Source organism: Xiphias gladius, chromosome 12 (genome assembly GCF_016859285.1).
Source record: "Xiphias gladius isolate SHS-SW01 ecotype Sanya breed wild chromosome 12, ASM1685928v1, whole genome shotgun sequence".
Lineage (NCBI taxonomy): Eukaryota > Metazoa > Chordata > Actinopteri > Istiophoriformes > Xiphiidae > Xiphias > Xiphias gladius.
In genome coordinates, this window is record NC_053411.1 from 2441793 (window position 1) to 2513881 (window position 72089).

General features: G+C 40.2%; 3 protein-coding genes and 1 long non-coding RNA gene across 5 annotated transcripts in view; 3 read left to right on the top strand and 1 right to left on the bottom strand.

Annotated features, from left to right (window-relative positions):
• The window catches only part of LOC120797679 (leucine-rich repeat-containing protein 72), a gene marked incomplete at its 3' end in the record, with an annotated part of 3468 nt that extends 3159 nt beyond the window's left edge, over positions 1 to 309 (top strand). Inside the window, exon 4 of the mRNA XM_040141532.1 lies at positions 183 to 309. Coding sequence (XP_039997466.1) covers positions 183 to 309 — 127 coding nt within the window. The remainder of the gene's footprint in view (positions 1 to 182) is intronic.
• Positions 310 to 17121: 16812 nt separating this feature from the next.
• On the top strand, positions 17122 to 17970 carry LOC120797666. Its single transcript, XR_005708562.1, has 3 exons — positions 17122 to 17306; positions 17493 to 17551; positions 17861 to 17970. It is a non-coding gene; the product is annotated as an uncharacterized LOC120797666 (long non-coding RNA).
• Positions 17971 to 22660: 4690 nt separating this feature from the next.
• Positions 22661 to 28519, top strand: paqr9 (progestin and adipoQ receptor family member 9). Its single transcript, XM_040140319.1, has one exon. The coding sequence runs from the start codon at positions 23670 to 23672 to the stop codon at positions 24828 to 24830; it is 1161 nt and encodes a 386-aa protein (XP_039996253.1). The 5' UTR covers positions 22661 to 23669; the 3' UTR covers positions 24831 to 28519.
• Positions 28520 to 30026: 1507 nt separating this feature from the next.
• On the bottom strand, positions 30027 to 53896 carry aco1 (aconitase 1, soluble). 2 transcript variants are annotated; one of them, XM_040141026.1, is made up of 22 exons: positions 53805 to 53896; positions 51052 to 51184; positions 50776 to 50944; positions 49037 to 49174; positions 48801 to 48870; positions 48508 to 48691; positions 45392 to 45531; positions 45117 to 45288; positions 44608 to 44708; positions 44103 to 44219; positions 43098 to 43257; positions 42881 to 43016; positions 42103 to 42187; positions 41649 to 41805; positions 38626 to 38750; positions 38420 to 38524; positions 37257 to 37399; positions 36586 to 36733; positions 34683 to 34805; positions 32968 to 33153; positions 32752 to 32876; positions 30027 to 31583 (listed from the first exon to the last, which is right to left on the bottom strand). In XM_040141026.1, exons 2-21 carry the CDS (start codon positions 51158 to 51160, stop codon positions 32760 to 32762), a joined length of 2685 nt encoding a protein of 894 aa, XP_039996960.1. In that variant the 5' UTR covers positions 51161 to 51184; positions 53805 to 53896; the 3' UTR covers positions 30027 to 31583; positions 32752 to 32759. The 2 variants fall into 2 exon arrangements, with proteins under 2 accessions (XP_039996960.1, XP_039996958.1); XM_040141024.1 differs by having other exon boundaries at positions 30027 to 32876.
• Between the last annotated feature and the right edge of the window lie 18193 nt (positions 53897 to 72089).

Sequence of the window (72089 nt, forward strand, 5' to 3'; positions counted from 1 at the left end):
ACACTCTGCAGCCCTGACGAAAGTGAGCCGTGGTCAATATGCCAAATTCAAATGAAAAAAAAAGGGCAATACAGACTGTATACCCCTCATTCTGCTGTATATACAGTATCTATATGCAGTATGAGGGGTCAATCTGTACGCTACGCTTCTTGCCAATAATGTTTTTCTTTTCGCCTTCTTAGACAGTACGTCATCAGTCAGATCCCAGGTCTGGAGATACTGGATGACACAGAGGTCCCAGAGAAAGAGAGAGCCCAGGCTAGAAAAACCTACAAGCTGCAGCAGAGCAGTCACAGCAGCAGAAAGAGGAAGGAGAACTCATCCAGGAAACACACACACATTAAGAAAAAGTCCAATTCTGTCATAAGACAGTAGGATAGACTAGTTTTTTGATCCCCTCCCTTAAAATCAACAGTAGCACTGTAGCTGCCTCTTCCAGCGTGTATTTGATGTTTACACTTCAATTCAAATCCAGACATATTTTATGCAGCCGCACTATTAAATTAAGAATGGAAATATTCTACATGTGACGTGCATTATTTTCTACACCTTTTACCATAATTCAGCCTGACATATTTGACAGATATGGAAATTGATTAACATAAAATTCTCTTAGGTTGAACAGTGCTTGGTCATCAAAGGTAAAGCTGGACCAGGCAAGATTTGATGTGTCTTTCGAACTATTCTGATGGCACAGAGTTTCTGTTTGTTGACTAATCGGAAAATCCCTCTGAAAAATGCAGGAGACTGTGCGTAGTTTCCAGTGTTTCTGGGTCGGGCCCATAGGGGCATACGGGGCTGTAGCTGTATGCATTGCAGGTGTCGTCTTTGCTGCTACCACTAGGGGAGAGCAAAGTTAAACAGAGAGCTGCAGGGGGCCCTGGCCATTCCCAGTGCAAGTTGGACTCAAAAAATGACAGCCTCCTCACCATTTGTCTGACAGTGCACAGACCTTACTGATGTCAATTCTGGCTGATGTATGGGCTCATATTAGGGTCTATAAGATTATGAGCTTGTGAGATGTTCAGAATCCCTTTAAAAGCCTGTGGCCGTATCTAACCCTTTGCAAACCTGTGAAAAAACTCCGGATGAGATTTGTAGTTGTCGAAAAAATATGAGAGAATGAGTACAGCTGTTGTTTAACCTCTATTTCTATGTGTTTGCTCTCAAACTAAATTGCTCATGCTAGGTTTTTCACAGTTTAACAAAGGTTGGCAGATCAAACAAACAAAGGCACTGACATTATTTCTGAACAGCTCGAAATCTTTTTAAACCTTATTTAGCCCATACTAACAAAGTTCTCAAAGTTTTTAGGAAAAAGATATGCATTTTTATGGTTTTTTAAATAATAGTGTCCTTATTGTATATTACTTCTGATGTTTGCCAAGTGTATCGACCTGATACCCCCTTTTCATTATATACAGTACACAACAAAACTGAGTACACCCCTGTGCATTATCACTGAAATGTTAAATGATTCAAAACTGTCTCATCTTGACGCTACACAAAATTCACTGTTTATGCAACCTTGCACTGAAAGACAGACGGGTAAGTGCTGCTGATTTGGCTGTGGAAAGATTATCTGTAGAAAATGGTGCGAAGGACGATGCATGAAGTCAAACTCTGTCGACAGATTAAACTTGGACAAAGAAAATGAAATGAAGCCTGATGAATGTTGGCAGCACATTCTTTGGTCAGATGAAACCAAAATAGATTGGCTTGGATCAGATGGGGTCCAGCATGTTTGGCGTGGACCTGGCCAAGACTACCACAGTGATTTCACAGTGCCAACCCTCAAGCATGGAGGTGGGAGTGTGCTGATATGGGGCTGCATGAGTGCAAAAGCTGTGGAGGAGTTGACATTTATAGATGGTACTATGAATGCAAGTTTTTATACCCAAATACTGAATGAAAAGATGACTTTCAGTCTCAAGAAGCTTGGCAGGAGAGGAGTTTTCCAACATGAAAATGATGCCAAACACTGCAAAAATCACACAACAGTTTTTAAAGAATAAAAAGTGATCTGGTCAAGTGTGTCCCCTGAATCCAATAGATCACCTTTGGAGTATTTTAAAGCAGAAGGTAGAAATACAAAACCCCTCCAGAAAAGGGCAGCTGAAAAGAATCATCTGTGAAGAAGCAGAAAGGACTGTCCAGGAGGATTAAATCTGACATCAGAAATAAGGCGGACAAACAAAAAATTAAAAAAATACAAGAATGGACTCTCACTAAGGAAGGGTGAACTGACTTTTGTTGCAGTTGGTTCTTTAATATGGACCTTTCATTATAGTTTAATTAGTCAAACATTTCTGTTCTTCAAATGAATTGGCTTCATTCTTCTTGGACTTTGGCTAAAACAGAAATGATATTCAATGGACAAGATTTCTGGTTAACATTTAGTAATACTGACCAGTGATGTACTCAGTTTTGTTTTATACTGTATTTCAGTCTGATTCCTATCATCATATTACCTGCTGTTAACTTCTATTACCTCCACTATCTGAAAATAGTATTTTATCATCAAATAACATCAAAAGTATTTTCAGTCGTTTTCAATGATTTTCGAGACAGCTGTTTCCTAAACATGTCCGATTAAACTTGTCTCATTTGAATCAGGTACAGCTTCTCTTACACGTGCCTGTGAATGTAAAATAAAAAAGCAACTGAAAATCTGAAAATAATGTCAGAAATGAAGTGTTAAAAACAAAGATGTACCAAGACAAGATGGCAAAAATTGTTGCTAAAGAATGACAAGGAACATGGTGTGAACATGAAGGTAGCATGAAAAAGGATTCACCCAAAATCTGGATGTGAAAATGGATGAGCAGCAGAATGCTAGGTACTAGAGGAAAAAAAAAAAAATCTTAACTCACGGTCCACTGACTACATTTTCTGGGGGGCTTTCAAACACATCTGGACAAGATTAACAGTCTTCCTTAGCAGATGGAGTTTGGTGCTTTACTTTGGTCACGTGGTAACAGATCAAAGATGTATACTTACATCACATTACAAAAACTGAGCCATCTCCATGACAACTGAACTAACTCCATTTACCGAAGAAGACTGTGAGAAGCAGTTGAATGATCAATAAAAAGCTGGTAAGTAGACCTTGAGTTGAGAATTTTTTAATCAAACTACTATTTCAAAGGTCAGATTAAACTTAAGAATGAATGCTAGACCTAATCAAACTATATTTAAAATTACTATTACAGATACACACAAAACAACTGTGGAACATTTTGATTCTATGATCAAGAATAAATTCTCTCCTCTTTTCAATTGAGTGCTCCTGGAACTTCACTCCATTGAAATAACTAAAGAGGTTGGATTAGTTGTCACTAATTTTCTGTCGATTTTTCTATTTAAGAAAATTCACTTCCCTGTATATAGAATGTTCCACTGTAATAGAACTGTTGTCGAGGACATTTTGTAAAATAACAAATTTCTATTCATATTTGCATCCCAAAACAAGAAACAGTGCCATCCCTACTGCTCAACATAAAAATTGATCACATCAGGTAAACCATGAGCTAATAGCTGTAAAACAGTGAAAGGGAGCAACAGGGGAAGCATTTTAAAACAACTGAGAGTCAACTGTGGTGTAAATTTTGATACCTATTTATTTTAAATCACTCTTTTATTATAGCTAACTAGTTAACAGGCATGGATCAGAAGGAACTGGTGTCCGGTAACCCGGACCCAATGCTGGAGTTTTCAGACACCATGGCTCAGTGGTACCGCTGCTTCAAGACTGCCAGGACAGAGCAGAGAGATGAGATGAGAGGGCCCCGCAGTAAATACCCTGCAGACAGGTCCCCCTACTGGATCATACATGTAATAGACTGCTTCAACTCTCTGCCAGAGGCGGGAGGGCTGAAGAGGGCAGGGATAACCCTGTCTGAACTGATATAAATATAGATTCCTTTATTCTTTTCTTCATAAATTTGTAATTTGAATGTTAAAAACAACAAATAAAGCTAATGGTTACACATATGGCTATGTTTAGCTACTTTAAAGCTATATACACTATAAAATAATATAATTGAAAGCTAACTGAGCTAGGAATAATTAGTTTATTTTTTGTTGAGTACATACAGTATGTTGAAGGAAGATTTAAACATTACAGGCAAATGTACGTATTAGCTTCTCTTTGAGGGCGTGAGGATAAGATTGATACAGTATCAACCTCAGGCCTGTGTGTTAGCTAAGTATGAGTCAGGAAATTGTTAGCCTAGCTTAGCTTATAAGCTAGAAGCAGGGGGAAACAAATTACGTTTTTTATGAACAGATGTGCACTCATTAAGTCATGTTCTCAAATAAGATGCTTCTGCTTTCTGTTATCTCTCTTCAGGAAAATATGATGGAAAAAGTATCCTGATGGTTACGGATGCATCGGGGCTCCCCCTTGGTTTTGACATCCTGGACCAAGGTTGGTCCACCTGCCTGTATTTTAAAGACCTCGCTGAGGGGGAGTGCTCCGGAACCATGGGGACTTTGTACAGGGTAGTTAGGCTGCTGCAAAGGTGCATGGACGCCCCAATGGGTGGTGGGGAGCCACGCCAACCCCGCAGACTCAGGATCAATGGCAAGATCCTGCACAGGTTAGACAGAAACATTAGCAGTACACTCACATAAGAGGGGCAGATAGTTTGACTAGCAGCCAATGGCAATTTATGAGGCAGTTTCATTTGATTATAGGTCCTGATAATGCTCCAAATTTCCTCCCAGCTTATGTTTTAAAGCTCAGATTTGACTGTGTTGTGTTGCAAGGCATCAAGAGTGAAGAAAAAGGAAATTGGGGATTTGTGTGTGAGATGGGGTGCTGTGACAAAATCAGTGAATGCAGCTGTAAGTTGGTTTTTCCTGTTTGTGTCACAGTGGTACTGTGTTTTCTCTGTTTGCCTCTCTTTCTGTTTGGCATTCTTTGACCTTCTTATGTCTCAAACTTTGAGGCTTTGTTAGTGCTGTGCTGAACTGGGATGAAGGAGAACAAAATGTTTCCCTGGACAACCCCCTTACCCCAACCCTCTTAGGAACCAAAAAGAAAGTCTGTAAGACTGCTTAACTACACTAGCCTGTTAACTGTTTGGTTGCATTTTCTGTAAGTTTTATTTCCCATCAAGGTTTAAATGCAGTTTCAAATGATTTCTTTCTCTGTATTTACTCATTTTTGTCGGCTTAAAAGTAGTCAGTTTGAAATATTTCAATCTAAAAAATCCACCCATAAAATACTCAACATGAGTATGTTTTTAATTGTAAAAGGTTAATTACCTCTAAGTAACCAAAAAATTTAAATTCCCTGAGAAAATACAGGGGACATGACCTCCTCAGTTGTAAGGAAAATTCTAACCTAAGAAGAATTGAACATAGTGCAGTGAAATATCATTTCAAAATGTGCTAAGAGTTACTAAAATCACACGGTATTAAAGGATGCAGTACATGAGGATCAGAGAACACAGTTTGAAGCTGGTTTATCTAATGAATAAAATAAAGTAAATTATGCAAAGTATCTGAAATAATACCAACATACCACTTCAGACTGACTTTTTTGTGTATTTGCAGCCTGCTGCACCAGCAGATGCTCAAACCAGGAAATAAAAACCTGGATGTAGCGTTGTGGACCCCGGTCCTCGGAGGCCGGAAGATCCTGGCGCAAGAAAGGACTCTACCCTTCAGCCTGCGCTGGCCTCCAATATACTACTGTAACTTCTGTAAGAGACGCTCCTTCCCCACTCAGCTTCAGGAATGGTAAGACAGTGAAAGTCTTACTGTGCTAGATGTAGAATGTGCATTTAGAAAGAGAGTACTTTCATAAAGCGATGAGGAAGAAGTATCTCACATATCTAAAGTACCAGTCTATATCTACTGTACCACCAATACTCCCAAAAACAGTAGAAAGTTGTGCTGCTGATACACTATATATTCTAACAAGATTTTATGTGTCATTTCTAATCAATACAACTATTGCAGGGGTACTCCAGCAATTTAACATTACACTTCCGTAAAGTTGGGGGACTTGTGTGAGAGGGATTTAAAAAATAATGGTCAAAATCAAAGCAGCAAGGGTCTAGATATCCTGACTCATAGTCCTGACTCCCTAGTATTAGTCAAACTCCAACATCTCTGGATCCTACACTTCTCCTAAATGCCACTCAGTGTTGTCGTTCATGGTGAACTGAAGTCAAACCAAATCCAGAATCTGTATTGTATTGTGGGAGGGTTGGCAGAAGCAGTGTACATGCCATTGACAGTGCTGAGTTTGTTACATTGTGGGAACTTTTGAGGGCACTATACATTGGATCAATTTTTACACTCTAAATTTAGACACTCAAATAAAGTGGCGGACAGTAAATATAAGGCACTATATAGTAAATAGGGAGTGTTTTCAGACATAGCCCAGAACTTCTGGATTATGTGCCAGAAATAGGAGAACGATATTTAGAATTATACTGACATTTGTAATAAAACAAAGGACTAAAAATCAACAACCATCTCAACAGTATATCAGATAGTTCACTCAATTTTTCTTGACAAGGATGGAAAAAATTTTGAAAAACAATGTTATATTATTATTTATTTAATATATTTCGGTTTTTAGCAGCCTTTATTGAACACCGTTTTCTTTCCTCTTTTATTGTTAAAAACATCAACATCAAAATTTCAAGTAGTCCTGTCAGATGCTCCAAATAATGCTTTACATGTCTTTTGTGTACCTGCAAAATGCATGTATGAATGTATTCTGTACATGTGATGTGCAGTATTTTTGACATCCGGCTCATTTTATCTGCCATTTCATTACAAAATAAAATTTCGTGGAAGTAGAGTATTTTTATTTTTGTTGTGAGAGGCACACTAGTGAAAGTTGAAGTAGCAGAGGCCAATATATGACTTTCAGTGCCTAGAGTCCTACATTTCCCAAAATGGAACCTCAAAGCATTTTTCATCAGACCTGATGAACACCATCGTCTTTTAAACTCCACACCCCAAGTCTGTAATGCAGGTTTAAGATTATTAATTTGCAGTTTCCAAACTAAAGCCAGGATAACCCTGGTGACATCATCAGGGTCATTTTCTCAGACTTTAGAAAGCTCCTCACAACCACATTGTACAACTGTTTTCACAGGCTGTGTACAACTTCCTGTGATGGGTAAACTGGGTAAACCAACCCTAACCTGTCATGTGTAAAAGGGGTGGAGTGCCCCTCTAAAATCTCAAATTTAGTTGAAATATATAGAATTGTACATCTTGGCATATGTTTTGGATAATGTTAAGTATGTTTTTTTTAAATACGTCTGTTGTGCACAAATGAAGATCAGCACTTTCGGTTCTTTCAGCCACTTTCATATCATCAGCATTTTGGTCAGAGTTTGCCACATGCTATGGTTTCAATCATTTCAGAGGCTGTAGATCATGTGAATAGATGGCTGAGGTGTTCCCCACTAACAGGGACTGCAGGTCAAGTGTATTAACTTCATTGTCCCCTGCAGAAACAAGTTATGGATCTACTCTAATGTGGCTGCGTTGCTGCATGTGCAAACACTGTCAGCACTGTCTAACACTGGTATGTACTGTGGTAAACCTCTTACAGGTCGATCCAAACTGTTGTCAGCTGTCACTACAGCTCAACTGGTTACTCTGCTGTGGAGTAGCCAAATGGTTTTCATGTGTCACTTGGCAACCTGGCACTTCAGCGGGCCCAATGAAAAGAGCAAGTTAACTGGCTGAATTTCTGAAAAATGAAGGGACTTCATTACCCACAAATCCTGTATGTTAAAGTCAGCAAAAACATGTCTTGTTGGTTTGGATAGAAATGGAGAAAAATCCCGCAGAAGCTTACTTATTGGAGTTTAACAGAAAGTTTTACATTTGAATCCGTAGTTTGGATTTCTCACTTCCTGTGTTAAGTTAACTTCATATTCAAATAGTTGACGTGATGCTAAATATAAGCCTTTGCTTTGTAGAGAAGTGGTTCTAGAAGGTAGGGTTCTTCGGTTTTACTTAACAGATGCATGTGGGAGACGACTGATTTACATTATCAGTAGTTTCAGGGACTTAAGATTTGGAAACTGTCTGACTTTGGGGAACTGCGTGTACTGCATTGGTTAGGTAAAACAGGCCAAGTGAGGGACAGAAGGTCTATCGTTCTTGTGAAATGTTAGCTATTTCCACACATTGTTTCCTTCCTGTTGACACATGCCGGCTTCTTATCACGTGTTTTGTTCTTTTAGTAAATCCTTCTCTTCTCTCCGTGCTTCATAAAGCCACAGTGTTTTCATATCAGTTCTCCTTTCACCACTATTTGTCTTATCTCAATTCCTTCCTCTGCTTGTGCTTGATTTCCTGCTTTGGTACTGGCTGTTCACTCTGTGCCCCCCTATCTCCATCTGTAAATGCCTGTCTCTGTGTCTCTCCACAGCTCCCAGTGCAAGGCAGTTTTTTACTGTGAAAACAAGTGTTCCCTAACAGATTCTGAGCATGAGAACTGGTGTACCAAACTGGCCAGTTACATGGACCACGAGGCCCAGCTGGCAGACCTGCCGTTCAGCTATGCAGCAGGTAGAGGCATATACCAGTACAGAGACATCTTATCTCTATCTGTGGCTTTTAAATCTAAAATCTAGAAAATACTGTCATCTACATTATTATAAGTAACATTTAGTCCATTACATGTATTAGAAATTATTACATGTTAGAAATGAGTAATTGTTAGAGAATTCATTTCTCTATTCATGCAGTGGATTCCATATGGCAGGTAAAAAAAAACTGTGGAGTAAACGGTCACATTTCTTACAGTCCATAAGACAAGGCATAAGTCTGCATGTAGCAGAGGAAAAAGAAAAAAAGAAAAAAAGTTTCAACTATAAATTCTTTACAAATGTTCTCAAAAGTAGGAAGAAATCATTTCCAACATTTAGCATATAGTCTATGTACAGATTTTGTCCCCACAATAACGTCACAACTGTGCAAGATAGAGTCATGAAACCTTACAGGTGTGTAGAGGTGATCAAAATGAAGGCCTACTTCGAAGATGGGTGTGATCCAAGCAAGGTAGTCACAAGTAGGGGGGTTGGAAGTAGGGAAGGCGCCATTAACACCCCCACTTTCTGCCTCTGGCCCACATTTGTTTTAAGTTATGGATCACCGTATCCCAGTTTCAATCATTCCCGTCCTCTCTAAGACATTAGGTAAAACTACAGACCATCTTGCGATGGGATCACACAGTTAGGCATATTGAATAAATGTATCACAGTTCACCTGTTTCGCCAAACTCACTTCTCTTATGTTGTGTGTTTGATTGCAGCATATACACCGCTTTGCTGTCATGTCTGGTGTGATCCCAGTGCAAGAAATAGAATAACAACAGCTAGTTTTAAATTATACTGAAACAAACATGATTATTTTAATTGTTTTATTTTTTTCTTGTAATTATTTTTTTAATCTTTTTTTTTCATAACCAGAATCAGAAGCAATTTTCCACTCTTTCTTTACCTCTGTCTCTCATTTCTCTACTACCTTCTTTGTAGAAGTCACATCAGAGAACTTTAGTTTGGAAAACTTCCTGATCAAAAACAAACTGGTTAGCAGCTACTGGGTGCGCTGGAGCCTACTGTTGCGCTCTAACCAGCCTCAGATCACCCCAAGGGATGCCTACTGCAGCTGGCTCCAAGGTTGGTACAGGGCGATTCTGTAAGTGAAAAAGGGCATATTCTTACCTTCATTATTTAATCCTAACCTTAGTTGGCTCAACACATATTTGCATCTAAACCAATATAAAATCCCTGGGGTATTCCCACTGTGAATAGGATGCAGCAAAGGAAATTTGCTGCATCCTATCCTAAAAATGAAACAAATACAAAATTTATAAAAAGAGATTTATATAAACAATGTGTGTCTCCAGATCACAGCAATGCCTATGAGCCTCTGAAACAGGAAGCAGAGTTATTGATGTTTGGTCCAGACCCGCAAAACCTTCTCTGCCTGAAGAAACCACTCGGTATGTACAGTGCATGTAAACTGAATATCAGAATGACATGCATTTTATGTCAAGAGTTGATCTCTATCTAATGACAGTATTTGGACTCCAATGAATTGTTGTGTTACTGTACTGATGAATTTCTATTTCTGACGTTTATGCTAATATCTTGCCCTCAGTGTCATGGCATCAGTACTATGAATGGAGAGGTCTCAGTCTGTCCTCAGTAGTGGCTTCTCTACTCAGTTCTGCTCTCTCCATCTACTACATTATCACTTCACTGGTCCCAAAGCATTGTAAGTGTTTTTTCTCTTGTTGTTTTTTTGGCATGTAAGGGTTTAATGTCTCAACAAGGATAGAAAGGAAACTCCAGCTGGGTTTAAGGTTAAAATTTGATTTAAAGCTGCACTTATCTATTTTTTTACATTAACAATGGATCCGATGGTTTGTTTCAATCTCAGTGCTCTCCTTAGCCACATTTCCAGCAGCAGCAGACAGCTTCCTCTTTTAGGTTAGGTTTGCATAAGGAGTAAAACAATAATCAGTAACATAATAAACACAGTTTCTATCACCATATTGAGTGCTTCTTATCTGCTGTTTCAAGCACCTTTACTAATTATTATCTTTTTAGATGCTAGTGAGTCATATAGTGTTCACTAACGGGCAACCAATCAGTAATGAGTAACCTAACAACAGAATCTGCAGTAGTGGTTTCCCATGAGCAGTTAAATGTATCTCATGATCATCTACGAAAAACAGTTAGGTCCATAAGTATTTGGACAGTGACACAATTTTCGTAATTTTGCCTCTGTACACCACCACAATGGATTTGAAACGAAGCCATCAAGATGTGAATGAAGTGTAGACTTTCAGCTTTACAATAAGGGGTTTAACAAAAATATTACATTATCTATTCAAGAATTACAGCCTTTTTTATACATAGTCCATCATTTTCAGAGGCTCAAAAGTAATTGGACAGTTGAATGACGGTCAGTTTCATGGCCAGGTGTGTCCTGTTCTCTCTTTATTTGTTGACAAATTAAGCAGATAAAAGGTGTGGAGTTGATTCCAAGTGTTGAATTTGCATTTGGTAGCTGTTTATTGGTACATTCGATATGCGGTCCAAACAAAAAAAAAAGCTATCAGACAGATGGCAGAACTGTAGGAGTGGCCAAATCAACAATTTGGTACATTCTTAAAAAGAAAAAAGGAGCCTACCAACACCAAAAGGCCTGGAAGACAACAGAAAACAGCTAAAGTGGATAATCCCCAAATTCTATCCTTGGTGAAGAAAAACTCCTTCACAACATCTAGCCAGGTCAAGAACACTCTCGAGGAGGTAGGCATATCATTGTCAGGGTCTATAATCAAGACACACCTTCATGAATGTAAATACAGAGGGTTTACCACAAGATGCAAACCACTGGTAACACTAAAGAACAGAAAGGCCAGAGTAGACTTTGCCAGAAAACATCTAAAAAAGCCTGTCCAGTTGTGGAACAAGATTCTTTGGACAGATGAAACCAAGATGAACTTGTACCAGAATGATCGGAAGAGAAGAGTATCGAGAAGGAAAGAAACGGCTCATGATCCAAAGCCACCACATCATCTGTCAAACATGGTGGAGGCAGTGTTATGGCATGGGCATGTATGGCTGCCAATGGAACTTGGTCAGTGGTGTTTATTGATGATGTGATTGCTAATAGAAGTAGCAGGATGATTTCTGAAGTGTGCAGGTCTATACTGTATGCTCAGATTCAGCCAAATGCTGCAAAACTGATCAAAGTATCTGCATCAAAGTACAGATGGATAATGACCCAAAACATACTGCGAAAGCAACACAAGAGCTTTTCTAGGCAGGAAATGGAATATTCTTCAATGGCCAAGTCCGTCACCTGACCTCAACCCTACTTAGCATGTTCTTAACTTACTTAAGACAAAACTGAGGGCTGTAGTAAATGGCTGCAGTAAAGGCCTGCCAAAGCATCTCAAGGGAGGACACTCAGCATCTGGTGATGTCCATGGGTTCCAGACTTCAGGGAGTCACTGACTGCAAAGGATTTTCATCCAAGTATTAAAAATAATCCTTATATTTATGATTATGTTGGTTTGTCCAACTACTTCTGAGCCTCTGAAAATGATGGACTATGTATAAAAATGGCTGTAATTCCTAAACGGTATAATGTGATATTTTTGTCAAAACCCCTTGAATTAGAGCTGAAATTCGACACGTCAATCACATCTTGATGGCCTCGTTTCAAATCCATTGTGGTGGTGTACAGAGCAAAATTAATGAAAATTGTGTCACTGTCCAAATACTTATGGACCTAACTGTTTTTCGTAGATGATCATGAGAAACATTTAACTGCTCTTGGGAAAACCGCTACTGCAGATTGACTGAAAATGAAAATGATGTTGGTGGGAAAGATAGGTCACTCACTACTGATTGGTTATGACAAAACAAAACAAAATAATCTCAGCATGTTACCAAGCTAACCTTTATGTAATGCTAACTGGTTCGCATGTTAATATGTTAACTTAAGCATGTCTCAAATTTCGATACATTATGGTCTAAATCAGACTATGAATGTTTATAAATGATGGCAGGTTTCTTTATTCCTGCTAATATGTATGGTATATATGTGTATACAAGGGTTTGTGTGTGTTTCCCTTTTTCAGTTCCAGAGCTGCACATCCTGAAGAAACAGTTGCTGAGGATTCACATTCTTGAGTCCTATAGGGAGTTCCACACTCTGTTGACCTTCTGGGTGAGACAGCTGTAGGGTGCTTCCCATCTTGCTAACGTGGGTCCTCATTGCCCTCTCTCACGTCTCTTCCTTGCATCTTAACTTCTCCCAGCAGGGATGTTAGAGAGAGATGTGGGGATAAAGTAACTGTATTCACCAAACGGGACATCCTTGCTCTCTCCAGCGTCATTTTGAGGAGACGGAAACTACTCATGATAAAAGCATCTCAGCTGTCAAACAGCAACAGTTAAAAAGAAAAAAAGACCTGGCATCTAATGATTGCTTCATTTGATTATAGATAAATTGCAGCGTCAGGGCATAACAGTAGGTTGCTCAACTAAAACAAACAAATTGAAAATGAAAATATGTTAATGGGTTTATATTTATAACTTAAAAATCAGAGCAGAGACGATATCAGCTAAATGTTCTGGCCTGAATAAAATCTAAAGTCTAATTACCTTGTGAAAGACCACAGGTACAGCAGGTCTTTTCTAGTGAAAACTTTCCCAATAGGATAATCCTGTGGAGATATGTTTCCTTGTCGCCTCCAAGATGCAATTAAGGGATTGGAACATCCTCAATTACTGTCGACCTCAATCAATTTGTGGGTCACAGGCCAGGGGAATAGGGAAGAATGAAGGCAGAATTAGCAGAATGCAAAGCACCCATACTGTTTTGTTATATTGTTGAAAATAAGGTTGAGAGTCTATGAGTGACTGCTAGATTGTCTTAGCGCTGTCAAAACTGGCCAAAAATGACGGTGATAGTTTGAACTATTTTTGCACATTATGTCCATAAGAGTGCAAACCAATAAAACAGGAGACAGAACTACTTGGATGCATATTTTCGAGATGTGCCCTCAGGTTGCCAGTGCTGGAACTGTAGCTTACATAGCCTGCATACAACTTTATCTCGTCTACCGACCGAAATCCGAAGTGTTTCCAAACAGGGCTGCTTAGATTGCTCTGAGTACAGATCGCTCTCTCTGCGGCTCTCTCTGGGTTGTGAACTCTCTGCCTTCATTACCACACGGTTGCTCTTGAATTATTCACTCGTTTCAGTTTGAACTACATTTCATTTTCAGTCAGTGAAAGTGATTTTGTGTGACTCCTCTCCACCATGCCACGCTTTCAGTGCTGTGGCCCAGGCCCGCGAGAGGACTCGCAAGGCAGACAGCCGCGGTAGTGCTGCCTTTTTTTCACAGTCGAATGCTAATTTTCACGATCGAATGTGTTTGTTTGGTTTTTTTTCACACATCAATTATATAATCGAATTTAGAATGTTCATTGACAGCCCATGTTTGTCTGCATGTTGCCTGCTCTTTAGTTTGTTCGATGTTGATTGAATGTTGGGAAATGTACCCCAAGATACCACCTGTTTCTTCAGCTCCATTTGCAAATGAAATGGCCAATGGCCAGAATGCAGAGCAAACTGATTTGTAAGGAACTGCTAAAGTAGCCATTTAGGACATTATAACAGTGTGCGTATCATCAGCTTTCCCACCCTTCTGTCCTCTGCTCGTGGTATTTGCAGGGGCTACAAAAAACTCTGCATCCTGTTTAAGTAACCTTCAGTCTGAGCCTCTTGTCTGTCTTTTCCAATAGGAACTATCGGTGCTACTTCCTCATGTGACCTTTGAACTGGTGTTAATCTGTTGACATCTTCCCTCTTGGTGTGACAAAGGGCAGTTCCTCATACAGAAAATTGTGGGTATTTTGCACTAGAAGATAGGAATAATAAGTTTCAGTGACCAAGAAGAACAAATATATATGATTTACACACTATGGATATACAGTACTTACATATAATTACTTGTATTGTGAGTTCTTGCTATTTACTGATACAATAACAGTGGCGCCATTGTACAAAGATTAAGTTAAGTGGCCCAAATCAAATTTTTGCTTAGGGCTATGGAAGTTCAGGGCATCCCTGAGAGGAAGGTCTTAATTCACTTGACTTTAATTTACTTTCCCTTACTTTACTGTACACATTTACACAATAGTACACATTTATTACACACTGCCCCATACTGATACATTGTTACATGTCCTCCCAGCTCAATGTTGCTTTGAAAGACAACTGTGAACTTTGCAAACTGAGGAAGTTTGCAGATTTTATTGAATTTATTGGTGTTGTGAAAAAAAAATCACGAAGTTTATCTTTAAAATATTTAGTCTATTGATTCTTTCGGAAAAAGAAAACTGCCCTCTTTTAAGTATCACTCCTGAAATGGGACTTTTTACAATGTAATAGATAAAGGTTTAATAGCCCCCCATGAGGGTTAACAGTAATTATGGCATATACAAAAGTTTTGGACACCCTGTTACTTCAGTACCTAGTAACCCCCTATTTGGCAGATATCACAGCTTGCAATTGCTTTTTGTAGCAGCGAAGAGTCTATGGTGTCTTACACACACAGCATGATTAGGATCCCATAGATTTTCAATGATGTTGATGTCAGGGGATTGTGCAGGCTGTTCCAAAAGCCTCACACGAGCCCAAAGCAGAATATTTCCACCTTTGGTGATTGTGGCCAAGGAGCTCAGTTTTAACTTCTTCTTTCAACAGCACTTGTTTCCAAAACAACTCTGACAATCCAGATGTTTCTTTCCAGACTTCAGACATTGATTTTTGTGATAAGGTTGCCTTCCGATGAATCTTCCATGCAGTACCTGTTTGTGCATCAATGCTGCACAGTGGATCGGTGCACCACCTCTCCTGTGTCAGTTACGCCTTCCTGCAGCTCCTCTTCACTCATATGGGGGTTTTGCTTTGCCTTTCTGCTCAGCAGACGTACAGTTTTATCTGAAGGTTTGCTTGGTCTTCCAGAACTTGTTCCCCTTAACTGCCATTTGTTAATGACAATTTGGACATTTCAAGCTGGAAGAATTTTGATATCTTTGTATTGCATCTCCTGATTTGTAGCATCAGTTAGCATCATTTTCCGATCCTTAGTCAGTTGCTTAGAGGATTCCATGGTTGACGAGTGTTACCACAAGGTTTAAAGAGTCAGAGAATTGATCATCAGCTGATAAATCCTAATGATAACTGACCTGCTTTAAACGACCTAATGAGTCAATTAAGGCCTCAAAAGTAGTAGTAGGGGGTCCAAACTTTTGCACGTGCCACAATTACAGTTTTTTTTATGTTTTATGTTCATGAAATAAAAAGTAACAGTGCATTAACATTTGAACAAAATCTAATTTTTCATGTCTGCAGGGTTTGTACACTTCAAAAATGAAGTGAAACACCAATTTCCACAGATAATCATGGGGCCAAGTCAGAAGCCCTTACTCGTCTGTTTTTCAGTGCAAGGTAGCATAAATAGCAAGTTGTGCATGTCATCATTTTTCAAGGACGGCCACTGCCCATTCTGTAATTGGTAGTAAGGCTCTTCCTATACCTCCTAACCACTGTGGCTGTGTTGCAGCTTATGTTCAGTAGCCTACTGATGCTCTGTTACCCTCTCCCAGCTTTATGAAGTCTCACATTCTGGTTTCTTACTTGTTCAGGCAGTTCCTTTCTATGTGGAGCCATGTTCACAGGTTCTTTTATAACCTTGGCTATACACTGTGCTGTGTTAACTGGAAATCACAGGTGTAATCACTTTTGTTGCATTGAGGTTGCACTTTGGGGCCTATATTTTCACTGTGGTCTATGTACCCTGTTTTTTTTAAATTATATATAAGATCAAATACCCTACACTTCAACAGAAAAATCACACAATTATTGCAAGATGATACAATTTTGAATCATTTAACATTTTAGTGATATTGCACAGGGGTGTACTCAGTTTTGTTGTATACGGTATGTATTTTTAATTAGTTGCTTAAAAAGGTTGCATTCAGGTAGCTGTATCAAGTTACATTGACATGTTCATAACAATGTCACTACTATACATACTATAAGGGTGAGAATTCAGTAATCCCTTGCTGAGCCTAAAAAAATGGTAACTGCAGATGCAGCATTCCTGCAGCTGATGGCCACAGGTATAACTGAAAAAGACGTATTAAAAACTTGGTTAAAAAAATGCAAATTTCGAATAGGAAATGTAAAAAAAAAAATCCACTTTTACTCCCACAGACAACAGGTGTAGTACTAGTCAATTCAACAAAAGAAATGTCATCATTCAGACTGTACAATATCTATTCTACTGGAGCAGACTATGTGTTAGCATATCATCTAGTCATGTTAGCGGTCATCTAGTCACAAGGGCACGGATATAGTCCAAAAATGGGCGACACACATGTCTATACTAAACTGGATGGCTGAATTGTCGGGCTAATCACACATTTTTTCATGCAATTTTAAAATGAACGCAGAATGTGCAGATGCCATAGGTATATGGCAATATTTACATCACATGGACCCTTGTGGTCACGTGGATGCAGGAATTTTAAAGTACCTTAAGACAACCTGTGGTTTCCAGTAAACTAACCAGACTCTTCTCTGTCAGGATGGCTGCGTGACCATCACTGACTCCAGCCTGACGCCACATCAGAAAGCTGACAAGAGGAGCATCACAGTCAGAGTTTACCGCAGCACCTACCACACTCTGCAGGAGCCTGAGCCTGACCTGGTCATCGGTGAGTCTCAGCTTTATGTTAGATGTTTGTTTTGTATTTGTGAATTTGTGTCTGTGTGTGCGTGTGAAGAGTATTGTGTGCTGTTGAAGGGTGGGAAGGAAGCCAGAGTTTCCCTTCCTTCAACGGACAGCCTTTGTCTCTGAGCTGGTGTTTTATGATCCCCACTGAGTGTGTGTTCATTCACAGGTTTCAAGCCTTCTTTCCTGCGTAATGACTCTTGGTTCAGCACTCTTCCCAAACTCCAGGTAATAAATACAAGAAAAACACACACACACCCACACACACCCACACACACTTGCGCTTCTATCTTGGTGAGGACACTCATTGACATAATGCATTCCCCAGCCCCCAACCCTAACCTAAACCTAATTCTAACCTGAACCCTAAAACCAAGCCTGTACCCTCAAACAGCCCTTTGAAGTTGGGAAGACCGACCAAAATGTCCTCACTAATTTAGAAAGATAACTAACCTCTTGACCAGAATTATGGACATGACCAGAACATAGATTGTTCTAACTGTGGCGTGGCTTTCTCCTCCTCTGTGTCCATGGCAGTCTCTGCGGGTTCCAGCCTTCTTCTGCCAGATCAGTGAGCTGAGATGTGAGAGCAGTGAGGGAGTGATGAACAAGGCCACAGGGGGCACTGTCTCCCCACCAACGATCAACCCCTTCCGCTGCCCGCTGCGCATCAACGGAGGAGACAACAGGCTGCCACGGTGAGGATGTTTAAATACTATTTTGATATCACTTTTAGTGTCTAGTAAATATACAGAGTACAGGACACCATTGTTACAAAATGTGTGTGATTCTTTCCTCACAGTATTACAGTTAGGGTTAGCTTCCACTTCCACTGGTTAAAGTGAAAAAATCACCAGCAGCAAATTCAATCAGTTGTAGACAGTTACTGTAAATTCTTTAATGGCTAAAATGACTCTGGGCCATTGTCTGGTTAATGTGCTCTTTATTGGCTGGTGTCTGTTCTCAGACAAAGAAAGATTGGGAGAGAAAAGAAAACATCTTTCACTCACCGTGTGTGTGCTTCTATAGCTCCACCAGACCGTCAGAGTGCCAACTCTTCTATAGAGAAATGATCCAGGTGATCCCTTCGCATCAGTTTCAGGATCAATGTCCAGGTTGAACTTCCATGCAGAGCAAATCAATATTTTAAACTGTCAACTTAAGAGTTCTGCGTTGGGACCTACGGTGTTTGGAGCGAGTAGCTCGTGAGAAAAATGGTTTAAAGTTACACAGCTGATTCTTCGGTTTGTCAGATACATGTTTAGTCATCCTTTCATATCTTGTTCTGTTCTTGTTCTTGGTTGTAACTGCGGGTTTTGAACATGAACACTGTTTCTGCCTTCTCAGCTAATTCAACCTGCTTACAGATCTTTGATATTTACTTAAATATTAATTTAATAATTAAATTATAATTAGGCAAAAACTCTTTGAGAAGAAGGGTTGCATCAGCTGCAGTTTCTACTAATATTCTACTAATATTTTTTTACTTGAAACTTTATGGCAAGAGGCACTACTTTAGTGTCCATCTTTCAGTCCACTGACCGGGAGGATTCACGTGTTCAAAAAAAAAAATGCGGACACATCTCATCAGTGAGAGTCAGTGTGGACTGACAAAAAAAAAAAAAAGATTATCAGATGCAGACAAGTGACAGATGTCAAAAAGCTTCAGAAACATGCTTCAGAAATTGTGGTTTGTTCTGCGGTTGGTACCTATAAAAGCAGAATGTCACGCAGCTTCTGGTTTAGTTTATCCACATCTTTATTATTCCAATTCAGGCACTGGTGCGAGGAAATGTGTGTGCAGATTTGTACTATTTGTTCAGTGATCAAAAGTTGAATCTAAATAGACAAAAGATGTTGGACTGCAGCACTGGAGAACTGTCTATCATCACATAAACTCAACCACTCCTAAGCTGGGAAATCCCCTGTTAACCTGGGCATGTTCTGACTGTGCTGCACTTATTAGTCCACCATTGCTCTCAGTTATGAAACATTTTGACTGAGCTCTATTTGACATCCTTGACCTGTTCTCTGTTACATTTGAATCATTTAATTATTTGCTGTCTTTCTTTCTCCACCAATGCCTTCCAGTTATTCCAATGGCTTCATCTTCCACCTCATGTACAAGCCTTTAGCAGCCGTTCAGCACCCGCAACCTGCCATTAATGCCAGTGTCCGGTCTGATCAAACAGGATCTCCCCTAGAGTCACCGCACCTGACTCTCAGGGAGAGGAAGGCAGCTGCCCAGTGCCGCCGTCACAAACAGGCAAAACTGGAGAGAAAGAAAATGTTCTACTGTCATTAAAGGAAAAAGTGAGAGGAAGAGGTTCACTCTTTTTATTGCTGGAGGATTTTCTCCTCCGCAAAACATGACCAGTCAAGTGACTGACTTGCTGCATATTTGTTGGGGCTGTGACAAGTCTTTGTGCTATTTACACAAGAAGCTGCTGCACCTCAAAGAAAGAGCTTTTCATAATCATGCGAGTAGCTCAAAGTGCTGAAGACAGAACCAGCTCTGAAAAGAGTACAAAACCACCAGGGGGTCTTAACAGGGACCCAGTAATGCTCAAAGAGGCTCCTAGAGAGACTTTCATGGTTCCTGGAGAGAATATCATGAGACCTTGAGTGAACTACAGTGTTACTGAGGGTGTTTTAGGAAGTCATTAGCAAATTAAAAAGATCCTAACAGGGTTCTACAGACTGTAAAGTTTCAGTTCAACTGTGTGATCTGCAAAATGTAAGTCTTTCTCTCGGTATGTAATGTAAATCTACCCATTTATATCCATTATGTCATAATAACTAGCTATCGGCTCCACATCCACGAAATCATTATTGTCTGTCAATCACTAATGAAAAGGGCATGTGGTAGCTCCCTCCCAGTCTACTTTGTACTGAAGTGTGGCCTGCCTCTTATTCCTCAGGGGGACTTGGAATATGGCCATTCCACCACCCAGACCCCCACCTCCTCCACCCCATCCTGCCAAAATTGCTGGTTCAAAGACTTCCTGACATCTGACCACAGCGGTCAGGGCTGGAGGGTGAATGGAAAGATGGATGGGCAGGGTTTCTTGCCCTCGGGCTTGGTTGACTGATATACAGGACATGATAGGGAAAGCAACTTTGCTTCCTCAGTACGTAATGCCGCGAAATTCAGCCACCCTGAGCCTTCATAAGAAGTCATCTTGAGTACCACTTTCTGACTTTAATACAGTACGTTTATGTTGGCAGCACTTTTAGGTTCGTGGTCAAAATCAGCCCACGTAGGCTGTCTGTGTGGGAACTGGATTCATGAGAAATCTGTATAAATTACCAATAAAATGGCAAACTCCTTACAGTAGCTAGGTTGCTAGATCGACAGGCGGATGGAATTACAATAAATTAAAAATTCTGAATAGAAACTGAACTAAACTAGTTCTATACTCTAATCTGTATTGCACACACACCGTACAATGATAGTGCCTCATAATACATATAGATGTGTGTTAAATTCAGCTACAGCATATTATACTACAGGCAACATAGCAACACGGATAACTACCGAGATATAGGACTTTGTGTAATACTGTAAATGAAAACTCCCGTAGTAACAAGTTGGCACTCATTGCTGTAGCATTATGGGAACTGTCTGTCTTTCCAATAAAGAAAGCAGGAGAGGGTAAGGCACTTTGTAAGAGACTGAGAGATTCAAAGGCACAGAGGGGAGGGGGGGCACACACAGTGCAGCTCTAACAGGATTACTCAACAGGGACAGTCTGTGCATTTAAAGCAGATAACGGGGAAACCGTTGGCACGGCTCGGCTCGGTCTTTCTGTGGCCGTTCTACAGTTCTCCTCCGTTCTGGTTGTGTCTGTCTCCCGCCTGCCAAGGACAACGCGCAAAAAACACAGAGTGGTAAAAGCTTTGAATGACTTCGGGGCTCCGTTGAGCTGCCTCAAGGTGCGAAGTGAGTCAGGAGGAGACCGGAAACCCAGGGAAATTGCCTTCAAAATAAAACGGGTTTTCTTTTCTTTTTTTCATAATTCAAAATTTCTTTATAACCACAGTACTGCCAAAGCGTTATCACAGTGTAATTGTATTAATTCTGTATGCAAGAAAAAAAGACGAATGCTTGGACAATGCTACACTGTACTGCTACTACACTATGTACAGTACGATGCAGCATGCAAATATGAAAGTATACTACCATGAAAGAAAAATAATCATTAAAGACAAGAATATATCTGTTAAGATGAGATGTAACTGTAATTATGACAACCATAGAAAGAAGAGTTCAAATAAAAATCAAAAAGATGAGGCAGATTTGAAGAATCTAAGGACAATTTCACAGCCGTTCTGCTGGCTTTCTCTTATATGGTGATGTCGTTTTTTTCCTGTGTAAAAAATGAAAGTTGTATCGGTGTGAGAGTATGTCCAAATCTTTGTGATACATTATTTCCATCACTCACAGAAAAAATGTTTTTGCCTTATTATTCAGAATACAAATTCAGTCCAATCAGGGAAGAGCTCAACTTTAAACATTTATGTTGTCCTAGCATTAGCCACTAGCTGCCTACTTTGTCACTCAAGCTGACTATTTTGCAGATCACATGTATTTACAACAAGACTTGGGTTTCTCAACCTGTCCTGGCCCATCACCCCATTAATATGTCACAAAATGGCCTCTCACTTTACTAATTACAAATTACCAGTCGGATTTGATTGCGCTAATAACACAGACGTTATTAACACAAGATGATTTGTGGTGTATTACCAAGTTATTAGACAAGCGGATATTAGAAATCTCTCTACAACTGTCTGCATGAGTGATGTCAGGTGGGGTGCCAAAAGCGATGCTGAAACACTGAATGGGCCCATGTTTTCCCCAGACCAAAACTGGAGCTGTGCCCCTTCCAAGTCCGAGTCCGCTGTTTTAGGTCTGTTTGATCTTCTTGCAGTGGTACGGGCTCTCACCATTAGCTTTATTCCTAAACTCGTCTTTCCATGTCCTATCTTGTCAGGCATATTTTTATTCTTGATTTCTTAATATTTGTTTGGGACAGTTGATTTTCCTCTTTAGTTTGGTGTCGGTTATAGTCTACAATACATAGTAATTAAAGCATCTTTTTTTTTTCTTACATTCCGAGTCATTATATTTACATTGGTGCCTATTCAGCTTTGACAATATTGTGCTGTGTTGGTCATGCCAATAAAGCAGATCTCATGTCTATGTAGTTCTCCTGGGACCTCTAAAAAGTGTTACGTCACAACCTCTGGGTTTTATTCTGAAACTCAAAGCCGGAACCCCGCTATTATCGCGCGTGGAACTTGACGCTGGTACCTGTCAAACAGTCTCCCGTCCCCCAGACTGTTTCACTGAAATGCCGGCTGGCTTCAGGCTCTCAGGGCTCATCAGTCACGCAGCGTGCTGGCTTTCGCTGGCGAAATATATGCTGAAATCCCCGGGTTACATAATACCGTTTTATAGACCTGACCTTTCGTCAAGGGACTGAACGCCGGCTCACACAACGTTTTTCTCGTCAATCCCGGGGGATTTTATTCTTCTCTGCATCGCCCTGCATTGCAACGGAATGGGAGCAATGGATGAATTTAAAGTGGGACGTGGATACAGGTTGAAGGACCGGGGACAACAGGAGGAACAGAAGCCTGCAGTAGCCTGATATAGCGCTCATGGCCAGCATGACCTACATACCACAGAGCTTAAAGGACACATCTCCAGGACATCTCTGCTGTATGGATCCATTAGACAGTAACTGACGTGCTGTTCAACCTTGTAACACAGTAATAAGTGACCTTCGTTTTTATTTCCTGCAGCAGGACTATGCATGACACGTGAATGTGTATACGACTGAACAAAGACAATCATCCATGCAGACCATGTCCTATGCAAAATAAGGGAGCAAGACCAAGAGCATGATAAGAGTTACGTGCTGGATGTTTTGCTGATCTTCTGTAAAGCTCTGGGGTCAAAGAGGAAATCAGAAGGAAAGTTAATCAAGCAAGTGGCCTGAGGCTTCTGGATACTACACTCTCCCTGCCATTCTCTCCCAGGAAACTGCTAGAATATAGACCGGCTCTGTTCTTTAGATTAGCCTACAGCGAACGAGACTGGCAGTGGAGCCAAGATCAAAGGTCCAAAGAAGAGCAGGGTTGAAAGGTCCTTTTGGGCTAGAACAGCCTGCAAATGCCTTATCAACTCATGAGCAACAGATTGTAAGGCCGTGGTCGCTAATAATGCTGTGATCAGCAATAAAGTCAACAGCCAAGTAATAAAACCAGAATAACTTTGCTGGAAAAGTCAGATCCTAATAGATTTTTGTGGCTGTCAGCAACTTAAACTGTTGCAATCATGCTTCTGAACTGTGGTCAGCCATTACCTCTTCTGAGGCATACAGATGTGCCACCTCGGGTCATAGAAAACTTTATCCTGACTGGCTACCGCTTCCCAAACTACAGCCTGAGGGATTGCTTACTTTCAGCATTCAGGCCTACCAATGAAACAGGCAACTTCTGGACGCACTTCCTCCCAGTTTTCATTTTTTTATACCATTTTGTGGAGGTGTTTGGTTGGGAGGGTGCACCACATGGTGATGCCCCGTTCTTCTATCCATTGTGGAACTACTTTATTGGTGTGTTCTGTCTGCTAATGGCTAGCAGCATGGCCCACCTGCTCAATTCGATGTCTCTGGTTGTAAGAGAAGTCTGCTTCTTCGTGGATTACGGCACTATTAGTTCCTACACTGTTGGCTCATCATTGGCATACTACTACTACATCCACCCTCGGGCAGGGATAGTGGAGACAGGAGGCCATAATGGCTCCCATATGGACTTGAAACATGAACCACCAGGGACTTCAACATCATCCTATGCAATCCCAGAGTTCAGTGTATTCTTTGAGACCTTCTACATCCCGTGCGCATGTGTTGTAGCAATCATTTGTGTCTTATCTTGCTGCAATACTCGCCAGAGGTGGAGGCAGCATCGATACGTCATCCGGACCCTTGTTTTCCTCCTCCCATTCCTCATCTCTTCCACACCGGTCTTCTATCGCCTCCTCACCAGATCGCCTTATTCCACCAACTCCTCCTCCTTTGTTGCTTCCGGTTCCATGCCCAATTTCTTCTATCGCCACTGCCTCTGGCTGCTGGTATCAGCCGTCTTCAACATCAGCAAGTTCCCAGAGCGGCTGGCCCCAGGTCGCTTTGACATCTGGGGGCACAGCCACCAGTGGTTCCACTGCTGCACGTTTTTGTCCATCCTCGATGAACTTCACATGATCAAAGCTGAGGTGAGGGCCATCCTGCTCAGCCCGACTCTGCTGCTGCCCCCTGCCACCCTCTCCCGCCTACCTGGACCCACCATAGCCTCCACCTATGGGGTGATGCTCCTCCTCCAGACCACCATCATCTCCATCATCGTGTGGTTCTCCTGGTGTGCCAACTGCATCTATGGACCTCAGAGAGACCAGCTAGCAAAGGAACACCTCAAGAAACCACTGAAATGTCACTGATCACACAGACATCTTTCTCAATCATGTCGAGGCGAAGGGAGATTTGCACATGCGTACAGAGCCATGCCACAAAGAGAAGCACACAAGTAAAACAATATTTCCCAGGCGATTTCAAGTCCCTCATATGTTCCAAACCCTTTTGGGAGCATTTTTCAAGCTTTTACAAGGGGACATTGGAGACAAGGGGAGATGAAAGGATTATATTCTGAGCTCACCACAGGGTGGCTGTCTGCTTGAGTGGATACTGAAAGACCTTGCCAGCTCTTTCCCCCGAGCTGTTCCAGCCTGTTCCAAGAGGATGTCAACAGCAGTGGGGATATTAACTACCTCTAGGGGCTGCAAACTTGAGGACAGAGGAAAGGTGGCTGTACCCAGGAGAACACATGTTCCGTATAGCATTTTGGTAATGTGGCTACAAGTCAGCGTGACCATTTACAGAAGATGTCGATGAGTTTTTTGATGTCCCTCTTTCCTCTGACCTTAAACGGTATCTTTGGAAAACTCTCCACTATGGCTTCAGTTGAGCCCATTGTTTCACTCTGAATTAATCCTTTTGTCTGACCTTTGTTAACCATACCTTCCTCTAACGTACACAAACACCCATGCAGTCTCATTTCCTCTCCCTTTCCAAGTGACCCTTGCAGCAGGAAGTGCAGTGGCCTTGCTGACGCAACAGAAATAGCTGAGAGCTCATATCAGTCTTACATTAAAGCACTTTTAAGGGGCCGGTCGAATTTGCCCTCTCATTAAGAAGCCATACTCACTTTCTAACCTTAAGGGACACATAACATTTCTTAAGCAAATAACGATGTCCTGATGACATGTTCTGTTGGAATACTTGAGTTATTTCTATGTGAAATGGATTCATGGTGCAGTCAATACATCTGCTGTTTGTATGGTTTTTTACTACACTCATGACAAGTTCCCCATACATCATGTTCACATTTCTTAAAGTACTCTACTACAGATTAACCGTGAGACAAATCTGTTGTTTTCTAATCAGTATGAATAGCACATAAGATTTTTCTGGAGCACAAGGAAGTGGTACTCACTCTGTAGAGGCGTACCTCTGTGCTGATGGATCATGTTAGTAAAATCTATCATTCCAAAAAAAAACAACAAAACTGGGCAGCAGTTCCCATTAGAAGGCCTGCATTGTGAACATAGGTGAAATTAGGACGGTGTCCACAAAGACTTTTCATGTCATCTGATGTACAGCAACTTCTCCGAGCAAAAGCCATACATTAGAAAAAAGACAGCTGAAATAATGGCAATATTTTAGTAATACTATGTTATCAGGAATGTCCTGGATAGTTTTGCACTTGACAGATAGATCAGCTTAATAACTCACCTAGCAGTTTGTACCTTTCTTGTATCATTACATTTCGAATCAAAGAGCTAACCATCAGTTTTTCTGAAAGGTATATACCAGTCAATCTTTGAAAACCTCAAATGCTCATTTAACAACACTTGCTGCTGTTCTGAGGGTATTTTCATAAGCCTCAGAAGTCCCCCCAACCAAAAAAAGATGGTCTTTTTAATCTTATAAGCAAATGATAAAAAATACAATCTTTTTATATTCTGGGGGCTCCGTATTCTAACCAACCACCTGGAAAAAGACCTATTTTGTTGGCAGCATCATAAAAAAGACTTCAAACCTGTTTCCTAAAATGCATCATTCCTAATCCAAACAAAGATAATAGCACAAAATGTCCTTGGTAAATTTGAACAAAGTAAACCAAAAGTAAAAAGTGTTTTATTAGTTTTATTTGTCTAAATCAGCGTTATGTTTTATTACGTTATATCTCTATACAAAAATATGTGTTTTTTTGTGTTTTACGAAACAAGCAAAGATATATCATTCTCAGCTAGCTGGATACGAAACAGAGACAAAATTTGGGAAACGGGTCAAAAATATTGTTTATTGTGCAGTGGATTGAATACTTTTTCAGGGGCTTCAGTGGTATTTATTGTTTCAGAAGAACGGATGCTTTGGGCTGTGACTCAAATACAATGGTAATACATGAGAGGCACAAACTGGAGCTATAGTTCATCATGTAAACCTTACCAGAGAAGCTACCATCTATTTACTCAACTTTTAACAGCATGAAGAAAGGTTAGCCTTATTGCCGGCAATTATTTCTGTACTGTAGGATCGTATCCTGCCTGCACCCCCCCCCTTGTTGAAATACCTGTGTAGACATCTGTTTTTCTCTCCTTCTTGTTTGTTTCAAGAATTCTGCTGCCTGACCTAAACTCTGCAGGCCCCATTTCATTTCGTAAACCTTTGGACTTGGGCCAGGTTCGGCTTTGGTTGCCATAAATGTTATTTATCAAAAAGTTCTCTTTTATTCTCTCGGATTGTGCCAATTATCTGAGTCCATGCTTGTCGTGTGTTTCAAGTAGATATGCAATGTCCAGAACGAAGGGGGAAAGAGAGGAGGTGTAGCGAATGTGTCACATTAGCCTGGTAAGCTAACGGTCAGTAACATCCCAACCAAAAAGAAAACTGGGATATTGTCACACTCATACTTATGTGAATGACGGGCATTATGCGGTCCACAGCACAGTTGTGCTGGCTGCCAGATTTTGGCATTTTCACTTCTGCTTTGTCACATTTAGCTGCAGGTCCAATTCTGTTCAGTAAAGTCAGCGTTTTTCTGTCCTCAACAAAGAGTCAATGAGGTGGGACCAACTGTGAACAGGACCCTGCCTGCCGAAGTGTCCATGAACAAGACATTTAGTGCTGCTGTGTTCCCGAGCCTGATGAGGGAACAGGAAACAGGATTTCAGTCGAGCATTTTTAAAAGTAATGCCTTTGTTCTGAGTTCATGTGTACACTGGAAATGGCCCATGACTGTCAGGGTCTCAGATGAAGATTAATTAGGAGAATGTGTGTTTTCTTTTGTGTCATGTCCTTGGTGATTTTGTCGTCAAGCAGTCTTTCTCAGAGGGAGCTGCATTTTGAATGTAAGCTCTTCCTCGTACGTCACATTTACATGTTGATAACTTTGTCGGCGTCTAATTTCAGAAGATGTTATGATTACCACTGTGTTACTTCCTCTCATAGCTGCGCATTTACTTGTGTTTCGTTGCGTTCACTTGCACATGAGAAAATTATTGGAGAAGGAAGCGGAGTTGTTTATTATGTACGACAGTGGAATGAGTACATAAGGACCATATTGAGTGGTTGTTGTAATCATGCTGTTATGGTGCACTTTAAAGCTTCTTTAATATCCTCACAATGTTCCTCTAAGGGTCAACCCTGCAGTACTGTATTATTTCAGCACATTTCAGGTTTAGGCAGTGCTTTCTAATGAATAGTCAGAGATTCATCAGATAACGATGCGTCCAGTGTGAAAGCGATGTTTCTACCTCAATACAGCCTTTGTGTCACTCTGTCACTGAGAAGAACCATCGTTGAAACAGATTTCGTCCGCTCGCCCTCTCTAGACTGTGGCTGCCAGACTTGACAGACTTACAGACTATCTTACCTAGTGAAGTACTCAGGGGTGACTGAAGAACGACATTAATACATTATTTACACATGCACTTAAATGATGAATTACTAGAGGTGGAGGTTAATTATAGTACTGTCTGTTAATGCTGAAAAAGTGAAAACCCTCCTCCATTATGTCAATGGATGTATCGAATAGCACTAACAATATGGATGATTTGAGTTTTATTGAATAAATTATGCAGAGAACTGTTATCATTGTGGCTCTTTATTAATTGTACTGTGTAAAGGTTTATTATGGGTTGGGTTTTGTCAAGATGTGGCTTTATATTTAGTTTTAATTAGTCCAAATTTGATTTTGTTGTCTTTTTTTATCCATAGCAATGTTTGTTCCTGTATTTGGTCGACGACTGGATTGCCATTCAATTTGCTAGTCGTTTAAGATCCCTAGAGCACAAAACCTGATGATTTTAATCAGATCTTTAATGATTTCCACTCGCCCAAGAAGTCCCACTTAAACTTTTGACTGAGATTCGTGTTAGCCTCACCTGTACATTGGGAGCAATGCCAACATAATGCTAAACAACAGCTTCATACAACAACATGCTAAATATGGAGCCTCAAAGTGGCCAATATTGAATAAGTAAATCACTAAACAAATAATAATATGAATAATTGTGTAAAATACATTAATGAACCAACAAATTGTGAACTAATTTAACATGCTACTAAAACTCAGCTTAATATGAAATTTTATGCTAAAATTTAGCTATGAACTTGCTATGTAATGATAACAACCTAACATTCTCTGACAGTTTAAACCTAATACGCTACAAATCAGTATATGGACATGCAAACTATGATTGTCTAATGTTAGTATGCTAACGAAAAATTAATAAACTGGAATGTTAACACACTAATGTCAGGATTGTAACGTGCTATGTCACATACTAAGTGTCAGCATAACTCCCAATTAGCAGTTATGTTAACCTTCTTAGCCATTTTGAAAATACACTCATCAAGTTTTGTTTTCTAGTGTGTGATGAGCAGCACCTTGCAGAGCTGCTAGCAGGGCTGTAGACGTTTACACTTCCCGGGTTAAGTGAAACGAGGTCATTGGTTTTCAGAGGTTTGAATAATTCAAATGTTTTCAAATGAGTTTCAGCCAAAAGGCTGATCTGCGAATCCAGCGCTCCCCCAGCTTTTCGTGCATATGTACAGTATCTCTGTGTGAGTATGTGCACATGCTGTAGGTGTCCCGGACCTTGGCCGGCTCATGCATGTGTGCAACACGTGCACCTGGCTTTTTATGTCAAACTCTACTCCTCCCCCACACCAGCTTTTTCCATCCCTCTGTCTCTTTTTACTCTGGCGTCCTGAGTCACAAACAAAGGTTGGTGAAACATGAACTACACAGAGAAGATCCTCCTCAACCAGAGTTACTGCTAAACCAATGGAGTCTCACTAGACCAGTCATTTCATTATTATTAATAATAATATCAATAATAATACCTCTGGTCAAGTTTAGTCTTTTCCTATTACAGTTCTAAGACAAACCAGTGGTTGGAAATATGTTCACCTAGCTACTACCATGGATTTTTGGAGTTACAGATTTAAAAATAAGAATTACATTTAAGTAATAAGAGGTAACAAGTATTATTATAGACACGATACATCAACATTGTTTCCATTTGATGAAAAAAAGAGAGGACACAGGCTTTGTCTTAGGTTCTTTCTGTAATTTTAACAACATGGTGACATTTGCATTTTAAAAAAACATGGTATTTCATAGCTGATTACACCCAGTATATATAAATGGGGCTATATATGTGAATTCCCCATCAGAATTGTATTTGTGGCAGTGTGGAGGAACCGCATTAAAGGAGTGATCCACAGATTTAGTGTTGCATTTCTGTAACACTCACGATGGATGGTTTTAAAATACGAGCAAAATTGATGCAGCAGAAGCAGGGATATTGCCTTTTTGACTCCACACCTTCTTTCTTGTTAAAACCTGTTGCCTACATTACTCATAATGCAACTCGAGTTGAATTTAAATATTTGCTCTCTATAACAACTCACAGGGAAATTTGAGGGGAAATCCAGGATTCCAGGGTTCTTCCAGTTTCTGAGTTGTAACTGCACAATAAAGAATGTATGACTTTACCCCCGCTGGTACTACAAGCCGTAGATGTGAAATCTGATATACAACAATGGCGGTCACATTGTCAGCATTTCAGGACACATTTCCCATCACTGTATGTACCACCTCATGAATCCTGCTCCCAGCGCCCTCTAGTGCCCCCTCTACTCATGATAGGAGAGTACACCAGAGACAACTCAGCCAGCCACGAAGCTTTCACGTACCCCACTCCTTTCACGTTTTCGAAAAATAGCACAGTAAATGGTGAGTGGCTTCAAAACTCACTTTCTTCTCAAAACGTGTTGTCAGTTTATCTGACAGGAATCCAGGAACAGTGAGAGCAGTGTACCATCGGCTGGCAGACTATTTATGGAGTTAAAGGGCTTTTAGGGACTGCTTAGAGGCTCGTATTCTCCAGTGTAGTAGAAAAAAAAGAAAGAAAAGCATTCCAGTAAAGCCTCGTAATTGTGTTAGTGTTTGAAGTTTAGGGGCCAAGGGACTGCTGATGAAAATGAGCTTCAAGCTGACTGGTAAAATACACAGTTCGGCTGTTCCCTTCTACAAATAAATAAAATGAAAACAGATAGAATACAATTCAATAATGCTGAGGTAAATGAATGACAGGAAAAAGCAAAAAAAATAAAATCATATTTTATTCTATTTTTCAGTATCTTCCGACTTAATGCTTTCAGATTGTAAAGAACATGAAACAGTTTAACAAAAACATGATCAAAACAGAATGATCAGTGTTTTAGGATAAACACAAACACCTTTGAACCAAGATGATCAGATACATTAAGTTATTAAGGCAGCTGATAACATGAAGTTGACACATCGACAAAAGCAGGTTTACAATGAAGTTTGGAATGTCTGAAGAACAAGCAGTCATGCTTTTATTTATTTCATCAAAGACAACGAGATGAAGAAAAGTTAAAAATATTGGGCGGTGATTCATACTATCACCTCGAGGAGACCAACACAGGGGCAGACTGAACGAAAACAGCTGAAGTGGGCTGAAATGACAACAACGCTGCCACGCTGACATGTAGTGTAAGGGAACCTTTCCTGTAATACACTAGACCACCGCAGTGGGTTTAGCTGGAAGACCGGAACAGTCATGGGCTCAAGACACACCTGATTCTTCCTCTGTGATCTGTGAAAAAGGTGCATCAACACCAATAAGCACGATCACCAACACAAGCCTTGACGAAGCTTTTCATATCACATGATCTCACCCATGCTGGCTTACAAGCTGAGATGTATATGAAGCTTATTCTTATCACATTGGTAGAGAACGAACTTTAAATCTCAACATGTACTTGTTCCTAAAGAATAATTCTGGTTTATTACAACTTGGATCTTTTTGTCATTTCTGACTAAAGTGCTGTATCTGATCCTTTGGACACACGGTTTTAGCGCTAACAAATGTGTTGCATACAGTGCACCGTCTCCTTCATACAGCATCTGCAACGCAGATTTTCAGAAAAAGTTTGAAACCTTTTGTTATTTCATGTTTCCTGGCTTCTTCTTCACTGCCTCTTTTGGCAGATTGCCTATACCTGTAGATCCGTGGAACAGTGAGAAACCACTGGCTGGAATGTGCGTCACATCATCTGTGTACACACATGTTCATGTGCATCCTCGTGTGAATGCACAACAGCTAACAACAACAGGGGCCCACAATAGAAACATAGCACTCCATAGCGCTGCTGGTGGTCAAACTGCTATGCCCAAAGTACCAAAGACTGCGGCACTGTGGTGTAGCATATCATTGGTACCACAGAGGTACAAATTCTGAAACCTAGCTACAGCTCTTAGCGATTAAATGTTATAAGATCCGAGTTGTAATAAACTTGAAGAATCCATTGCCTTGGTTCAGGTGTGTCATGTATAAGCACAACTAGTCTGTGAAACTACACACCCAATGACAAAGTAAACCAGAAAACGAAGATCCACACAGAGAGCAGGTCGGAACTGTCTTACGAGAATGAAATACTGGAGGACATATATCTGTAGTGAAACAAGTTGACTTTTTACCTACGGTACTTTCATATGAATCAATTAATGAAATTAATGAAATTAATAAATTAACTCCAAGACGACTAGTAGCAGCATTTTCTAGTATGAGAATATCGTGACATACGCTGTGTTTTCTGGCTGTAAATCAGCTCTCTGTGAACGGCTCTTTGCACCAAACATGGGAAACGAATGGATTATTCCTGGACGGTATTCTTCTGTCAACTACTACATTGCATTTATACCATGTTGGACTGTAGCCGAAAATTAGGAAAATTAAACATGTTTCTCTTTCTGTGCCGTACTTAGCATATTAGTTTTCAGACATCTTGCGGATCATGTAGCTGAGGATTCCTCCATGGTGGAAATATGCCAGCTCCACATCGGTGTCGAATCTCATCCGTACTTGGAATGTTTTCCCAGTGTCAAGCTGTTGGGGCACAAAGAGACATCATCAAGTATCACATTACACGAAGAACAGAATTAGATCCCTCATCTCCAGGAAACGGTCCTTAACGAACCTTGACATCGACCATCATCCTGGGCGAGAGCTGCTCGGGGATAATGATGGTGTAGCGCTCTTTGCCGGTAAGCCCAAGACTGTCAGCAGTGTCTCCTGGTAGATACTCCAGAGGAATCACCCCCATCCCAACCAGGTTACTGCGGTGGATCCGCTCATAGCTCTCTGCTAGAACTGCCTTAATACCCTTTGAAAAACAAAAACGGAAAGTTCATTCTTGTACCTTTGAAACACTTAGCTTTTTCCAGAGCTTCTTCCAGCCAAATCTCAAAGTCTCAACTCACAGAGGAAACTGATCACATGATCATAGTTTCATACCTCAGTCATGTGATGAAAACTCCGCTATCCCCATGACAACTATATTTACACTAATATTCCAAAAGTCTCCATTACTAACTTGACTTCTTCTCTCTCCCGTAGTTTTGTGCTTTCTCGTCTCTCTCCTCTCTCCTCCTGCCCCTGGTGCTGCAGAGTCTGGATCAAAGACTGCAAATCACCTACTGGCCCCATGAACTTGCTCAACACCCACTGCTTCAATTATTATGGTTATCATTACTATTATTAGTTACTATTATTACTATTTAGTCTGATTATTATTATTATTATTATTATTATTATTATTATTATTATTATTAGTTTTATTATTATTATACACAGATGGCCACCCACCATGAGTTGGGTTCTGTTCTAGGTTTCTACCTGTTAAACTGAGTTTTTCCTTGCCGCTGTCACCAAGTGCTTCCTCATGTGGGAATGCTGGGTCTCTGTAAATATAACTATACAGGTCTAGACCTACTCTATGTGAACACTGAGATGACCTCTGTTATGATTTGGTGCTATATAAATAAAACTGAATTGAATTGAACTGAATTGAAGTCACATTCTGAATTCATCACAAACATCAGCCAGCCAGATGTATGACAGAGTTTAACTTTGTTAAAAGATATGGCTTGTTTAAATCACCAGCTTTTACTACAATGTAAGCTCAAAGTCTCACCCATTATTTAGCTCTCAGTGTTCATCTCGTTTCCTTGGTAGAGACTTTTCTAACATGCAGAACAAATGACAGAAGGTGAGAGGATTCTGCTTGGGCCTCTCTTCAGTTTGATCTTTTTTATACACCAATAACTGTGTAAGTCAGCATTCAAACAGATTTTCGAAGTATGCTGATACTGGTCTTGTAAGTGCCATAGACACAACATGGTCCTGTACTAGAGGACTTTGTACAATGGTGCAAAGACTCTCATTTAATCCTCAACATGAACGAAAGAAAAGAAATGGACATGGATTTCAGAAAGACTCAAGAGACATTCTCCATCCTCTGTTGGCATGGTAACATTACCTAGAAAACCTTGCTGAGTGTAATTGTGAATATTGCCTATTGAATAGGTAAAAACAAACAGTTATAGTGCCTAAATAGTCTGATCTCTCTAAAAGGGGAATAAATATATATATTTTTTTACTTCTTATGCACTTTTGCTGTCATTGCAGTTATTCCTATGTCTTTTACTAACCAAACTGCATCCACTGATGAAGACAATTTGATTTGGATGAAAGCTCTGGGAAAAGCTAATAAGTTAAGCCTTTTGTAAAAAAAAAAAAACATCACAAAAATCATTCTAAACTAGTTTAATGCAGCTATCATTCCATGTCAGTTACAAAATATGATGTGTATTTTCTGTCATGGGTAGGAAACTGAAGGTAAGTGATCCTCACCAGTAGGAAAGGTCCTTTTGCTGCCCAGTCTCTGGAGCTCCCTGAGCCGTACTCCTTCCCGGCCAGAACCAGCAGAGGGACACCGGACTGCTGGTACCTCTCTGCAGCATCAAACACATCCAGCTGGACAAAAAGGGTGAAATATGCAAGACTTAGTCCATGTGTCAAAGTCTATCCAGCCTACATTATGTGAAGCAACACTGAGCTCTTTGCTTGAAGCTTAAAGTGTCAATTTAAGGCTCCCATACACTGTAGTACCAGTGATCCTGCATGTCACTCAGTGTGAGACAGGTCTAATAAAATTCTGGTCAGTTCTAAGGTGGGTGTCTGTGCGACTCATGCCTGCTGAATCATAGTGTTATAATGTAAATTTTAAAAAAAATTTTAAAAAATAAACGCGCAAGCTGAGGCATCAATTTGCATCCTCCATCTACACTACTCTCATATTTTGAAAATGCAGCAAGAAATTAGCTTTGCCCAAAACACTGACGTTGGATTATGTGTCATGTGTCATTTTATGCTGTATTCGTTTAGCCTGTTTTCCACTGCAGGAACTTTCTCAACGGTTAAGGAACACTTTCAGAAACCTTACCAATGTTTAATTAGAGGAACCAGGGTCTAAATGTAGTTCCTCATACATAGTTCCTGGCGGAGAAAAAAAAGCCCCGCTCTGGCGGCAGTACTTCCTGAGGGCAAAGAGCTGTGCCACAACAAACACAAACTACAATTACTGCCTCGCGGTTGTACGCCTCCGCCAACCAGTCAAGTTGCAGTTTACATCCATGTCTGTCCAGACTCATATCACTCACACACACACACACACACACACACACACACACACACACACACACACACACACACACACACACACACACACACACACACACACACACACACACACACACACACACCTTCAACCCGGAAGCACGGTCACCACAGTTTCAAGGTGGGCACCCAAGATTATTGTCACCAATTCAGTATCCGACCAAATATGAAATATGGTCACAATCTCCCCTCTGGTTCCAAATTCATGGCATTGAATAATGTCCAGAAAAATGTTTTTGCAGAACATTATGATGTCACTGTGACAGCTGTCACCGGTGCGAAGGAGGAAAAATCTATAGACAACTGTGTTGTCGTTGCCTTATCTTCACAGCTCTTCAGATGTGGTGGAAACTCAAGCCAGAATGCACGAAAGGGACTTCTATTTGCTAGTTCAGATTCTGATAGAGCTGATTCATTGATTAGTTGATCAACAAAAACTTTGTTGTCCACGTTTTTGATAACTGGTTAATAATTCAAGTAAATTAGCAAGTAAAAATGCCAAACATTCTCTGGTGTCAGCTTCTCGAATGTGAGGACTTGCTGCTTTTCCCTGTTTTACTTGATTGTAAGCTGAATATCTTTAAGCTTTGGACTTTAGTTGTCTGGATTGAAAGACTTCACCTTAGGCTCTGGGAAACTCTGCTGTGCATTTTTGCCATCTTTAGACTTTCCATAGACTAAACAATTTATGTAAACAACATTCAAAGAAGCTGAGGCTGAGACTCCATAGTTGAGTGGAATTATTTGATTTAAATTCCATTTGTTTCTGACGTGGACAGAATTTTGATGCAGGCTGTCTTTGGTCTCCAGAGCTGCAAATTGGCAGTCGACAGATGTATCTCACAGTGTGATCTAGGAGATGAAGATGTTTCTCTCATCATTATGAAGCTTCATCCGGGACAGCTCAAAATCACACAGTTTGTGTGGCCTTTACAAAACCCCATATGTATAAGTTTTGCTACTCATTATTATGAAAGTGAGGAAAAGACAGTTGAGACAATCTTGTTGAAAAAAGAGAATAGCACAGAATGAGAATGCCATCTGATAAAAACGTGGTAGAAAAGTGTTTTATGCTGACCGTTTCTCCAGTTGGTATGTGAATGGTTTGTGGTGCCTGCTTGTTGAGGAACTTGTTAAAGAGACGGATGTTTGCGAATGTCCCTCTGGCCATCACAGCGTCGTTACCTCGACGAGAGCCGTATGAGTTGTAGTCTCGAGGGGTCAGACTGTCAAAAGACACAGTGAAGCAGAGAGCTTTAAATGACAGTTTATATACAGATTTTGAAAAAAGGTTAATTCCAGTTCCATTCAGCCTACAGTCTTGTTTTCAGAGTAGAGTTAATTATGTTAGTTTGATTAATGAATAAAAGTTGCTATTTTTCACTGCTTATGTAGACATACTACACCATAACTGATAGCAGGTAGGAGATAAAGGAAAATTAAAGACTAGCTATCAACATTTCCTGTGCAGTGTGTTATAAATAACCATTATTAGAATAAAATCACATAAAATCATAAAGCTTTAAATCTATATAAATCAGGGTGCATTGATCATATGACAGAGGTGAAGTCTGATAGTTGTGTGTTGTCACTGCAGAATTGTGTCCTATGGTGTGCCTCATAGTTTCAACAACGATTGTTGCCTTGTGGTTCAACTTATTTTAAGTTCACAGTGACTCATTAAATGAACAAAGAAAGATAAACCACATACAGACTGCTGCTACAGTTGAATGCACTGAGGTCACTCACCCTCTGTTGGTCAGGTAGCGTGCTGCAGGGCTGTTCCTGGCGATGTTCCCTGCAGGAGAAATGTGGTCTGTGGTGACTGAGTCTCCAAAGTTCAGCAGCACGTAGGCATCAGTTATGGACTTGGGAGGCTGCAGCGTCATGGTCTGAAGAAAAGATTAAAAGGTAGAGCCATGGCCACACAATAATAATAATAATAATAATAATAATAATAATAATACTGCTGTCTGATGATTAAACAATGTTGATTAAAAGCTGTGTGTGAGGTGGAAGAATTGGTGGAGGCGGGGGGACTACTAAATCATCTTCAGGATAGCAGAAGCAGCAGCAGTAAATGTGGTGGAACAGTAATGTTAATAGCGTGGGAATCCAGAGCTGCCAATATCAAAATGAACTCAGTTTAAAAAAAAGCAGAGGAAACCAAAACCAGACACACACAGTTAAAATAAAAAAATAAAAATAAAATAAAAAACCTGAAATTTGATTTTCCATTTCAAATTTCAAAAACATTTAATTTTCTTGTCTGAAAATACATAATTACTGTCAATTAAAAATTAAAATTTTAAAGCAAGTCACTAGTAAAATAAGTAGGTTTTTGTGTGTGTGTGTGTGTGTGTGTGTGTGTGTGTGTGTGTGTGTGTGAAACCAGTAGAATGGGATCCTCTGGTTCACCCAGCTGTGTCTCACATCCAAAACAGGGGTTTTGATTACTGAATTTCACAAAGGAGGATTTGGAGAATACTGCCATTATGAAAATGACCATGAAAACAGCCATTACAATTGTCATTAGAAATTAGAAAATTAGAAAATAAGGACAGAAAGTCTAGTCTGCAATTTCATTTTCACATTTAAGTTGCACATTGTCTCTTAATTTGATAATTAAAATGAAATGTCTTTTATGTTCAATTTCATTAGCATAGTGTTGTGTCATGTTTTACTTTGAAGTATGCTGGCAATTTTCATTACCATTTTGCTGGCATGGCCACATATCCAAACTTGAAAATAAAAAATGCATTTTAAATTTCAATATTGTCAATAATTATGCGCAAGCAAATGAAAAATGACATCCAACATAATTTAATTATTTCATTTTAATTTTGGCAGCCCTGGACTTCCACATATTAGAATTGGTGATTGCGGCAGATGTAGTGATTTGTATTATTTACCAAACCACTGAAGAATGGTGGTGACTTGATGTAAGTTGATTTGGGATCCCAGGCATACAGCTTGTCAGAGGGAGCAACCAGAGAGTTCCAGCGTTCATTCACTTTCTGTAACAGCACAATACAGCAAGATGTTAAAAGAGTCACGTCAGTCACATCTATTTCAAACTACATACAAGCAGTTCCCATGAGACCAAAGGTAACACTACCTCAATCTTCTCATAGACTTCTTTGAACATGGATGGAATTACAAACGTTCTCTCCACAGCCTGGATCTCCTCTCGTGTGGGCCAGATATCCCTTAGGAAGATCTCTTTGCCTTCAGAGTTAATGGCTACAGAGGACAAGAGGATAATATTTAAAAAGTCTGAAAACTAGCGTTGCCGTGTACTTCAAGCTCAGTAACTGTTTTGGCTGTGAAGCTGAAAAATATGACAAGAAAGGATTGAAAAAGCATAAAAAGTTCAAATCAGATGTAATTTCTATCACCATGGCTAATCTGATGAAATCACACAAATGATAAAAAAATTAAGAGACAAGACAGCCTCTTAAAGTCTAAAAACAGACCTTAAAAGGACCATTCGGTGGTTGTGCTCTATCAGTCCACTAAAACCAGTGTTCCTAATACTTACATTACCGAAAGCCACTGACAGTTAATGCAAGTGGTGCTATAATTTTCTAACGACTTTTTCCTCCCTTCCAGGGGCTCGTTTTCAATTCATTTTTTTATGCTATCAAAATTAACTCGAAGAGACTTAAAACTTACTCAGCATAGCTAATACATCATGACACACACGTCCGCACTGGCTTTTGTTAAAGTTACTACATTTTGGAGTTTTAATGGTGTTCAAATGGCAGAGTGATTTAGGAATCCTTCGTGGTGTTGCAATCACGAGCTGAAGTGAAGGTGTGATGACAGAGCTTCTCCATTCAGAAGTTGGGACGTTAGGGAATTAACTAGGCAATACTAATACTTAGCAGACATGAGTGTCAAAAAAACTTGTCAGAATTTTGACAGTTAGTTGTACCGAATGGTGTCTGAAATTTATTTTGTCGACCTAAGATTGGAGCACAGTTTTAGCTACATGATAACACATAAACACACTATTCCTCTGCGTTGAACTCAGCTGTGCTCTCTCATTGGATGATCAGAGCTGGGAAGTCCGCATAGTAGTTTGTAAACAAACATCTGTTAACAAAGAAATAAGTTTGCAAAGTAGTAACACTGTCAAAAGAAAATGTCAGTTGTTCTAAAGAACAACTGTTGTACCGTATCATTTTGAATCAGAGTATACTGAGAAGGAAATGGTGCTGAGGCGAGCAGAGAGAGGCAGGGAAAGGGCAAGAGGAGGGGATGCTGCCATTACATCATCAGATCAACCAGAACACTGGACTTCAGAACAAACAGCGGTTGGTGGTGTAGTTGTAACACATGCCAAACTACGCAGTACACAACAGAATGTTTTGGATGCAATCAACAGGGCATTTTCGAACCACTGCGGAAGGAGTTGGAGTGATGCAGTGATGTTGTGGATGAACCGATAACTGTGATTAGCCATGGCAATTTCATCGCTTACCTGAATCCCCATGTTGGACACGTTTTTTTGGAGGCCCAAAAGTCAACTGGAAGAGGCAGCCGGTACCAGAAGGCCATGATGGTACCGGGTCTAATGAGTAACTGAATTATTTTACTTTCACCGTGATAAACCCCTGATTACTAATAGGTGGAGAAGGTGTACATTAATGTAACCTGATTATATATATATTCATGTTTTGTTTCAGCCAGTACAGTTGTGAGTGGTTTCTGAAGACAGAATGTCTTAGGAGGATGACTTGAGATCAATTTTCTCTCAAATTTTGATCTAAATTGATCTTGTAAATTTCCGCCATGGGAAAATTAATCGCAGTTTAAAATATTGTTTTACATGTGAAATCATGATTACCGTGTGGTATATACAGTATGGGTGTGTGTTTTGTAAGGCAAAGCACTGAATTTTAAGGTGGTTGTATCACCTGAACATTTTATTTTGAAGTTTAGAGAATTCTGAAGACTTTTGAGAAATGACTGGCAGTAACGGAAGGTGTAAGCGAATGGTAGTTGTGGATTAAACATGTGAAATCCCTGGTATTGTCCTCTAAGACCCCTCTTACACTTAAGGTCTCTTTAGTGTAGGAGCGGATGAATCTTGATGTATTGTTACATTCAGACTGCACTATATCCATAAGAGTCAGTCTTACATTCATAGGCTAACACTGGAAGCTATCTTTTTGAATGTCATGTTTGTCAAATAATTTATGATAGTGTTGTTTGTGCAACTCCAATCTTTAAATCCAAAGACTGGAAGACCTTGACCACAATCCAACGGCATCAGTTGTAAAAACAAAGCAGCCTTTAGATTCTACATGTGACTCAACATCACACTGATGAGAATATCTGTAAAAGGCCCAAGATTTCACAGGGATTAACTATAATGCAATGAGCTGTGCAACCAAAGTGCTAACAATGTTCCATGGCTCGTAGCCAAAAATCACCAACTGGCTGGCTCTAAGCAACTATATTGGCATTCAGAAGGCTGTATTGTTTACAGGGCAAATACATCCTCAGTTATGCTAAGCCCCTTAGTGTGTCATGATGCGGGGGATGTGGGAACACTGACTGACCATAACCACTCAGTGTAACTAGCAGGCATAGCGACGTTCATGTCTGCAGTGCTGTTAGTCAGAGCTAACCAGCCATAAGCAACTACTGATGGGTTCTCCAAGTTACTGTTGGAAAAGCAAAGAGGCTGGCTGTGCTTTGGTTTTCACTAAAAGTAATGATACAAGTATAATTAGTAAAAGAAGCTCAGCTAATGACTTTCATAAAACAGAGGCTCTCCTGGTGAGTGTGGTTAGTGCCAGTACACAGTCATAGCCCTGCTGTTTAGCGGTAGTAACAGTAATGTTACTGTTAGTGGGGTGGTGTTTTGCTAGTAGTGGCTAGTGTAGCTTGGAGCCCGTAGCCTGCAGCAGAGATGAGGGGCGAGTCATCTCAAAATGATTGCCTTCTTCTTGTTTTATTCACTCGGTTGAGCATTGAGCTAGAGTTTGTGGTTAAAACGTCCAGCAGCACATTATGTGCGAAACAATTGACTAAAAATTATTGTTTTACTCTATGTTTGACTAGTAATACTAAGATTTTTACTTCTCAAAAACGGGCATTGTTTTGGGTGTACTTAATCTCAAAACTCACCGATGGGCTCCTTCTCAAAGTCTATCCTCACAGTGCCTGCTATAGCATAAGCAATGACGAGTGGTGGAGAAGCCAAGTAGTTTGCCCTGGTGTTGGGGTGGACTCGCCCTTCAAAGTTTCTGTTTCCTGACAGGACGCCTGCAGCAACCAGATCTCCCTGAAACACAAATAAATGTGCGATAGGAGTGAGGTAGAAAATATTGTAGCTATTAATCATTTGAAGTGTTTTACTGTTTACTTACAGTAGTTTGTAAAATGATAGAGAAGAAATACAAAAACAAAGAGAGCAAAGTTCACATTTGGGGGCTACAATATCCCTATTACCACAGGAGTAAGACCTAGGAATACTGGTAAACAAAAAAAAAAAAAGGAAGAATAAGAGCCAAAGAGATTGAAGAGGTGAAATGATACAGTAGGAATGTGGAAAAAGCAAGGTAATGTAAACGATTGGTACCTGTGTTATGGCCTCCACCACTGGCTCTGGGAGCGGCCCACTGTTGCCAATACACGTCATGCAACCATAGCCAACAACCTCAAAGCTATCAGGAAAGACAGAATGATTGTTTACAAGCGAGCAAATTAGTTCCATACTAACTTCACCTGACTGCAACTTGGTAATCTATGCATGTTTCCATGTATACATGAGTTTGCTGCAGTGCCTATATGCAATTGTTTAAATATACTGAGAACCCAAACCTGGCTACTGCATTTAAAAATCCAGCCATTATCAATATCTGAGAGTTGGAACCAACTGAGCAGAACATTTCAGATTGAAAAATTTAAATTGTCAGTGCTTTCTGGTGGACAAACTATATTTCTACAGAGACATCCTGTTATCAGCTTTTGTTGGCTTTGAGGGCTGAACCCCTAATTTTATATGGTAGCCAAATTATTGCTCACAGTCTGTAGCTACAACCCTGAAAATGAGATGAGCAGCAAATACAAACCGTTGACCAAGTGTATCTCACACAGTGAAACACCACCTTGTTTTCCACTAGCTACTTGCACCAAGCACACAGTCCGTATATTGCAATTTCAAAATAAGTGAATAGTGTTTGATGATTTTATTCATACTGACCATCCCTAATGTGCACTTGTGTAAATTGTACTTTTCAACAGATATCATTACACCCAAACAACAATTATTGGGTCTTTGTCTAGCCCACATGAATGAGATCAACTATAAAATAAAGGGGCCAGAGGGAATTTCAGACGAAATCTCAGCAGCCTACCCCAGCTGAGAGAGGTAGTCCATAACACCGCTCTCCTTTAGGTAGTAGGTGACCACTCCACTGCCGGGTGACAGGCTGGTCTTTATGTACGGCTTCACACTTAAGCCACAATCTACTGCCTTTTTAGCAAGGAGTCCTGAAACAAAAGCATTAAGCTTCAATAAGTCTGTCAAATAACTGTCAAGAGAAAGGTGATAGTTCCATCAAGTATACACACCGGCTCCAAGCATGACAGATGGGTTGCTAGTGTTGGTACAGCTGGTGATAGCAGCGATGACCACTGAGCCGTGGCTCAAAGTATGCTCTTTTCCATTGAACTGGAAGGGGACCACAGTGTTGTGATGCTCAGAGGGCACTTGGAAACCCTTGAAACCTTGCTAAACACATCCCAAAACAAAAGTAAATTAGTTAGTTTTGTGAAGTACTGAAAAGTAACTGCAATTCTGTCATGGACACTCATCATCAAGTTAAAACTATTACTAAGAAATAACTGAGGTGGATATCGTTTGAAATCTGTCAATACTAAAGCTGACGAATTTAAACATGTTATACAGGAACTTAAATAAAGCAGCCCAAAATTAGAGACATTTTGATTTAAATCAGGAACTATGATCAAAGTACGAGTAAACAAGATCACAAATGTGACCAGATATTCAAGCTTTTTTTCTATTTCAATACTCTGATAGAATAGCAAAAAATGTCAGTAGCAAAAAATATTGGGGTTTAATACTCAGCTCTACTGACAAGTGATCACAAAATTATATTTGGCAGCACAGACTCTGCACTCTAGGAACAAAGGAAAAAGGTCTAAATCTCTTCTTTGCATCTTCAAACAAGAAAACGGTGCTTAGGCAGCCATCATGTGGTCAGGAGAGGGAAAGGCACAGCTTTTGCGTCTCAGCTGGGTAAACCCCTGTTCCATCACCTCCTGCTCTGTCATCATTTAAAACAAGGGACCACAGAGTGAAATAGAAGCAACAGTTGTTGACCTCTTAACTTTACTGCCACCCACTTGAGTAGCTTATGCCATAATTTTCCAAAAGTTGCTTTCCTTGCCCACACTAAAATTAAGACCAATGTTTTCAGATTTATCTACTCTGGGAAAGTTTTCCCCAAAGCTCAATTTTGGTAGTGGATAGAAGGCCAAAATGGAGAACAATGTTGCAGATTTAGCCAGTTTAGTGTGGATGTACAGTAAACATGACATTGTGCTGGTACCTACCTTCGCTCCCAGGCAGGTTTCAAAGTCTTTTTTCATGTCAGAAACAGGAATTCTGTCCTGGGGTCTTTTGGGACCACTGCAGCACGGAACCACTGTACTCAGATCCAACTCCACGACCTGAGAGAAAGAGACGGACCATTATGTACTAGTAGTGGTCGCTAATTTTTCATTACATTTCATTACATGTCTTTGCGTCGTTGTGCTCTGCTTGTGCAAAATGTTGTATTCATACTTTTCTACGTACCGATTTATATTGAAACTGCTTATGTTTAAACTCATTTACTTTAGTCTTCTTATTATATTTTTGTGTTTGGTATAAAAAGTTTTGGTACTAACTAACTAACTAAATAAATAAATAAAAATTGACATCCAAATACAATCAAATTGTTTGTCAGCAAGTGGCACACACAAATCTTACCATTTGACCTATTCAAAGCAAATAATAATCTACATTTAAAGCATGCTCACTGGCTGAACAAAACATAAAAATGATGTTGAGACTGACCGTAGTAAAATCTGGATCCTGAGAGACATCATTGTAGTCTCTGAACATGGACACTGCTTTCAGGTACTTTGTAATGTAGACCAGTTTTTCTGCTTTTCGTCCTGAATAAAGACAAGGGTGAAAAAATGAAGAAAATTATCACTTGTGATAAACCAAAGAGGGGTCTTAAAAACTAAGTATCCGTTTATTTACTTTAGGAGAGTACCATGCATGTTCAGTTATACTGAAAATAAAATTCTTTCATCAAACAAAATGGGCTCAACTGATGACAATTTTTTTGACCAATGCAGAATGCTGGTAGACTGATAAGTTAATAACTGCAAGCTGGTTTCATTAAAACAACAATGGTAGAAAATCAAATGTGGTGTACACTGATAGTCCTGAAGGAACCATGTAGAGGAGGATTTGTCAAACAAATTTAATGTCAAATATGTAGCTTGGGACATGGCAGTACAGCCACCTGAGCCACCATGCAACAGTTCTTCCATACTCCTCAAATGGACACTCACCGGTCTGCTCGAGGTACTGAATGCTGACGTCGTCCACAGGGAAGAAAGCTGCTGTGGCTCCGTACTCTGGACACATGTTGGCGATGGTGGCTCTGTCGGCGATGGACAGCTGAGCCACACCCGGGCCGAAAAACTCAACAAACTTCCCCACTACACCCACCTGACGGAGGTGCTGAGAGCACAAGGGGACAGGAAGATTATGATGTCAGTAATACTAAATATAACAGAAGTGGCCAATGTGTTGTAAAAGCTACATGAAAATTGATGATGATTACCTTTGTAACAGTGAGGACAATATCAGTGGAGGTAATGAGTTTTTCTGGGGTCCCATGAAGCTTGTAACCCACCACCTCCGGCAGTACCATGCTTATTGGCTGACCCAGCATTACAGCCTCCGCTTCAATTCCACCCACGCCTGAAAGTTTGACGACAAATTTTATTTAGGATTTAATGATCACACAGCAATTCAAGGAAGGGTTTTTGTAACAGTCATGTTCTTGTTAGCTATTAGCTTATCCATTGCACTGTATCATTAAATAAGAGCAGGAATTGCATTGTGCAGTGCATGTTACAAAACAATCACAGAATGAAACTTCAAAAATCATTCTGCTCCAACGTTGTTTTTGTTGTCTTGGCAACTTTGTACAACAGGAATTTCCGAGTTTCTTCTTCTATTAGAAGGTAAACAGCTATAGTTTCCACTTCCCATCTTTGTTGTGGTCAAGTTTGTGAAACTGGTCAAAATGTGACATCACACTATAGGAGAAGACAATATGAAAAAACCCCTGTTACAAAGATATATGTAACTATATTGGAATATAGATATATATTATGATATAGTGCATATTCTGTTAAGTGTATATGGATAAGGATATGGGTGATATCTACTTTTATACAAATCATGGTACTTCATCACAGTTATAGAAAAATCATATAAATTAACATTATTTGTTTTACATTATTAAGTATTTGGATGGTGACACGCAATTTTGCCCTTCTACACCACCACAATTGATTTGAAACGAAGCCATCATGAAGTGTGGGCTTTCAGCTTTAATTCAACAAAATTATCACATTATACCTAGGATTTACAACCATTTTTATACACGGTCCATCATTTTCTGAGGCCCAAAAGTAATTGGTCAAACCAACATAATCATAAATATTAGGATTATTTTTAATACTTGGATGAAACTCTTTTGCAGTCAGTGACTCCCTGAAGTCTGGAACCCATGGACATCACCAGATGCTGAGTGTCCTCCCTTGAGATGCTTTGACAGGCCTTTACTGCAGCCCTTTACTACAGCCCTCAGTTTTGTCCTCATTAAGTGAAGAACATTCTCAGTAGGGTTGAGGTCAGGTGACGGACTTGGCCATTGAAGAATATTCCATATCTTTGCCTTGAGAAGCTCTTGGGTTGCTTTTGCAGAATGTTTTCGGTCATTGTCCATCTGTACTGTGCGGCACCGTCCTATCATTTTTGCATCATTTGGCTGAATCTGAGCAGATAGTATAGACCTGCACACTTCAGAATTCATCCTGCTACTTCTATCAGCAGTCACATCATCAATTAACACCACTGACCCAGTTCCATTGGCAGCCAAAAATGCCCATGCCATAACACTGCCTCCACCATGTTTGACAGATGATGTGGTGGCTTTGGATCATGAGCCGTTTCTTTCCTTCTCGATACTCTTCTCTTCCGATCATTCTGGTATAAGTTCATCTTGGTTTCATCTGTCCAAAGAATCTTGTTTCAGAACTGAACAGGCCTTTTTTTTAGACGTTTTCTGGCAAAGTCTAATCTGGCCTTTCTGTTCGTGAGTGTTACCAGTGTTTTGCACCTTGTGGTAAACCCTCTGTATTTAAATTCATGAAGGTGTCTCTTGATTGTAGACTTTGACAATGATACGCCTACCTCCCCGAAAGTGTTCATGACTTGCTTATATGTTGTGAAGGGGTTTTCTTCACCAAAGAAAGAATTCTGCGATCTTCCCCTTTAGCTGTTTTCCGTTGTCTTCTAGGCCTTTTGGTGTAGCTGAGCTCCTTCCATCTTTTTAAGAATGTACCAAATTGTTGATTTGGCCACTCCTAAAGTTCTGCAATTTGTCTGATAGCTATATTTGTGTTTTTTCAGCCTAATGATGGCCTCCTTCATTTCCATCGACACCTCTTTGGACCGCATATCGAGAGCTCCCATGAACAGCTACCTAATGCAAATTCAACACTTGGAATCAATTCCAGACTTTTTATGTATTTAATTTATATAAAGAGGGAACAAGCCACACCTGGCCATGAAACTGACCATCAGTCAATTGTCCAATTACTTTTGAGCCCCTGAAAATTAGCGATAATTTATAAAAATGGCTGTAATTTCTATACGTTAAATGCAATATTCTTCTTAAACCCCTTGAATTAAAGATGGAAGTCTACACTTCTATCACATCTTGATGGCCTCGTTTCAAATCCATTGTGGTGGTGTACAGAGGCAAAATTACGAAAATTGTGTCACTGTCCAAATACTTAATAATGTAAAATAATGTGCCTAACTATATACTGTCATATCGCCTGATCCTTTAGCCTAATGGAGGCAGTGCAACAACCTTGGTTTTGACATATTATCACCTTATGAAGTTGCCTATTCTCTAGGCTTTCTGTAACAGAGAGCAACATTAGCACACACTCATTTGTTTGTGAGGTATGTAAGTCCAATATTAACTCTTCTTTTAGCTCTTTTTTGGTCTCTACCAACTCTGGAAAAATATCTGGTTCTTAAGCCGCTAAATGCTCCACTATGTTCACCAGCTATGTTAACTTGCTAGCTTTGTCTATTGTTTGATGCTCAGCAGGCAGTAGAGTCTGCAGGCCCCAAAAACCAAAACAATGAGCTAAAAGAGGCTAAAAACACTGTAAAAGAGCTGTTAATATAAAAATATTGATTAGTGAAGCTTTAAAAATCGAATATCTCTGAATGCTTGAGAAGACTAATACTGTCAAATGCACTGCTGAGTTTTACAAAAGTTTGACTTCCGTTGATATTTACTGAAAACAGCGGCCTGTGTCTCCTTATATACAGTATATACCAATAGATAGATACTTGTGTCAGCCACATAAGTAGTCACAATGGAATGTGAACACTAGACAAGCTGGATATTAAGACAGTATACCTTCTAATTTTTCTTAACTGCAAAAGACTTGCTTTACTATCACATTTCAAACTCTTTACCTACACATATAACCCAAAGCTGAGTATGACGTGGGGAAGCACACATAGACGGGGCAGGATGAGGATAAAGGTGATCACAAAAGAAGTTAATCAAAACAGTTCATCACAAATTATCGCAAAATGTTGAATGCATGCATCATCTTTGGTCAACACTTATTGTCTTACCCCAGCCGAGGACACCCAGGCCATCTATCATGGTGGTGTGGGAGTCTGTGCCCACCAGGCTGTCAGGGTAGAAGTACCCCTCATAGTTAAACACCACTCGGGCCAGGTACTCCAAGTTGACTTGGTGAATTATCCCTGAACCAGGAGGAATGATTCGCATGTTCCTAAAGGCTTTAGAGCCCCACTGGGAAGAATAAAGAACATATTTAAGGGCTGAAGGAAAGGCCACCAGACTTAATGATAGGATCGAATAGGGTTTAAGACCTGACACTGGGTTTGTTAATTGTTCATACCTTTAAGAACTGAAATCTTTCTCTGTTACGGTCAAACTCCAAATCCTGGTTTTTCTGAAGGCTATCAGACCTTAAGGATAAAAGACAGAAGAGAGATCGCATTGGACACTGGTTAAAGCCTCACCAAAGAGAGATGACAATCATATTGTAGCTAACTTCAGAATAACACAGTATCTACGAACTGATGGTACCGTGATGGTGCCATGGTGGAAAGAGTTTGATAAACCTGGTCTTACTTCCTGTTAAAGTCCACTTGGATGGAATGATCGATGACAAGGTCAGCAGGGCAAACTGGATTAATCTTCTCTGGGTCACCACCTAGTTTCAGCACTGCGTCACGCATGGCAGCAAAGTCCACCACAGCAGGAACACCACTGCAAGGAGAGTTCAGAAACACAACAGGTCAAAGTGAGTCCTGACTCCATTTTTATCATTTAGATATAATTAATCATCAGTGAACTACGGATGATGTATCTAAGAAAGTCAGGGCTGGGTGATGTCACCTGAAGTCAGTATCACAAATAACCACAACATTTATCTCAATAACAATAAATGAAACAGTATCATTTTAAATACACCTGAGCAGAATTCTTTGTCCTCACAGTGGAGCTCTTAATCGTTCTTTGTACTGAACAATAAACAGAAAAACATGGATTACGAGCCAGAGTAACATATATTTGACATATTCAGTAGTTAATAACCCTCTGAGGCGACAAAAATGTTATAGGACCTTAATGGTCCAGTTTTATTCCCTGAACAATATCAAAAACGGAATAGCAAATGTTAAGAAAATTTACAACATCTACTAACAACAAATATTAAACTTACTGCAAATACAAAGGTAGCCTAAGGTAAAGAAAAAATAGTGCACGGAGATTACATTGATTCTCAGGCATTTCTCAACCAAATGGAATGAAATTAACAACAAATTGTCTATGGCTAATATCTAGTACAAATAACTCAACTTAAAACCACAGCCTATAGCATACAGTGAGCTTATCAAATAATAACAAAATAACAATAAATGACAAAAAGGGCAGTAATGAAAATGGGCCTAAAAGTGTATCACACGGACCACATCCGTAGGCTATCCTTAAGCCTATTCTAGGTTTTTCGCCATAAAAACAAGCATATTTACTCTTTCAGGCTTGAGCAGGGCATGTAACGGATCTACAACTTTGCCTGTGGTACTGAGCACGATTGTGAGTTTGTGGCACGCATGCACAAGTTCTTTTGAGCCACCCTCGACATCAGTGGAAAGCGAGTGGCATTCATTCATTGTAATGAGAGAACTGATGTGTTTAGCAGTTTTTGGACAACAATGGAGCTCTACGCCACAGAGATACACACACAATACTTGTTAGTAGGATCAGTTCATTGCTGGTTTGGGTCTGTGAATTGCATTTCTTGACAGCAATAAAATACTGAATATTGGCAGAGTTATCCTTTATATTGTGTACCATATTATACATACTGTATTTCACCAAAATGGTTAAAATTGAAGCAGCAGAGGCCGTGATATTGTGACTTCTGGCTTTTACTTTGGGTCAACCAGCAAAAACACTGGATCCTACATTTGCCACAATGTATCTCAATATCCTCTTTAAATTAGATGCTCTCTTGCCTGATAAACAACAATGTTTTTCATACTTAATGTTCACTGTTTGTAGCGTAGGCTTTCTGTCACAAATTTGTAATATCCAAATGACATCATCAGGGTTATTTTCTCAGACTTGACAAAGCTCCTCGAGAGACACAGAGGACATTATACAACTGTTTTCACAGAATGAGTGATTCTCCCCATGACTATGACCTTTAAATATAAAACTGATGGAGTTCCCTATGAAATTCTATGGGTTCAAAAAATGTTTTTTTTTTTAAACACAACAGTACTTTGTAAAGGGGTTCATTGATTGTTGAAAACCTGTTGAACAACTCACTGACATTCTTATACAAAGGAATGGTATAGACATACGTGAAGTCCTGGAGGATTACACGGGCCGGTCTGAATGGTACCTCCACAGTTTGAGTCTGAGTCTGCTTCCAGTTGAGGATACTTTCCACATCTGAGCGCTTCACAAGAAACTCGTCACAGTTCCGGACAGCAGACTCCAGGAGGACCCGGATGGAGAAAGGCAGACGGTCTGAGAAACAGATGGACAGTGAACCTATATGAATATATGTTCTTAAAACCACACAATTATACTGACAAGAGATTTTATATCTGCATTCAGTATAGGTTTGTGTTTACCATATCTGCTATCTCCAAGTTTGGAAAGATTGTAAAACTGCTGCTTTGGGTCCTTGGGGTCCAGAGGCTCAACTATATGTTGAAAAGGATTGTTCACAGCCGTAGACATCGTCCTCTATGTCTCAGTACGAATCTAAAAGAGGAAATATAAGCCTGTTTTTAACACTGTACAATAAATACACCAAAAGCAGTAATTAAATGAAACAAATATTATCTGTATTGTAACTTTTATCATTTTTTTCCTACCTTTCAAACATGCCAACTGCAAATGTAGACCAAATGAATACAAATAGGGATGTAGAGTCTTTTTAAAGACTATTAACTTTATTAAGGAACACCATACTAACAATAGGGCCTCCCTTTGCTCTCAAACAGCCTCACATCTTCGTGGTGTGGATTCCACGAGATGTTGGAAACATTCCTTTGAGACTCTTGTCCAATGGTGACATGATTGCATCACTTTATTTCTGCAGCTTTGTCAGCCGCGGTCACAGATCTGGTGACTGAGGAGGTCACTGAAGTATACTGAACTCATTGTCATGTTCATGAAACCAGTTTCAGACAACTTTTGCCTTGTGACATGGTGCAGTATCATACTGGATGTAGCCATTAGAAGTAGGTAAATTGTGGCTATGAAGGGTTGCAGATGGTTAGCAACAATACTCAGACAGGCTGTGGCATTCAAACCATGATTGATTGGTATAAAGCAGTCCAAAGTTTGACAAGAAAAAATTCCCCACACCATCACACCACAAAATCACACCACTACCACCAGCCTGGATTGTTGACACAAGGCAGGTTGGGTCCATGAATTCATGCTGTTTATGCCAAATTCTGATCCTATCATCTGCTGCCTCAGCAGATATCCAGATTCATCAGACCAGGCTACGTATTTCCAGTTTTCAACTGTCCAGTTTCGTTGAGCCTGTGCCAACCGCAGCCTCAGATTTCTGTTCTCGGCTGACAAGTGTGGAACCCAACGTGGTCTTCTGCTGTTGAAGCCCATCCACCTCAAGGCTGGCCTCTCTCATCAACAATGTGTTTCCGACCACAGAACTGGTGCACGCCGGATGTTTTTGTTTTTCACACCATTCTGAGTAAAAACTCTATAGACTGTTGTGTGTGAAAATCCCAGGAGATCAGCAGTTTCAGAAATACTCAAAGCAGCTTGTCTGGCACCAACAGTCATGTCACGGTCAGAGTCCCTGAGATCACATTTTTTCCCATTCTGATGTTTGATTTGAACATTAACTGAAGCTCCTGACCTGTATCTGCGAGACATTATGCATGACACTGCTGCCACATGACTGGCTGATTGGACAGTTGCTTGAATAAGAAGGTGGACAGGTGTTCCTAATAAAGTGCTCGGTGAGTGTATAGAGGGTTAATTACAAGATCCAGTCTACAATCCTTCATATTCAGTGTGGAAATGGATTAGCCTTTAGTGGTGGAGTCCATGCAGGATGGCGGAGCTGAGGGTCAGTGAACTTTTGGCCCACGTTTTTACAAACCTTACATAACTAAGTCTCTCACAAGCTCATGAAACTATAAATGGAGAAATGTGCGGCTGCATGTTCAACAAGCTGACCCCTGTTAAAAATAAGCACAATCTGAATGAAAATTCAGAAAATCGGGTCCTACTACAAGTGATTTCCTTGAGAGAGGTGTTATCTGTGTGAAAGGTGAACTGATAAAAGGAGCACTTAACTGGGCCTACAAATCCTGAATATCCACATACTTTGCTGGTTATCTGAGATACAGCCCAATGGTGCTCCGCTACAAAGTGAAAAGTCCAGTTATGATACTGACATTACTGTGTGATGTAACATGGTCAGAGCAACCAGCACCATTGCTTTACTATGTGTGTTTAATGTAACAATATGTCATAGCAGCCATGAATGTATTTATAAATGTATTTATAATGACTAGTGCTGGTTAGTGAACCTCAATATTTTTGGGTACTGACCAAAATGTGTCCATAGTAGTGATTATCAAAAGCCGTCAATTACCAAAAGCTGGTACTAAATGTCTGGATTTGTAGTCTTGTTCACGTAGTCACTGACCTGGTAAATCCTCACATAAAATCAAAATTCTGCCAATGTAAGGCAAAGACCTTTTATTGTATGGCTATGTATAGACGACTATTAACACGTGAGTACTGTGCCATATTTGTTTTATGTATTTATATTTTTGAAGAGTTTTGTAGAAAAACAAAATTTCATTCCTCAAATTACAGTACCAAAAATGTATCATTATTACAGATACATCTTTGACAAACCAGCCCATAAACTGCCATGAAAAATTGTACCTTTTTAAACTTCTGAGAACATTTCTATTCTAATCGTAACTAGTGCTGCATACGGTGTTTTGCCCCAATTTCTGTTGAAATCCAACCGAGTTTATCCGGTCCTTCACGGTTCCCTGTTCCTAGTTTCTCCCCCCCTTGGCCTTCTAGCGTAAATTAAAGTTAGCTACTTGGTCCAACTTCAACATTTAAAAACGCACAGGGTTTGTATGACAACACATGAAAGGAAGAAAGGAACAGTCTCAATAATATTACTAGCGGCCATTTCCCATGCTGGATTAGAATGACTTCGTATAAAGGCATACAGGTTTTGAATGCGACAGCCAAAGTTAGCTAGCTTAAGGCTCAGCTATTCTGCATGAAAGCACGAGGGGAAGAAGCTACTTGACGCTGCTGGAAGACAGTTAGAAAACAGTTCAATTGAATCCCATCGGATTTCTTAACTAACCTGCGTGTGCAGCACCGGAGACACCGCAGGGAACAACCGTCTGCTACCTACGCTGCTGCGTCTTCTCCGTCTTCTTCTCCCTTTCCTTTCTGGGAGACTAGGCAGGGTTTAGTGTATTACTCCCTCCCACCGGTGTAGTAACGTCACTGCTACTTTGAATACTACTGTATCTGTGGCTTAGAGGAAATATACTCCTTTCCTAACTCTCTCTTTTTGGAACACACCGTCGCCCATTAGTGTTCTAAGGGAATTTGTTTTCTAGTTCCTCCTCCTCCTCTTCCTCCTCCTTCTTCTTCTTCTTCTTGATGGCAGTTGGCAAACCAGTTGTGGAATAGTAGCTTGGCAGGGAAAAAACTAACTTTTCTTTATTATTCCTGTTACTCCTGAGTAATTAATCAGAAGATTACAAGATTAAAAGATACCTCCCAAGATGTCTTTCTTAGCAGATTCTCTGATGTAAATCTGTGTTTTCCATCATTCAGTACTGATATATTCCCTTCTTTCTTCATCATACCTGTTGCAATCTCTCAGTACTTGTCTGACAGTTTCTGTTTTTTTACAGTGTGGACCTAGTAGGATGCTTATCTATTCTGTGGAGTGTTAGAATCAAACCTCTATGTCCTATTCTCAGACGGATAATGACCATCTCTTCCCTTGGGCTCGTGAATTCCATCAATGCCTACCTGTTTTTGAATAATCCTTTTTTGATAGTTTTAACTTCGTGCTTCACTTAATGGTACTAGTATGTCAGCTAAGTTTTAATGATTGCTTAGCCAATATAGAGCAGGAACCCAAAGGAGGGAGACATCCAATCCCTCGTACAGAAGCACGAGTAGCTTATGAACCATTTGATACACAATATCCTGCCTGCATGACGACTCTCCAGACTTAGTGCTTGAAAGCGCTGACAATCTCTCAGAAGCTATTATGACACTGGGTTGGTTATTTTCTTCCACCCATTGTAATGCTAACCATATTCTGAGTGATTCAGCTGTGTACACTGAAGGATGGCCTAGTAATTGTCTTTTTGTACAAACACAGTGATAACGAACAGTACATATGATCCTCTACACACATATACATGCAACACATATGTACAGACAAAGTATAATAACAATAATAACATAAAATAGCGTAGCATAAGAAAAAAAGGTTGGGGGGTTGAAATAAAATAAAATCTAAAAGAAAGGCACATGTTTATCTTTCATATAAACTTGATCTAAATAAAATGTGACATTATTTATCAATTTTGATAATTATCAATAATTGATAATTGCTAATTGATAATCTTCTAATCCCGTCGTTATTGAGATTGTGCCTGTCTCCCACATCATGTTAACCAGTCCTAATACTGCTTCAGGTGTGCTGTCTATCAAATGAGCTAACACGCTGTAACAGATACCATCTTTCCCTGGGGAGGTTTGCGGTACATTAGAAAAATGACTGTCCTGAATTCAGATAGATTGAATGGTAGATCTAGAGATCTTACATTTGCCTCCTGCACTCTCTGGAGCAGTTTCTTCTGCTGTCTGCATAAAGGCTGTAACTAACGTGTTCTTCATTTCCCCCACATCTGTAATATTCTCTCCTATTAGCTCTGCAAACATAACTTCACTTAACACTAGGAATGCATCCCAGTCGGCTTTACTCATCGTCCATCTTGTTGTTCTTGATGTACTGTACTCTGTGCCAACCTTGATTGCTATTGGCTAGTGATCACTTCCTACTATTGACCGATTCAAAACTTCCCATGTACTAATACAAGAAATTACAGCAGATGTGAGTGTCAGATCAGATGCACTTACTGTTTTCTGTGTACTGTAACATCATGTGCCCTTTCCATCATTAATACACACTTATCATCTATGAAATCCTCTATTACAGACCCATTTGCATCGGTATTATTACTCCTCCGCAAAGTACTGTGTGCAATAAAATCCCCACACCATACGTTCCCTTGTGTCGGCCCACTTGCAGCATTCAGGATGTCTGATATTGCCTCCCGTCCACCTTTCCTGGTTTCCATCAGTCCTGATTGCAGTGTAACCATATATAACAATATTCCAGTGTGACTTCAACCATGTCTTTTGTATGCATGTTGCAATAACTAATAAATAATACCATGAAGAGCCACCAGACCATGCCTGAGTGTTACAGTGTATAAATTATACACAAACACACACACACACACACACACACACACACACACACACACACACACACATATATATATATATATATATATATATATATATATATATATATATATATATATATATATTCCATCCAGTGGTAGATCACAGGCACACCCTTTGGCCATTGATTCCCAACCCCAAAAGAATGAAGAAATATCTACTCGTGACCCGTGTGGACATGAACTGTGAGGAGCTCTGTCAAAAACTGTTTTTTTCCTCTTGATTGTTTGAAAGATTTTTCATTTTTCAAAAAATAAACAAAACGGATGATACTTCCTTTCTTGTTTTTGCACTCATCTGTACCAGCTGGGGACAAGTAGAAGGCAGATATTCTGTGTTTGTGCGTTCTTTCATAAATATAACAATCACTTTTTAAATTGGAGGGAAAATGGAAGATGGATCAACTTTAACCTTTCCCTATTTCAAATTTTAGTTCAAAAGCTTAACCAAAAATTAAGATCCTTTTATGATTCCGTTAGGACCAAAAGACCTTGAACGGTTCGCAAAACATGCACGCAGCTCTGATATTGAAAGTTTTTGAAAGGTGCAGTTCGTGACATATTCCACCAGGTGGTACTGCTGCAGCAGGGTTACAGCTGCTGTCAGCTCCCGTACCCTGACTGTCAATCAAGAGCTGCGGAGCTCTCCGACCACAGAGATGTAAATGCAGCTTTTCTGGGTGTAAAGAGTAATGCAGTATATCCCAGTGGCTACTCCTGTGCTGCAAAGTGTTCACCGGATCATCATCAGTGTCTGCATATTGGTCACTGGGCATGTATAGTGCCACAGATTGTATTTCAACTTTACGGCTGATAACATGCTGATAAACTGGATGTAATTTAGTGTTTGTCTGTGTATTGTCATTGTAAAGAAACTTGATTAATGGTTCTAATGGACTAAGGGTGTCTCAAACAGCCTGTAGTCCATCTGAATGCCCATTAAGTGAATATTTTATGCAGCATTCATTGGAAAATCAATACAAATATTTATATCATAAATATCACAGCATGTAAAGGCTTGTGTGTGTGTATGCGCGCGCGTGTATGTGTGTTTGTGTGTGTGTGTGTGTGTGTGTGTGTGTGTGTGTGTTGGTTGAAAGACAGCAAACATACAAGGTGTCCTTTGTGTCAATGTCAGAGCCACTCCAGGCAGGAAGGTGACAGATTGATTGACAGCTCAGTCTGTTCTCATGACTGAGTGGCATTTTTCCATTCAGCCAGGCAGCCTCCACTGCTGAGGCACTGTACACACACACACACACACACACACACACACACACACACACACACACACACACACACACACACACACAAACAGGAACACACACACACACCAGCCATGATTTCATAGGAGGCTGGGCTCTCGCAGCAGGTTGTGATTGGCTAACTGAAGATCGAAGGTGTGGTTTAAGGAATATGAATGAATTCTGATGGTCTGTGCTGATGTAACTGTAACATCAGAGATACCGTTTTTCCTTTTCTGATAAATTTGCAAAAATGTCTAAAATTCTGTTTTGGCTTTGTCATCATGGAGTATTTAGTATAGATTGATGAGGGAAAAAATTGATTTATATTATATTAGCATGAGGCTGCAACATGAGAAAATGTGAAAAAAGTGCAGGGGTCAGAATACTTTCTAAAAGTATTCTGTATTAGGGCGATTGGCACAGTATGTCCAGATTAATCAAACTGACACACACGAGGAGACTGAGAAAAGGAGACAGACGAGCAGCAGACTGAGATAAATCAGCTCTCAGCCTATCAGACACTGACTCAGATAAAGGATGGCATCACACCGGCACCACAATTATTCACTTTCCCTGCAGACATGCACACAGGAAGATTTCCCAGTGGAAATATTTGAACCCCACACTGGACTCAAGACAAGCGAGCCTGAGAATCACACACGTTTAAACATGTTTTAATTTAGTTACAGCACACATGCGGTGACATTACCAGAGGTTGCAGGTGACTCTTCAGCAGTGGGCATTGTGCTGCAGGGAATATCATGTTTGATCACGCAGAGATTAACATGTCACTGGTTCATGCCTGTTCCACCTCAGGCACTGCCACATCACTTCTGACTTCATTTATCCATGGGAAACTGCAAGTGGACTTGTGTGGGCACTTATATATAGTATACTGTATATATGCAGCCATCAGCCACTGTGGCCAGGTATGGCCCCCGCAGTATCTTCTATAATGTGACCCCGGGCCTAATTTCTGTTTTTTTTTACCGGATTTATATATATATATATATACATTATATATGTGAAAGTGGATTAACACTTTCACATATATAATTGAAAAACAGTAAAAACAGATTCCAATTCTGTGCTATGAACTTTGGTGGTGCGGTTTAACCTACTAGGGGGCCTGGAGCAAACATTAACAACTGAGCACCTATTAAAACCCCCCTACTTCTCCCACTTTCTGTGCATTGTGTGACAGTGCTTCCATGCTAGAACACTACCTAGCTAGATACCTAGATTTGAGGTGTGGAAAGTTAATTAAATACAATAATTTAGATAATAGCCTGACAATCAGTCTGAATAGCAAAATGATGTCAATTCATTCATTCAGCCAGACACTGTGTCCATGTTATCCCATTTGAATTTGGGAGAGAGGTTATCTTGATTTCTTTTGATCTAACCAATCAGTAGCGAGGGACATATCCATCCTGCTGACATCATTTTCATTCAAGCGTGGAAGCTGTGGTTGCAGTTGCTAGTAGCAGTTCACGTTTTTCCACAAAAATTTTATAGACATGTTGATTTAAAATTTGTTATTTCAGTAATTTTTTTTTTTTTTTTACGGTCTATGGTAAATTCACTAACAGTACACTGTAGAGAGCTGAGCTGATTTCAACCACGTTTGCCCCCATTTTTCTGGCCATTTTTCTCTCCTTTCTTGTCATAGGAATTGCCTGGTAGGTCCGATTGGTCCAGTTGTGAAACTGCTGTCAGTGGGCACAACACCAGACCAACTGTAAGTTAGCCAGCTTACTAGCAAGAGAAAATGAAGGTGAACAGTAAAATGACCCGAAATGTCTACTGTAAAAACCCATCACAGTTTACAAACCCACCCGCTGGTTCAGTTTTGACCCACCCTGTATCATTGTGTGACTGCTCGTCTCCTGCCTGTCAAACCTATTTCTAGGTTTCAGCTGTATTCTTTTGTGAGTTCCATGTTATCATAGGCAATTAAAATGATGGCCGGACTAAAACGTAATTTCCCTTTAGGACAATAAACAAAGTACACTGTAATACATTGTACTGACCCAATATGTTTATTAGGTATATAGTAATTTCATGTGTTCAGTGACCTCTTAGCAGTACAGTTATTCAACATCATTTTGAGTCAAAAGATTTCAAGTCAGTCACGTGTATATAAATTCTGAAATTGACTGAAAATGAAAAGTTAAAAATTTTAACTTGAATTAAATTGAAATCCATAAAACTTCCACATTTACCTTATGATTAGTCAATTCAACTTTTAAAGGTGTTTCATCCAAACCAATATAGTGGTGTCTCCATAAAACAATAATTTACATCAACCAAGCAGTGAACTCATTTCTGCCTGATGGCCACTGCACGCCGAGTTCTCTAACGCTGAGGATTTTCACCCAGCAGCTATATTCTTTGAAAGGTGAAATGAGTCATTCCAGCCGCTTTTAAAATAACCTTGCTGCCTGCTCTCAGCCTCACCTATACACACTAACAACCCTGTACAAAATGCAGAGACATGGAAAGGTCTCCATCCTGTCAATCTTCCTCTGATTAACAAGGTTTGCAACCTTTTGCCCTTAGCTCCTCCTTCACTCAGAGATAATACATCATCCAATCTTCCATTCAGTTATCACAGACAGCTGTCTTTTGTCTGCTTGTAGCCCACTAGGTCAGTAATTGAATCAGAACCCCATGCACCACCCATGGGTGTGTATGTATATGAAACAAATCTGGGGTTTACTAAGATTCAGATGCAGAGAAACTCAGAGGAGGCAGAGTAAAATTCAAAACAGCAGTGTCTCTACTCCAAAAGCAAGAGATCATACACAGGCAAGTCAGTACAATTCAGGCACACAAGAGCAGGCAGAGAGCAAGCAAAAATCCAAAAATCAAATAAGCAAAGCAACACAAGGACAATGCTGGAAAGCAATGCACACACTCAGAGTAACAAAGACAATGTGGCGAGAAAACAAAGGGACACGGGCAGTATATAAACAGGTTGGACGGGCTGGAGCACCCAGGGCAGGTAAGTAGGTTGGACCACGTGATGATGATGAAGGGGATGTTAAACACATGAGCTCAAAGAACTCTGTTACTTTCAACACAACTGACTGCTGAAAGATGTCTTAATGAATTCAGCCAGACTGACCCGTTCTCTTCTCATAATCCCAGGTTTCTTCAATTGGAATTGGTCTGCATCATGATTGGCTATCTATTTTCCAATCAGAGCACCATTCCGAATGATGCGGAAAATCCATAAATGACTAGTGTACCTACTTTGTACCTATGTTTTCATAGTTGTGGCCGTCTTTCCCATCATTAACTGATTATGTTGCTGAGATCTGAGGACACTCAGGTTAATATTTCCTTACCGAGTCCCAGGCCGGGATAACGAACCCCAGAACCTCTTTTGTCAACCAACATGCGCAAACACACGCTCCATCTCCTTGGTATGGGGAACCTCTTCACCCCTTCTTTAGCTCTGCCTCTGTTCTGAGGTCCACAGCCCTTAACCAGTTTAACCAACCAGCTTGAGCCTGCTAGGGACCCCCACCACACACACACATACACACACACACACACACACACACACACCCTCCCCAGTATCCGCCGTGACAAATCGGATGACCTCTTGGTACCCCAACCCCCATAAGACAGGGTACCATCCCCCATAACCCTTTGCATGGTGACAACAGGCAGGTGTATGTGATATAATGGGTAACACCTTGATTTTTTTTTTTTTTTTTTTAATTGTTGCACTGAGCTAAAATAATGAGACTGGCTACTACACTGAGTGCTGGAGGAAGTGCAGCAATCCAGATTCACACACACACACACACACACACGTACACACACACACACGAACACACGGACACACACTGATGCAGAAGAAGAAAGTAAAGAGACTTCATGCAAAATAAGAAGCTTTTTGCTTCTTAGCCTTTGTTCCAAAGCACAATGGATTGAGATGAAGGTAAAGACAGAGAAGCAGAGTGTGTCACAGAAAGAGAGAAAGAGAGAGAGAGAGAGACAGTGTGTGTGTGTATGCAAGAGTGAGTGAGAGACCCGGGGATAAACGTCATCTGCCTGGACTAGACTACCGGACAAAAAGCATACAAGCACCGTCCGGAGGAGGGACAGTGGCTCCACTGTGTAGCCGGACAGAGAGTCACTGTGCTCGGACAGGAAACCATTACCGTTACCGGTCCTCTCAGCAGCAGCGGCAGCGGGACTAAATGCTGGAGGACACCGCACAAAGTGGCACTGGGAGCAGTTGTTAGTGAGTGATTGACGGGGGAAACATGGCTTCTTCTCCGGTCACCCCAGCATCGCTTGAAGGAGAGACACCTTCACCCAGCGGGAATGAAGAGCTCTCTACAACCCGACAGGTACACGGCTGTGCCCCCTTTCCAAGTCCGATATAGTTCATCCAAGCAGAACTTCATTCGAAAGCGTCTCAGTTTCTGACTAACTCGGTCATCTGCAGAGGCACATGATTGCAGGAACATGATTTTGATATCTTCTGACTCAGCAGAAACTGTTCTTTAATTCGGCATGTATTTAATAATTTAGCCAGCGCCTTATTGTAACTCAAATTTAAAATTTAAATCATTCTATCAAGTTGTTACACCATAGAGAGTGATGTAATTGGGAAGGAGTATGACTCGTTATAAAAATTCATACTTCATTGGAATCAGCGCGACCTGGTCAATCCAGTCGACACCGAATTTAACCAGATACTTAAAGACATCTGCAAGCGCCTGAGTCATCCCCTGTCACTTATACATGTTGCTGATGGCAAAGGAACCATAAATCTGATAGATTTTTGAATGGAGTTCGGTGGCACGTATTGTCACTACTGACACTGATACTGGAGTGCTGGATAATACTTTGTCCCATAAAGGGACAGCAGGCTCTGACGGGGAAGGCGTTTCCCTGAATGGGACACTTGCAACTCACTGCTGGAAAATCATGAAGTTCTTTAATCCTTCTGCTAATCCAATACTGTTTATCCTGGGCAAGCGATGAAGTTGAGGTTTTCTTGAGATGCTGAAAATAGATTTTCTTCCTATCTAGTATTTACAGTATGTGGCCTGATCAGTGCTTTCCTAAGGCTTATTTTTTGCATTTTTTGAAGACAGTCTTGTGCATATTGAAATATAAATGAAATGTGTTTTCTTTTAATCAATCTGTCAAACTGCAGGGAGAGCGTGGACGAGTCACACATAGGAGCATCAAACGGTGTTTCTGTAAAATTGTATTGAACACAGGGGGCTCTGACACTCACGTTTAGCCACCATGTAGCATGTTGTCTTTGTAAAGGTGATTTTGTTTACAGTCTGTGCCAAACTGAGCCTTCACAACAGGTGTATGGTGGTATGTGAGTGTCACCAGTCTGGCGGCTCTGATGTCCTAATCTGTACATATGGATGGAGTGACAGGAATGCAAAAGGGAATGCCAGCTCTGGCTGCTTGTTCGCTAACCTGGGTGCAGGGGGACCTCAGAGAGTCAGTGAGATGATATGAAGTTGACATGAAGATGTGACATGATTGGTAGTTTCAGTTTGAATTATGAGAATTTCAGTACCTAGAAATCCGGTACAGTGATGGCGGCCAACTGCATACAGCACGTGTAGATTACAGAATTATGACTGGGTCACACCGGAACATAAAGACGATTCATGGCAATGGAATAGTCACAGTCGGTGGATCTGCTCGCAGGGCTGAGTAAAACTATGCAAATCTTTCTTGCTGAGTCCAACTTTGTTGAACTTTGACATGCAAATTTGCATAGAGTGTTGACCTGAACAAGGACCTCTGGGGGAGTGGAGGAAGTCGTCATAGCCTGTTAGCTATGTCGGACAATTTGTTTTAGTTGCTTTGCGAGACAGGAACCGAATAAACTGGGTCCGGTTAGCGACTAGGCTAGCTGACTTGCTAACCCCTAGCTTGAGGAGCTTTCATGAGTGGCTAGCAGTAGCATGATCCAGGCTGGCTCACCAGCGACAGTAGTTTATCTTTTTTTACGAATATGTAGCCCCTTGAACAATGTATGCTCAGTGATTCAAAAAAACACTTAACTGTACTGTAAGATTTACAAGTTTAATTCAAGCTTTTTCCATAATGGTGAAATGGTAGCAGAAGTATTATTCATAATATGCTGTGTCAGTTATATGTTATGGTAAACTGACCCTGGATCCGTCATAAATGATCAAATGACATCTCTGCTGAGATCTTGTGCGAAAGCCAATGTCACCACTCTCTACCTCTCATAAAATGTTTGTGAGTTTAACTCTTCGTCTCACAGCTTTTGTTAGTTCTAAGTGTCAGATTGGTTCATTTGACATCGTTATCCTCACTGTTTGTTTGGTTTATGGTAAAAAACTGTTATGTTAATGTTTGTGACCGGTTAATTTCTAACATGCTAGGCTGGATAGTGTATCCTTTAGCATAAATACTGCCTTGTGGTCCGAACTCATGGATGTCTTGGTACTCAGCAGCTAGCTCTGTGAATAGTCACTTTGTTAGAAAGCCAGGCACTAACTGTAAGGACGCAAGGACTCCTGGATGGACTTTGCAGTGCGGCTGTCTGATGTGACCAGGCCTTCATGATAGAGAACTGCGTGACCTGGCCTTCTCTCTATCATACCTTATTGACAGGTAAAATTATGAGCCTTTTGGTCTCAGTCTGGTTGGCGGACAGAGCTGATGTTTTGAGTGCAAACAAAATTTTCATGCAGTGTCGGTAGATCAGAGGTTGCTTGCAAGTTTGTGTTTTGGACATCAGAGTTGTGGTAGAAAAGGCTAAGAGGCAGGGCTGTGGACTGTCAGTCTCCAAAGCTACAACACTCACTCATATTGTGCCTGTTGTCTATTAGCCAGTGTTTTCCATTCAACCACAGTTGCAGTATTTCCTGTAAGCACTCCAAATTACCATTGCAAAGTACTGCACTTTTATGGATATGTGGATGTGAGTGTTTGACAGTCATTTAATACTATAGGCTACACTTGTAGGCAGGGATATACAGGAAATACGCCTTCAGTGGGAAAATCTGCAGTTTTTTGTTTTTGTGAGGTGATTGCTTTATGATTAGCACCTGAAAGAAAGAATTTATCTGCCAATTCATCAGAGCTGTTGTTCAGGCATTGAAGGCAAATTCAAGTTAAGTCACAAATCTTCGTAAGCAAACTGCCTGTCTTTGAATGTTGACTGCTAAAATGACATGGCATTACAACATTTCCTTTCCAATCTCTGTCTAATAGAGCATGTACATAGGTGAGGCCAAATAGTCATATATCCAAGGTCTGGCCATGCAAGGCCTGTCGGATGTTTTTTTTCTTTTTGTACCGCTCTGGGATTTTACCGCTTCAGAACTTGAGATCTGAAAGTTTTTGCTTTCAAGTCCCCAAGTCAAGTCAGGTTTTCAAGAAGTCAAGTATTAAATAAGTCAATTCTCAGGGAAGTCAAGTCCTAGTCAAGTCTCAAGTCCTCATTTTTGTGACTTAAAGGTGCTGTGTGGAGTTTTTGACCACAAGCACACTATGGCACACAGTTTTGATATGTTGTGTCTCATGTTGAACATGGAAGTGCACAAGTAGAAAAGTGACACGTTATGCATTTATTGTTTTTGCTATTCAACATATTAAGAGTTGGTGGTGGTAATGTGCCAAGAAATGTAGCATTGTGCCGGCAAAAGGCAGGGAAGAAGAAGACTGCTGACTAGCAAAGATGGATGAATTTAATCTTATTTTAAAGGGGCTGATAATGGTAATAGTAGCATGAGTTGAGACTTTACTGGTCAGTTAGGCATGATTTTTCCATATAATCATTATTGTCATTCATGGCTTCAGTGGACTATTTTGGTCTTGTATGATGGACTAAATCATGTTTAAGGTCACTCTGTGAATTTGAGAATTACCAACTGTAGCACCACCTAGTGGCAGTAAAAGACACAAATCTATCCTGGGGATTTGGAAATGAAAAAGCTGAAAGTAACACAGTGATTTTCTTATTTTTCTGCACACACTTATGCCATCAGAACAATCTGAGAAATGCCACGATCACATAACATTGTACACATAGGGGGCTTTGAACATATTCACATTATCAAATCACATGTCTTCCTCAAGGAAACACTACCACAAAGAACAAATGAGTTCCTTTCCTTCTTTTCCTCACCTCAGAACCAATTCCCTGCTTGTAGCCATTGCGGCCTTGGGGATATTCATTTCAAACAGTAGCGTGAGGCTGTGACGATGGACAGAGCAGTTAGAGAGGGCGCGAACATGTAGTTTGCCACCAGTTCTGCTCCTGTACAGGAGGACATCCGCCACTCGTTTTTTCTGTCTCGCCTGAGGTCAGACAGTGACAGACAAAATCAGACTATTGCAATGCTGGCAGTGTGAAAGAGAGACACGGCTGTAAACAGAAGGCGAGACAGAAGCGAGAAGTGAAATGCACAGCTTTAGTAGTGATCAGTTAAAGGATGCAATGTAATCATTCTCACCAATTCTGTATCACACTTCTTGCCTCCATCGAAACAAGTTGTCGTGTTGAGAAAACAAACCGTTCTCCTGTAAAAAACGAGCACGTAGGTCATCTGTGCGAGCAGCATATTATAGTTACCTTTTATACTTAGGCGACCTCAAGTGGCCATAGTAATTATGACAGGAGCACGTTGTATAAAAAGTGATAAAGTCTGCGCTGGGAGGAGATCAGGGTGGATGGATGGGGGGACAAATGACGGGACTTTGACATAGAAGACCACTGTTTGCTCCTTGCATGAAACCAGTCATGCCAGTCAACCAAGTATAAAAGAAAGTGTAGTTTATTTTATACTTGTGTCCGACGCTAGGGACAAACGACTTATATAGTCATTTAGGTTGGAGGACTTGTTGGGAGAACAATAACATACAAACTGAGGGCAGTTGATATTGGTGGGCTCAGGAGCAGAAGCGGGGTCACAGTTGTTGTAAAGTGCTGGAGGGTACATAGTTTCCTCCTCTGCAGTCACAACGCCCAGCATCCGCCTCTGTCTTGGCCTCCACCTTGCAGGACATGAATCGGCATTTTCCCAGCAGAGCAGATACTTAAGACAATGTGAGGTGCAGTACACTGGGTAATGATCTCACATATAGAAACATGTAGCTTAAGCATGTAAGAAATATTTGTAAAAGTTATTTTAAAAAATGTTGTCAATGTCAAAATGTCTCGTGGGACAGAGGCCTATGCCACTGCCTTTGATCGAATGGTGTTGTTGTAATAACACAAAGCAGTATACTGCTTTATACAGTTTAAAATGAAATATAAAGGGCTTTGTAGTTTAGCAAAACAATGGATGGTGGAATTATGTTTTTGCATACCGTATTTCCTGAAATAAAAACGGGTAATCAATTAAAAGCCGTGTAGTCAATTAAAAGCCGGGTCTCTGATAATGTCTGGGGTGCATGGTTGGCACGAAAAAATAAAGGTCAGCCCCCAAATACAGGCTGGGGAAAAAACAGAGGGTGGATAAACTCCTGGTGCCTGTCATGAAAAGTACATGCCACTTAAGCATAATGTACATTTCTGCCACTGTAATCTACTGTAAACTATTGTTGTAAACTTGGTTTTAAGAGAATATTTCCAATAAATGTACCAGGTATGTCTAATAGGTTTCAAACTGACAAAATGGTCAGATTCATTTATTCTGATCCACTTTGCTTTGTCTTCCTTTAATCCTGTCAGCCAGTTGGTGCATATGCTATGTCTGCAAGTGTTTCACAATAAAAGCCCTGTTGAGAAATGATGGGTTTCTGTCTGCTGAATTGCTAGAGGGCTTTTAATTTGGTCACAGAAAGTGTTGAGTGTGTATCAACAGCGTGATGCAGTAACTAAAAGGGCAAGTGGGAGCGGATCAAAACGAAGCTTCGTACTAAAATCTGACCGATTATATCTCTCAGAGAGAATCAGAAATAAAGGCTTGCATCTAATAGAAGCCTGTTAAACTTCTGCAGTTGAGGTAAATAAAGTTAATAATTGGAGGAAATACGGTATTTGTTTTTAAATTATTTAGCTTTGCATTATTACACTGGTCAAAACAGAATTTCAAGTGCTTCACTGTTAATAGGCCACTATGACATCACTTCCTTTTACATGCAGTTTGGTTATACATTGCAAGTAAATGGGGGATTACCAAAAAATGATACACAGCAGTACAACAGGCCTATGTATTTAACTATGGTGTTCTGTATGTGAATAAACCATTATTTTATATCAGCAAAAATGAAAAAAAAAAGATGATAACTCATGATTAAAATGGACAGTTCTTTCATTTGGCAACAAACACAACCACCAACCAGACTATGAACTTTGGCTGACAGAAATCAGCAGATGTCATCAGGTCAAAATTTCATTTTTTTTGGTTTATGACCAAATACCTGCAAAACAGATGACATTCCCATCAGCATCAGCTCTACTTTGTGGTTACTGCTAATTAGCAAATTTTAGCATGCTAACATGCTAAAATAAGAAGGTGACAAAGGTAAACAATACCTGCTACACATCAGCTTGTTACATTGTCATTGTGAGCATGTTATCATGCTAATTCTAGCATTTAGCTCAAAGCAACCTTTGTTTCTAAGTACAGCCTCACATATCTGCACATTTCTTTTATTATCGTTTTGCATCACATGCATGTTTATGTGATTGACAAGCACTTGCAAGTATCACTTGTGTGCACTTACAATAAATAGTACAAAGGCAACATTGCCTACAGTTACTCAAAGCTATAAGCTGCTTTTCCATTTTCACTTGACTTTACACTATGTTTAATGATTTTATCATCTGCATCTGAGCCTTAATTCTGTTTGATCTCTGCCCTTATCTGTAATCACTCAGTATTCACTCAGGTTATTGGTTATTGTCTGGCAGGTATCATACCACACAGATGCATGGCTCAGCTGGCTGTAGACAGATGTACCCAGCTTAGTTTGCAGTGTCATGCTGGTATTTAGGCAGTCCAAAGCTGTCTATCTGTTCCACCCACAGATCCGACTCATTCTCCTTGATGTTATCTCACTATATCTTTCAATTACACTATCTTTCCTCCTCTCTTCCTCACCTCACACATTCTCTTTGTTGTCTTTCTGCTTTGATCTCGCACTCTCTTAGTTCACAGAGTCCTTTCAGTGGCCAACATTATGTCTCTGTCTCTTTCTCTTCTCCCCATCACTTTATCCCCCAAAATCCCATTACATGCTTGTCCTGTGGACACATCAGCTGTTGACAAACAGAACACAAGCTGTGATGAAGACACAAGGATAAATGAAACAGGGAGGAACCATCAAAAAGACAAATACAATCTCAATCTTTTATCCAGTTTCCCTTGTCTCACATATTTCTTTTCAACGTGAGAAACCTGAGATCGAGTTTTCCCATGTAGCACTGTTTCATTTCTGTGTTACATCATTCTGTACATTGACTGCCTATAATAGACCTGCAACTCAACTATGACTGAGTAAAAGTCTCAGGTATTATGTCACCATTTGTATTCTAAGATGCATATCACCTCAGAGCCATGACTACAGCAAACATTGATTGTTTGATTTGTGGAATATGTTACTGACTACTACTATTTTTAGTGGCAAGACCTAAGATGACAACTATTGCCCAGATTGCCATGAAAATTAGTGTAGATTTTCATGGTCTCCAGAGCATAAATCCTTAATTTCTTGGCGACCCAATGACCTTTGCTCTAGTCCCACAACAGGTTGAAACCTTCACTTGACCAATAATGTTTTTAGTAACAAGTTATCTCAGAAACTAAGGGGGAAGAAGAAATGTCAAAATCTAATGGTCAAATGAAGTTGTCATTCTCTGAGCACATTCAGGGTCTTGATACTGACCTTGATTAGTGGATAGCAGATCAGGTATTAGTCAGATGTGATCGTTCTACATCAACATTTGTTTCCTCATCAATGTCATTTATACAAAGTCTGTGTTTTTGTTGTCAGTTACATTCATTTAGTCATTAGCTCATTTATCACTATGTGCCAGGTACCGGATCTGTGCTTAATACTGGCAGATACCCTGAGTTAGGTATTGGTATCAGTACAGAAAAAGACGAAGTGGTGCATTCCTACCTTGGTTGTAGTTTTGAGCCACTATAGCGGTACGACTCTAGGGACTGCTGATGAAAAATGTAATTATTTTACTTTTTTTTCTTCAAAAAACGAAAGCATTGGACAATGTTAAATTTTGTCTCGAGGATGGTGGTAGAGGAAACATCAAAAAAAGGGGATCACCAAAGGCAATGGTGTTCATCATCTGGGAACCATGAAGTTTTCTGCCAAGTCATGATGTTGAGATATTTTACAAGATCATTGAAAAGTGACTTGCTGATGGCACATCATGAAAAGTCAAAGGATGAGCAAAATCAGTGAGATTCATCCTCTGGCAACCTTGAATATCTATATCAAATTTCACGAGATACTTCAGTCTCAGTTTGTCAGACTGACTGACTACCAGACATTACCATCCCTAGCTCAACAACTAGGTTAGCGAGGGTTATGGAAAGATCATGCTCATGGTTAAGCAAAACCAGTGTTGACTGGTGGAAGAAGACAGGATGCAAACCATGACAGTGTTTTTCGGACTGTAACGTGACCTTCCTCTTCATTTTTGTTTCATCCTTAGCTACCTTTTTGTACTTACAGAAGGTCTTTACTAAGATGGTGTTCAGTGAAGAGGGACAAGAAAGAGAGAATGCAACCGAAGAACTATAAAGATATACAATGAAGGATTTTTCTAAAAAACAACGTACAGACTCATACAAAAGTAATCCCTTTCAATCATCACGTAAGACCCACTAACAGTGCGTGGCAGTATATTTATCAGCAGAGACATTGCCCACACACACACAACACACACACACACAGGACAGGAAGAAGCGTGCACTTCAAATGCATTCACACAAAATTGGCAATCTGGCACCTTTCCGCAGGGTTGTGCGGAACTGTTAGCGTGTTTATTTGTCCTTTAGAAAGTAACTGCTGTGAAACTATCAGAAAATAATGCTTTTTTTGTCTGATTCACTTCTTTGTTCCCGCTAAGACCACTCACTCTCTTCATTCACTCTCTAGCTCACCCGACCGCAGCTGCTCTCTCTCTCTCCTTGGTTGAACCGGGGAGGAGGGGCCAACTTTGAAAGGTGTGTTTACAAACAGCAAGTGACAAATCCTGCATAGTGTACCTTTAAATTGGGCTTGAGCTCATAATGTGTACCTTTGTCTTAGGAGTTATGCATCACTCCCACAGCTAAGAATATTATAATTAATCCTGTTTAACACCATGGATCTAGAGTGATAGAGTGATTGCGTGATAGAGTGACCTGAATGCCCAACACACATGGGCACATGGGCCTCAACCAAATTTCTGGGCAACAGTGACGAGTTTTGGGGTTGTATCTGAGGAGGTGGATTAGTCTTTTTCCTGTTAAGCACCTTCAAAACCTCCTGTTCTCCTCAGCCACTCACTGACTCACTCTCTGATCTGAATCTGTAGGCTCTGACAGCATATTTGCACTGGTGTGGGTTCATAGAGACCATTTAGACAGCCGTCCAGGCACTCGGCTGTGGGTATGTGTCACATTGGTGGCATGCCTTCACCCAGCTTCCTTGGGTGGTATATAAAGTCACTGTGTGTGTGTGTTTGAGTGTCTGTTGTGTGTATAAGTACAAGCAGGACATGTGAAGTGCAAAGCGGGGCACCACATTGATAGAATCAAGTGTGCACTGGAGACTTGTTGTTTTGTGTGTGTATGTGTACCTAAGCACTCTGAATAGCTCTCTGTGTGTCTAGGGACAGTCAGCAGCCTCCAGGGGACAAAGCCAGCTCTTGTGTTTGTCATAGAAGGAGGCGTATTTTAGGGAGCTGTCCATTTCCCAAAAAGACACAATTGGCTGATTGATCAGACAGCTCTCTTTTACGTCTTTCAAGATCTTTTGTGTCTCTGGCCTTGGAAAAAAAATCCATCAGATCCTCTGGAAGGCTGACAACAATGTTTTGACCACTAGTCATTTGCAGAAAAAGGGAAAAAAAAAAGGCAGCACAAGAAATATGAGTTTTAAAGGATTATTTAATCTAAGAAGTAAAAAATAAATTCAGTCACATGCATTTTTAAAGTTGCACTAATCGATAGTTTTATGTTAACCATGGATCAAATGAATATCTGTAATGTGAAAGGGGTCGTTCATAGTGATGAACCCCCAGAGAATTATCACCTGAATCTGCAGTTCCTCTTCCTCTTTAATGCTTAAGTTATTGTGTGTCTGCTAGATGTGTAAAGGCAACTTCCAACATGTTTTCCATGACACCTTTATTATGATACTTTGTTTACAGCTTGTTCTATTGCTCCCAAATGGCCAAAATCAATTATTACTGCTTGAGGAAGTTACTTCCACAAATGACTTATTTTATTTAGCTCAATTTATACGTGTTATACTCTGTCAAAGATACTGAGAAAAGAGCGGCACAAAATTTATTGCGTCATTTGCACAGTAAACTGCCGCCTGTGGAAACTGTATTAGCTGTATTACATCAGAGTAATGTAATGTCATGCTGTGGTTATTGGTCATAATTTGATTATTAAATGCATGCACGTGTAGCTGTGTTGTATGATGAAACACAAAGTTATAGTTACTATCTGTTGACATTGTACAAATTATGATAACATCATAATTTGTGGTAACAATTGATTTACTTCATTCTCATTATGGAACCTTAAAGACAGAAAATGGAAACTGGCAAACTTGACTGGTCTTTGCACATTAATACCTGGTGTTATTGGATATTTAGTCAGCAAAGAATAAAAAATGATGGTT

Bases quoted from the DNA above. Each gene is read 5' to 3' on its own strand.
- paqr9 (XM_040140319.1), top strand. From the start codon at position 23,670: ATGCTTCTGAACTGTGGTCAGCCATTACCTCTTCTGAGGCATACAGAT.
- aco1 (XM_040141026.1), bottom strand. From the start codon at position 51,160: ATGTCTACGGCTGTGAACAATCCTTTTCAACATATAGTTGAGCCTCTG. The intron at 41,806-42,102 runs GTACCAATCGTT...TTTGTGTTTCAG, and splicing joins TGGTGGAGGCCATAACACAG to GGAGATCTGGTTGCTGCAGG. The intron at 36,734-37,256 runs GTGAGTGACCTC...GTCTTTTGACAG, and splicing joins CGCTACCTGACCAACAGAGG to TCTGACCCCTCGAGACTACA.